Below are 72089 nucleotides of genomic sequence, written 5' to 3'. Positions count from 1 at the left end.
TTCTGTCTTGTTTTTACCAAAAACAAGATAATAATTTTTACTTGTCAAGAAAATCCTTCCTGATTTAAGAATTTTTAGATATTTTGGCTGGAAACAAGACAAAAACATCTAAGTAAGAAAAGCATTTTTTGCAGTGTACTAAGTTTAGTTCAAGTCTATTATCGTATTTACTGACATATCACTCGAGACTAACTGATACAAAAACTGTAGTTAAACTTTATTTGGAGTACTACTTGTGCACAATGCACATTTCTTAATATTAAGCCTAAAATGTCTTTTAATATCACTACTGATGAGGATTGTAAGATTTTTTATAAACATCAGTCTTCAAATGCAGATAGTAAAGCTATCACTGCAAAAAATGCTTTTCTTACTTATATTTTGTTGTCTTGTTTCCAGCCAAAATATCTAAAAATTCTTGAAACAGGAAGGATTTTCTAGACAAGTAAAAATTTGTGTCTTGTTTTCAGTAAAAACAAGTCAAAATTAGGTGAGTTTTTGCTTAAAACAAGCAAAATAATCAGCCAATGGGGTCAGAAAAATAATCTAGTTGTCTGCTTGAAATAAGATTTTTTTTCTCACCCCATTGGCAGATTATTTTGCTTGTTTTAAGCAAAAACACACTTAATTCTGTCTTGTTTTTACCAAAAACAAGATAATAATTTTTACTTGTCTAGAAAATCCTTCCTGATTCAAGAATTTTTAGATATTTTGGCTGGAAACAAGACAAAAAAATCTAAGTAAGAAAAGCATTTTTTGCAGTGTACTAAGTTTAGTTCAAGTCTATTATCGTATTTACTGACATATCACTCGAGACTAACTCATACAAAAACTGTAGTTAAACTTTATTTGGAGTACTACTTGTGCACAATGCACATTTCTTAATATTAAGCCTAAAATGTCTTTTAATATCACTACTGATGAGGATTGTAAGATTTTTAATAACTATCGGTCTTCAAATGCAAAAGATAGTGCACCTAACATTTAATTGCAATAATTCCACAAATACTGCAGTATATCTTTAGTTGGACCTCAGCACAATTAAAGTGCATGAAGTACTAAAGTTGTTCCAGCACTGCAAAAAAAGCATTTCTTACTTTGATTTTTTGTCTTGTTTCCAGTCAAAATATCTAAAAATTCTTAAATGTGACCCTGGACCACAAAACCAGTCATAAGGTTAAATTTTACAAAACTGAGATATATACATCATATGAAAGCTCAATAAATAAGCTTTCTATTGGTGTATGGTTTGTTAGGATAGGACAATATTTGGCTGAGATACATCTATTTGAAAACCTGAGAAAATCGCCTTTAAAGTTGTCCAAATTAAGTTCTTAGCAATGCATATTACTAATCAAAAATTACATTTTGATATATTTATAGTAGGAATTTTACAAAAAATCTTCATGGAACATGATCTTTACTTAATTTCCTAATGATTTTTGACATAAAAGAAAAATCTATAATTTTGACCCATGCAATGTATTTTTGGCTATTGCTACAAATATACCCCAGCGACTTAAGACTGGTTTTGTGCTCCAGGGTCACAAATCAAGAAGGGTTTTCTAGACGAGTAAAAATAATCTTGTTTTCAGAAAAAAAAACAAGTCAAAATTAGGTGTTTTTGCTTGAAACAAGTTAAATAATCTGCCAATGGGGTAAGAAAAATAATCTTGTTTTCTGTTTGAAATGAGATTTTTTTTGCTTACCCCATTGGCTGATTATTTTGCTTGTTCTAAGCAAAAAATCACTTCATTTTTTTTTTTACTTGTTTTTCTAAAAACAAGAAAATTATTTATTCGTTTAGAAAATCTTTCTTAATTCAAGAATTTTAAGATAAGACAAGGCATTTTTTGCAGTGAATTTAGCAGACCTTAAATATACCAAAAGGACCATTTGTATTAAGTACATAATATGTTATTGCATTTGTAGTATACTTAGCATGAAATAAATGTATTTTGAATGCAAAGTTTTTGGAAAGTCACTGATAAATACAACTTTTGAGCGTCAAAGAAGTTTTTTTCAATGATTTAATAGTTTAGGCTTCTGAATCATCCTTTGGGGCGTCTTTTTGAGGTGTGCTCTTGTTTTCAAGAAGTAAAACCAAGCAAAAGGTTCAGGTTTTTCTTTTTTAGCTGGTCCTGGAGTGATCTGACAGCATGTGTTGCATATTCCTTTGCACAGACAGGGTTGATAAGTCATCACTTGAGTCACACTGAGTCTGAAATTCTCGTCCAAAATGTTTGCCTGTCGAAAAATAAATACGACCTCATGTTGTGTCAATCACGTTTACACACTGCCTCGGATGCTTTCGTCTGGCCAAATGTGTGTCACGTTACATTTAATAAAGATATGCTGTCATTTTCTTTCTCTGGTTTTCAGGAGTTACCTGGCATCAGCAGCCAACAACGACCTGATCGGCTGAGAAAAACAACAGTTTTATGGCAGAGAAATCATAAAAGCTGTCAAAATGATTAGAGTTGGCAAAAGAGCTGAGTTTATGGACCAATGAGAGAAAGATGAAGCTTTATCTAAGTGATGGGAAAGCAAAAGTGTGGAGAGAAAAAAGGGAACTGCAAATGATCCCAAGTAAACAACCTCATGTCATGGACGTGGGCATGAATGGCTGCTTCTGGAACAGGCCCTCTCAGTTTTAATAATGACTTAATGTATGATGACAGTAGCAGAATGAATTTGGATGGGTATAAAACCATATAATCAAGAAAATGCCACCAGACTCATCAGGAAGTACTTCATATTGGATCTGGACAATAACCCAGAACACCCTGCCAGTTCAGTCAAGGCAAACAAATGGAAAGTCTCAGATTGCCCTAATCAATCTCCAGATTTAAATCTGATTGAACATGAATTTCACCGGCTGAAGAGGAGACTAAAGGCAGAAACTCCCCAGAACCAGCAACAGTTGGTACTGGCTGCATTAAAGGCTGGGAAAAAGCAGTTCAAAGCATGAGACCAAGAGTCTGCTGATGTCTATGGGTCTGCAACTCTGCCTTAAAACATGTTTTTGTCTAAAATTCTTGAAAAGATTGTTGCTTCCCAGCTTCTTGGTCATCTTTCCAGTAATAGTTAATTTGAACGGTTCCAATCTGGGTTTCGTTCTCAGCATAGTGTTGAGACCGCACTTGTGAAAATTTCAAATGATTTACTATTAGCTGCCGATTCTGGACTTTTATCAATTCTTATACTTCTGGATCTTAGCGCAGCATTTGATACTGTCTCACGCACTATATTATTAACCTTCTGGGCCTCCTCATTAAGGGGTCACACTTGGCTCCCTCGCGGTCAAAAGTGACCGAAGCCTTAAAAAGTAACTTTTTTTTTTCTTCAGGAAAATCAATTAAATATATTTTTGTTCAATAATATTTTGTAATTATTATTTAGAATTTTGAGCATTTTTTATGAATCTATGCAATATTTATACAGTTTTAATGAGCCATTTTTTCCCAGTAGATTTATATTTTATATTATATTTTTTAATTAATTATGTATTTATTATTTTTCAATAAATACAACATTTCACATTAAAATAGAGTAAAAGCATTTAAAATCCATTTTTTTAAAGTGAAAATTGCATCTAGTGGCATAAAAAATAAAAACTTGTGTAATGCCATGTAAACTCCTGTATCTCCCTATATACATATATACAGGGGCTTTGGGATTCCTATTGTTTTTTTTTTCTTTTTATTGTTTCTTCATTTTATTAGGCTTTGCATTTAGAAATATATTCAGACATTCTAAAAGATAAATTTTGGCAAGGTTTAGATTTTTTTTGATTGGATAAATATCAGGTTTTGCATTTTTCTGCTTATTTCTGTGTGTCTGTGTGTGTCTGTGTGTGTGTGTGTGTGTGTGTGTGTGTGTGTGTGTGTGTGTGTGTGCATGTGTGTGTCAGTTCTGTACTTTTGTTATTTTAGAGTGTCAGTCCTTGCTTGCTGAACACTTCTTTTCAGCACAGTTGCTCATTTGTAGCTTGTATTACCAAAAGATTATCTGAATTATCACATTTTTTCGTATTTCCCATTTATTTCCTATGTCGGTCATTTTTGACCGCGAAGGAGCCAAGTGTGACTATTTTTTTTTTTGACCCTTTAACATATCCGAATCATGTCACTGATTGAAGTCACCAAGTGTCATCTCATTCTGATGAAGCTACGATTTTTAAAAATTCAAAACATAAAATTTTTCGGTCAAAAATGACCGAAGAGGCCCAGAGGGTTAAACAGATTGGAATCTATTGGAATTACTGGTACAGTCCTCTCTTGGCTTCGTTCTTATCTTACAGACCGGACACAATTTGTACAACTTACACAGTTTCAATCAACCACTTCTCCAGTTGTCACTGGTGTTCCACAGGGCTCTGTCTTGGGACCTCTTTTGTTTCTTATTTATCTTCTTCCAATAGGCACCATCTTTAGGAAACGTGGCATTCAGTTTCATTGTTACGCAGATGACACCCAACTTTATCTCTCTTCTAAACCTTCTTCAACGTTTCTCCCTTCTGCTCAAAGAATTAAACGTTTGGTTTTCTAGTAATTTTCTCAAACTGAATAATAGTAAAACAGAAATTCTTCTTGTTGGTACAAAAAAATGTTAGGTAAGTCAAACATTTCGTCTGTTTTAATTGACAATTCTAACGTTCCATTGTCCAACCAGGTTCAAAGTTTGGGAGTCATCTTTGATCAAACTTTGTCTTTGAAGCTCATATTAATAGTGTTACCCGTTCTGCATTCTGCACCCTAACCCTAAAAATTTCCATTTCTCAACATATCACTCCTGTTTTACAAAATTTGCATTGGCTCCCAGTTAAATCCCGTGTAAATTTTAAAATATTACTTCTAACCTATAAAGCACTCAACAACTTGGCACCTCCATATCTTTTGGATCTTCTGTTCATTTAAAAAGCAGCATGTTTGTCCAATTTTTAAATGAACAGAATAAAAATCTTAAATTGCAGCAATTTGTTCTGTAAACTAGTAACTAGCTGTGTTTCCATTGCCTAATGGAAACACGTCAATTGCGCAAAAACTCCCATACGTCGCAAAAATCTTTTAATGCTCGCATGAGGTGGTTTTTCAGGTAATATTTCGCAAAACAGTAATGGAAACGTTTTTTTCGCATTTACAGGCCACATTCGATTAAATATAGCCAAAATCCCACAAAAATCAGTTGCCATGACTTATCGTGAGAGGAAAAAAAAACGTTTTAGTTAATACCGGTTAATATAAATGCCATCATTTCGCAATACTTTCTAATTGACATTTTTTAAACAGCGCCAAAGTTTTGCGCAAATCTGTAATGGAAACGCAGCTAATGTCTTTGTATGATCGCTGTCACTAGCTGCATTTCCATTACAGATTTGCGCAAAACTTTGGCGCTATTTTATAAATGTTGAATAAAATGTATTGCGAAATGACATCGTTTCCATTAACCGATGTTATGCGACTGACTGTTATGCGTAATTTTTTGCATGTGATTTTTGTGTGATTTTGGCTATATTTAATGGAATTTCAGCTGTAAATGTGAAAAAAATAATAATAATTCCATCCCTTTTTCGAATTGCCTGAAAAACCACCTCATGCGAGCGTAAAAACCTTTTTGCAACATATGGGAGTTTTTGCGCAATTGACGCGTTTCCATTAGACGTATTTTCAATTGACAATTTCAATACGCACAATTTAAAGTGTAACGGAAACGCAGCTACTGTTTGATTGGCTGAGGTGCCTCACGTGGTCGAAGTTAGTTATGCTTTTTTTCCAATGGAAATACAGACCCTCTCATCTCCTTATAAGACAGTCACTAGCTGTATTTCCAAAACCCTTTAAATTGTGTAAATTAAAATTGAAAACTGAAAATATGCCTGATGGAAACGCTTTAATTCTGCAAAAACTCCCATATATTGCAAAAAAGTTTTTGCGCTCACATGAGGTGGTTTTTCAGGCAATTAGAAAAAGGAATATTTTTGCAAACAGCAATCGTTTTTTTTTTCCACATTAACAGGTCACGTTTGATTAAATATAGCGAAAATTTCACAAAAATCAATTTTCAAAATACGTTTAATCGACATTTATTAAATAGCTCCAAAGTTCTGCGCAAATCTGTAATGGAAACGCAGCTATTGACTGTCTTTGTATGATTGCTGTTTCCATTACAGGTTTGCAAATCAAACGTAATTTTTAAATCATGGCAATGGATTCTTTTGGGGTTGTGGCTATATGTAATGGAATGTGACCCGTAAATGCGAAATGCATTTTCCAAAATATTCCTTTATTTTCCGAATTGCCTGAAAAACTACCTCATGCGAGTGTAAAAACTTTCTTGTAATATAAAGTTTTTGCACAATTGGCACGTTTCCATTTGTGTTTAAATCTGTAACGGAAACGCATCAACTGTTTGATTGGCTGAGGTGCCTCACGTGATCCAAGTTAGTTTTGATTTTTTCAATGTTAATACAGACCCTCTCCTCTCCCAATAAGACAATCTCTGGTACTCTAGTAGTATTATTGCGACACTAAAGCTTCAATAGCTTCAAAAAACAAACAAAAAGTAGTCCTCTGCTTTCACCGTCCTGTCCCCTTTAAGAGCGCGAAAGTGTTTTTTTTTCCCCGCGAAAGTCTGGTTAGAATTCGCGCCTTTGTTGGCTATTGCGTGTTGTTCGTCGGTTCACAGACGCGTCTGATTCCACTTCATTTGCCATTTCCTAATAGATATAAATACCACGTTTAAGCGTGAGAAGTTTTAACAGCAATTTATGTGGCTAAATTTAGAATTATTTGGGCGATATCTTTTTCCTGATGAGACGATGGAAACCCCACCTGCCCTGAATGCCTTCAGCGACTTCGAGCCAAAGTAGGAAACACCCTTAATAAACTTCTTCACACAGGTTAGTCACACTGAAAATCAACATAAAATCGCTACTTTAATGAATCCTGAACGTATGTCCTTCAGTGTGTTTGATTAGTGCAGCGTCACATTTCATAGCCTAGTTAGTGTACTACTGAGGGATTGACCAGTACTGCTTTAGAGTTGATGTGAAACAATTACCCAACATATATGTGACCCTGGACCACAAAACCAGTCATAAGGTTAAATTTTACAAAACTGAGATATGTGCATCATATGAAAGCTCAATAAATAAGCTTTCTATTGATGTATGGTTTGTTAGGATAGGACAATATTTGGCCGAGATACATCTATTTGAAAATCTGAAATCTGAGGATGCAAAAAAATCAAAATACTGAGAAAATCACCTTTAAAGTTGTCCAAATTAAGTTCTTAACAATGCATATTACAAATCAAAAATGACATTTTGATAGGTTTACAGTTGGAATTTTACAAAAAATCTTCACGGAACATGAACTTTACTTAATTTCCTAATGATTTTTGGCATAAAAGAAAAATCAATAATTTTGAGCCATGCAATGTATTTTTGGCTATTGCTACAAATATACCCCAGCGACTTAAGACTGGTTTTGTGCTCTTTATTGGAAGTACAAGTTAGAAATATAACATTGAACGCCAACATTATATTTCATATTCAAAAGGAAGCATTTTCAATGCATTTTTTACAAACGCACATTATATGAAAATAAACTAATCACGTGTCATTAGTAGCCCTTTGAAATAATTAATCATCTTTTTTTGGGAAAAGTGTGTGAAAAATGGTGTTTTATAGTCTGTAACTATGTGTATTCTGAACTAACATATTTCTGCAGTCATAAAAATGGTTATATATCTTAGCCCGGCTATTTTAAACTCTTTGATCACATTCTATGCATAAAAAACCTTTATACAACATTGACAGGAATACATTTACAAGTCATTTAGCAGACGCGACTTACTGAGATGAAAGGCTAAAAAAATATAATCATTAGCATATTTAGGGCCCGAGCCCAAAAGGGCGAAGGCCCTATTGTTCTTCTAAGGGTTATTATTTTTTTTTTTTTTTTTTTTTTTTTTTTTTTTCTTTTTTTCAACCTTCCGGGCACTTTTGGGGGCCTTAACATACTCAAAAACTCTTGAAAATTTGCACACACGTCGGAATCTGCGGCCATCAGGACGCCAAAGAGGCTGGGACCCGGGCGTGGTTCAGGGCCTCTACAGCGCCCCCTGGAACACAGTTTGAAAACTTGATGTACTGCGCACACATACTTGCATGTATTGATATGAAACTCGGTACACATATAGATCTCACTGAGCCAAACAACTTTTGTACTCTATGTCATAGGCTCCACCTGACAGGAAGTGAGATATTTAGGGCTGTTTAAAAAGCGCATGCTCTGGAATTTAACGTACTCCTCCCAGGATTTCTATAGGATTGTCACCAAACTCGGTCAGCATGATCTCAAGACATTGGGGACGCTAAATTGCGAGGAGATTTTTGATATCTCGAACGGTTTGGCCGTGGCAAGGCGACAAAGTTATGGCGAGAAATGAGAAACAGGAAGTGTCTAATAACTGTTGCACACATTGCCTGATTCTGATGAAACTTCACCAGTTTGTTCGTTGTATGATGCCGATTCCATAAATGTGACTATTATGAGTCAAAGTTATAGCGCCACCAACTGGCAGCAGGAAGTGTGTCATTTTCAAAATGCTTTGAAATCAGCCTCTTAATTTTACTCGATTTTCTTTAAACTTCATCAAAATCATGTCAAAACACGGCCGATGAGAATATGTAAAGGGGTCGATGATAAATCGAATGCTGTTGCCATGGCAACATGTCAAACTTTAAAATTAGATTCCTGTCTTTTCGAGGCAGTTAACATGCTTAGAATTTCATGAAACTCAACACACACATCAATATTAATGATAGTTAGACACTGGCAAAAGGTCATAAATGGGCGTGGAGCAGGCACTCTATAGCGCCATCTTTTGACAAAAGTTGGGGGGTTAGTTTTTCCTACAGTCACCAAACTCTGTACATATATTAATCTCATCAATTTGGACAACTTTCTAAATTAAACTCATTAGCTAAGACCAACAGGAAGCCGGCTATTTTGATTTGAATGTGGATTTTTGGAAAAATCAGGCTGTAAACAAATGCACACTACTTCTAAGAACAACCAGCTGTTCACACCAAACTTTTTTAACATGAAGAGAATATTCTGAAGATGTTAAATTGCGAGCGGATTTTGGATATCTTGAACGGTGTGGACGTGGTGATTTTTTAAAGATATAGTAAAAAATATTTTTATATCTTTAAAGTGCAGCATCCAAACTCTTTAAAACTTTTTTCACACAGAGATCTAATCATTCTGAGCAAGTGCTGGAAATAAAAAATGTATACAAGCTTCTATGAATTAAAGAAAATTTAAAAAAGAACTCAGAAACCTGCTGTCACTCTGGTGAATGTCTCTACTGTATGTATGTGCGTTCAGTCAGGCACAGAGAAGCTCATTTTTGCAGGGGGGAGGGGTGAGAGGCAGAGAGGGTGACAGAGTAGAGAGCCATCCTACAGACCATCTTTGAACAAAATGCACATACTGTATGTAGTGTAATTACATAAATATGTCTGATCTTTGAGAGTCTGATATTTTGAGAAAATATAAAGGGTCACTAAGTCTTTCATTGTTCATTTTTTGCAGTTGTTGTTTTTTATTTATTTTTTACTTAACTGTACCATGAACTTGTCCTATTCAGTCACATAGCAAAAGACTTAAAAAAATACAACTTTTTAGCATGATCAATTTATCTTCATTGATAGACAATATTTACATAGTGTTATTTATTGAATATAAAATCATAATAATAAAAAATTAAGACAAACTTTGACAACAAAACAAACGTTACTGTTATCTCTTCAAAACATCTGAAAACCATAATTTTAAGATCAGTTATATATATGTATCACCCCGTTAAAATACTCAACTTGATTTTTAAAGATATTTTGAAAGAAAGCGTTTATAGAGCACTTTATTGTGTATTGCTGTACACCCACATGAACTGTGTTCATGTTCATGTTAATTCACAGTACATAAACTTTATATGAATACTTTTTTTAGCTTAATATTAATTAACATTAATAAATGCTATTTATTTATTGGTCATGTTAACTGATATAGTTAATTTTAACAAATGAAACTGGATGGCAACATTTTATATTTTGTGTGTATGTGTCTGTGTGTTGATTTTAAAGTGTAACCCTTTCAATTCTGTAAACTTAAAATCCAAACTAGCAGATGGTTACTGTGAATGCATGTGCCAACTGGGCACCGTCTTCCTTATTGATTCTTAGTTATGACAACAATTGATTTTATACAAAAATATATTATACAAAAATTGTACAGATAGGTAACAATGACATTTAAGCAGAAGTGGTGGATATAAAGGAAGCAATAATAACATTTTGCTATCATCATGAATTACATGTTCTTATTTGTAGCATACTGGTTCACAGTTGGCATCTATCTGAAGTCCTTGCATTGATTGCATTTAATTAAATCAACATTATATTTGGTCAGTCTGATCTTGAGGCCTTAGAGATGTTAAATTGTGAAGATCTTGAGTTTTCATTAAAGGGCATGTCCGTGGTGGCCTGACAAAGTTTGATGTTTCTGCATAGACATAGAAGTGGTTATAACTTAGCCTGAAAATGTCTGATCTGCCACAAAATTCACAGGTTTGGTAAGAGTCCTGGCCTGAAGACACCTAAAGACCAATATTCAGATATTATCATAGCGCCACCTGTTGGCAGCAGGATATCTCATATATTTCACTAACTCAAACACACCAAGGTCAATCTGCACCAAACTTCATATGTTTGATAATAGTGCTGGCCTGAACACATCTACATGCCAATAATCAGTTATAGGCATAGCGCCACCAGCTGGCAGCAGCAATTTTGGCACATTTAAATGACTTATGACATATTTTTTCTATATTTACTGTATTAAAAGCATACTGCCCACCGATTGCTGTTTTCCTGAAGCCACCGGTCGGCGGTGAGCCCGGGTGCGAGGGCCCGTTCATCGCTGCTCGCAGCTTTAATTCAAAATTGTTACTTTATTGTAACACATATCATCAAATTGTTACATTAGTGCTAGCAGTATTGCAACATCAATATTGTTACTTATTTGTAACATTTGAACTTTTGATTCAGTGCAATATTTTGTGTCATTGCAACATCACTAACAACTGCAATTCGGTTCATATGTAAAACTGAATATATGTGAGTTTATATATCAATACTAGACACCTAAGAGATAATGTGTACCAAAAATCGTAGTCTTATCTTTATGTTACAGTTTTTCTCAATTGCTAAAACACTATAACCAGTCTTTTGAACTAAAATTTCAAAACAATAACGCCATTTTTGAAAAAGCACACCCATTTCCCTAAACAATAAACACTATTCCCTGCTTTGACACATGAGTTATATTTGGTGAACTGTTACTGCAAAACTCTACACACAAATACCTACATTTCTCAGTGCTTACACCATGATGTCATTTAGAAAGCACAAGCATTCAACATTGTTCACTCAAGTCTGCGAAGTTTGAGCTCAATTAGCACACAATTACCCAAGTGGACACCAATCAGAACCTTCGGCATAGATTTGTTGTGTTCATCATGTGAAAAGTTTTTTATTTGTATTGTTTTCGTAGTATTGTTTTGAATTTGTCTCATCGGTGTGTAAAACTGTGTTGTAGTGTGTGTGTTTTTGAGGATTTGTGTGTCATGTCTGAGAGCAAAGTTTGGTTTTTCAGCAAGATTGAATTGTTTTGAGTGGAGAGCTTCATTTTGACATCAATATAGGAAGTTTGGGGAATTGAGTTAGGAGTTGTGGATTTGTGTTTAGAGTTTCGCAAATAAGAGGCATAATTTCAAGAAATGTGTTTAAGCAACTGAGAAAAACTGTAACATACTTTACTAGCCTTATGTATCACGTGACACTGCACATATTTAACTGAGACTCTTTATTTTTTCCGTATTTGCAGGAAGTGCACCAAAACATCAGTCAGACAAGCGTTCAGAGCTATAAGTGCAATAGCATATAATTTGTGGGGGGAAACACTCTCTAAATGAATTTGATCTTGTTTCCTGTTGGTAGATCTGTCAGGGCTAGGCCTGTGTGCCGATGTGAGTCAGTGTGTCTGGCATTACTGAGTCACCGCACAAACGCCACTCCCGCTCTCAGCGGCGCTCACGGATGGGAAGAAGAAGCGAGGGACAGGACCCGGCGTTTCTCGTGTCTCTGCGGTTGAGGTAAGAGCGTCTGAAGAGCATCAGAGCGAGTGGTGTCGCTTTACAGCCGAATGCCTGCAGACGGAAACTCAAAATAAACACCTTTCTGACGTCTCGTAAACGAACAACACGCAAGTTGTACGTGGATGTCAAACATTAACCTCCAGTTAGACGCTCACTCGAATAATGACGTGTTTTCCACACAAAGCTGGAAGAGGTGTCTTTAGGCCACAATGAATATGACAAAAACAGTGTGATTTCATTTATTCACAATCATACATGGCTTTCTTCCACATGCAACAAAAGCACATGTGAGAGCATCTTTTCCAAGTAACTAGTAAATTAATGCATTGCTTTTTAATTGACAAGAAAATAGTTACTTTTTCAAATAAGTAACTTTTAACTTTTCTCTAAACCTGAGGCTTTTGGTGTGAAAAGGCTTTTACATTTGACAAAAATACAACTTTTTATATTAAAAACAAACAAGCAAACCCTGCCCAGATTTAAAAAGTAACGCAAAAGTAACGTAACGCATTACTTTCTATAAAAAGTGACTAAGTAACGTAATTAGTTACTTTTTTAGGGAGTAACTCAATATTGTAACGCATTACTTTCCATAAAAAGTGACTAAGTGACGTAACTTGTTACTCTTTTAGGGAGTAACTCAATATTGTAACGCATTACTTTCCATAAAAAGTGACTAAGTGTCGTAACTTGTTACTCTTTTAGGGAGTAACTCAATATTGTAACGCATTACTTTCCATAAAAAGTAACTAAGTGACGTAACTTGTTACTTTTTTAGGGAGTAACTCAATATTGTAACGCATTACTTTCCATAAAAAGTAACTAAGTGACGTAACTTGTTACTTTTTTAGGGAGTAACTCAATATTGTAACGCATTACTTTCCATAAAAAGTGACTAAGTGACGTAACTTGTTACTCTTTTAGGGAGTAACTCAATATTGTAACGCATTACTTTCCATAAAAAGTGACTAAGTGTCGTAACTTGTTACTCTTTTAGGGAGTAACTCAATATTGTAACGCATTACTTTCCATAAAAAGTAACTAAGTGACGTAACTTGTTACTTTTTTAGGGAGTAACTCAATATTGTAACGCATTACTTTCCATAAAAAGTGACTAAGTGACGTAACTTGTTACTTTTTTAGGGAGTAACTCGATATTGTAACGCATTACTTTCCATAAAAAGTAACTAAGTGTCGTAACTTGTTACTTTTTTAGGGAGTAACTCAATATTGTAACGCATTACTTTCCATAAAAAGTGACTAAGTGTCGTAACTTGTTACTTTTTTAGGGAGTAACTCGATATTGTAACGCATTACTTTCCATAAAAAGTAACTAAGTGACGTAACTTGTTACTCTTTTAGGGAGTAACTCAATATTGTAACGCATTACTTTCCATAAAAAGTGACTAAGTGACGTAACTTGTTACTTTTTTAGGGAGTAACTCAATATTGTAACGCATTACTTTCCATAAAAAGTGACTAAGTGACGTAACTTGTTACTCTTTTAGGGAGCAACTCAATATTGTAACGCATTACTTTCCATAAAAAGTGACTAAGTGACGTAACTTGTTACTCTTTTAGGGAGCAACTCAATATTGTAACGCATTACTTTCCATAAAAAGTGACTAAGTGACGTAGCATGTTACTTTTTTAGGGAGCGACTCAATATTGTAACGCATTACTTTCCATAAAAAGTGACTAAGTGACGTAACTTGTTACTTTTTTAGGGAGCAACTCGATATTGTAACGCATTACTTTCCATAAAAAGTGACTAAGTGACGTAGCATGTTACTTTTTTAGGGAGCGACTCAATATTGTAACGCATTACTTTCCATAAAAAGTGACTAAGTGACGTAACTTGTTACTCTTTTAGGGAGTAACTCGATATTGTAACGCATTACTTTCCATAAAAAGTGACTAAGTGTCGTAACTTGTTACTCTTTTAGGGAGTAACTCAATATTGTAACGCATTACTTTCCATAAAAAGTGACTAAGTGACGTAACTTGTTACTCTTTTAGGGAGCAACTCAATATTGTAACGCATTACTTTCCATAAAAAGTGACTAAGTGACGTAACTTGTTACTCTTTTAGGGAGCAACTCAATATTGTAACGCATTACTTTCCATAAAAAGTAACTAAGTGACGTAGCATGTTACTCTTTTAGGGAGTAACTCAATATTGTAACGCATTACTTTCCATAAAAAGTGACTAAGTGACGTAACTTGTTACTCTTTTAGGGAGCAACTCAATATTGTAACGCATTACTTTCCATAAAAAGTGACTAAGTGACGTAACTTGTTACTCTTTTAGGGAGCAACTCAATATTGTAACGCATTACTTTCCATAAAAAGTGACTAAGTGACGTAGCATGTTACTTTTTTAGGGAGCGACTCAATATTGTAACGCATTACTTTCCATAAAAAGTGACTAAGTGACGTAGCATGTTACTCTTTTAGGGAGTAACTCAATATTGTAACGCATTACTTTCCATAAAAAGTGACTAAGTGACGTAGCATGTTACTTTTTTAGGGAGCGACTCAATATTGTAACGCATTACTTTCCATAAAAAGTGACTAAGTGATGTAACTTGTTACTCTTTTAGGGAGTACCTCAATATTGTAACGCATTACTTTCCATAAAAAGTGACTAAGTGACGTAACTTGTTACTCTTTTAGGGAGCAACTCAATATTGTAACGCATTACTTTCCATAAAAAGTGACTAAGTGACGTAGCATGTTACTTTTTTAGGGAGCGACTCAATATTGTAACGCATTACTTTCCATAAAAAGTGACTAAGTGACGTAACTTGTTACTTTTTTAGGGAGCAACTCGATATTGTAACGCATTACTTTCCATAAAAAGTGACTAAGTGTCGTAACTTGTTACTCTTTTAGGGAGTACCTCAATATTGTAACGCATTACTTTCCATAAAAAGTGACTAAGTGTCGTAACTTGTTACTTTTTTAGGGAGTAACTCAATATTGTAACGCATTACTTTCCATAAAAAGTGACTAAGTGTCGTAACTTGTTACTCTTTTAGGGAGCAACTCAATATTGTAACGCATTACTTTCCATAAAAAGTGACTAAGTGACGTAACTTGTTACTCTTTTAGGGAGCAACTCAATATTGTAACGCATTACTTTCCATAAAAAGTGACTAAGTGACGTAGCATGTTACTCTTTTAGGGAGCAACTCAATATTGTAACGCATTACTTTCCATAAAAAGTGACTAAGTGACGTAGCATGTTACTTTTTTAGGGAGCGACTCAATATTGTAACGCATTACTTTCCATAAAAAGTGACTAAGTGACGTAGCATGTTACTTTTTTAGGGAGCGACTCAATATTGTAACGCATTACTTTCCATAAAAAGTGACTAAGTGACGTAGCATGTTACTTTTTTAGGGAGCGACTCAATATTGTAACGCATTACTTTCCATAAAAAGTGACTAAGTGACGTAACTTGTTACTTTTTTAGGGAGCAACTCGATATTGTAACGCATTACTTTCCATAAAAAGTGACTAAGTGTCGTAACTTGTTACTCTTTTAGGGAGTACCTCAATATTGTAACGCATTACTTTCCATAAAAAGTGACTAAGTGTCGTAACTTGTTACTTTTTTAGGGAGTAACTCAATATTGTAACGCATTACTTTCCATAAAAAGTGACTAAGTGTCGTAACTTGTTACTCTTTTAGGGAGCAACTCAATATTGTAACGCATTACTTTCCATAAAAAGTGACTAAGTGACGTAACTTGTTACTCTTTTAGGGAGCAACTCAATATTGTAACGCATTACTTTCCATAAAAAGTGACTAAGTGACGTAGCATGTTACTTTTTTAGGGAGCGACTCAATATTGTAACGCATTACTTTCTATAAAAAGTGACTAAGTGACGTAGCATGTTACTCTTTTAGGGAGCAACTCAATATTGTAACGCATTACTTTCCATAAAAAGTGACTAAGTGACGTAGCATGTTACTTTTTTAGGGAGCGACTCAATATTGTAACGCATTACTTTCCATAAAAAGTGACTAAGTGACGTAGCATGTTACTTTTTTAGGGAGCGACTCAATATTGTAACGCATTACTTTCCATAAAAAGTGACTAAGTGACGTAGCATGTTACTTTTTTAGGGAGCGACTCAATATTGTAACGCATTACTTTCCATAAAAAGTGACTAAGTGACGTAACTTGTTACTCTTTTAGGGAGTAACTCAATATTGTAACGCATTACTTTCCATAAAAAGTGACTAAGTGACGTAACTTGTTACTCTTTTAGGGAGCAACTCAATATTGTAACGCATTACTTTCCATAAAAAGTGACTAAGTGACGTAACTTGTTACTCTTTTAGGGAGTAACTCAATATTGTAACGCATTACTTTCCATAAAAAGTGACTAAGTGACGTAACTTGTTACTCTTTTAGGGAGTAACTCAATATTGTAACGCATTACTTTCCATAAAAAGTGACTAAGTGACGTAACTTGTTACTCTTTTAGGGAGCAACTCAATATTGTAACGCATTACTTTCCATAAAAAGTGACTAAGTGACGTAGCATGTTACTCTTTTAGGGAGCAACTCGATATTGTAACGCATTACTTTCCATAAAAAGTGACTAAGTGTCGTAACTTGTTACTCTTTTAGGGAGTACCTCAATATTGTAACGCATTACTTTCCATAAAAAGTGACTAAGTGACGTAGCATGTTACTTTTTTAGGGAGCGACTCAATATTGTAACGCATTACTTTCCATAAAAAGTGACTAAGTGACGTAGCATGTTACTTTTTTAGGGAGCGACTCAATATTGTAACGCATTACTTTCCATAAAAAGTGACTAAGTGACGTAGCATGTTACTTTTTTAGGGAGCGACTCAATATTGTAACGCATTACTTTCCATAAAAAGTGACTAAGTGACGTAACTTGTTACTTTTTTAGGGAGCAACTCGATATTGTAACGCATTACTTTCCATAAAAAGTGACTAAGTGTCGTAACTTGTTACTCTTTTAGGGAGTACCTCAATATTGTAACGCATTACTTTCCATAAAAAGTGACTAAGTGTCGTAACTTGTTACTTTTTTAGGGAGTAACTCAATATTGTAACGCATTACTTTCCATAAAAAGTGACTAAGTGTCGTAACTTGTTACTTTTTTAGGGAGTAACTCAATATTGTAACGCATTACTTTCCATAAAAAGTGACTAAGTGTCGTAACTTGTTACTTTTTTAGGGAGCAACTCAATATTGTAACGCATTACTTTCCATAAAAAGTGACTAAGTGACGTAACTTGTTACTTTTTTAGGGAGTAACTCAATATTGTAACGCATTACTTTCCATAAAAAGTGACTAAGTGACGTAGCATGTTACTTTTTTAGGGAGCGACTCAATATTGTAACGCATTACTTTCTATAAAAAGTGACTAAGTGACGTAGCATGTTACTCTTTTAGGGAGCAACTCAATATTGTAACGCATTACTTTCCATAAAAAGTGACTAAGTGACGTAACTTGTTACTTTTTTAGGGAGCGACTCAATATTGTAACGCATTACTTTCCATAAAAAGTGACTAAGTGACGTAGCATGTTACTTTTTTAGGGAGCGACTCAATATTGTAACGCATTACTTTCCATAAAAAGTGACTAAGTGACGTAGCATGTTACTTTTTTAGGGAGCGACTCAATATTGTAACGCATTACTTTCCATAAAAAGTGACTAAGTGACGTAGCATGTTACTTTTTTAGGGAGCGACTCAATATTGTAACGCATTACTTTCCATAAAAAGTGACTAAGTGACGTAACTTGTTACTCTTTTAGGGAGTAACTCAATATTGTAACGCATTACTTTCCATAAAAAGTGACTAAGTGACGTAACTTGTTACTCTTTTAGGGAGTAACTCAATATTGTAACGCATTACTTTCCATAAAAAGTGACTAAGTGACGTAACTTGTTACTCTTTTAGGGAGTAACTCAATATTGTAACGCATTACTTTCCATAAAAAGTGACTAAGTGACGTAACTTGTTACTCTTTTAGGGAGCAACTCAATATTGTAACGCATTACTTTCCATAAAAAGTGACTAAGTGACGTAGCATGTTACTCTTTTAGGGAGCAACTCGATATTGTAACGCATTACTTTCCATAAAAAGTGACTAAGTGTCGTAACTTGTTACTCTTTTAGGGAGTACCTCAATATTGTAACGCATTACTTTCCATAAAAAGTGACTAAGTGACGTAGCATGTTACTTTTTTAGGGAGCGACTCAATATTGTAACGCATTACTTTCCATAAAAAGTGACTAAGTGACGTAACTTGTTACTCTTTTAGGGAGTAACTCAATATTGTAACGCATTACTTTCCATAAAAAGTGACTAAGTGTCGTAACTTGTTACTCTTTTAGGGAGTACCTCAATATTGTAACGCATTACTTTCCATAAAAAGTGACTAAGTGACGTAGCATGTTACTTTTTTAGGGAGCGACTCAATATTGTAACGCATTACTTTCCATAAAAAGTGACTAAGTGACGTAGCATGTTACTTTTTTAGGGAGCGACTCAATATTGTAACGCATTACTTTCCATAAAAAGTGACTAAGTGACGTAACTTGTTACTCTTTTAGGGAGTAACTCAATATTGTAACGCATTACTTTCCATAAAAAGTGACTAAGTGACGTAACTTGTTACTCTTTTAGGGAGTAACTCAATATTGTAACGCATTACTTTCCATAAAAAGTGACTAAGTGACGTAACTTGTTACTCTTTTAGGGAGTAACTCAATATTGTAACGCATTACTTTCCATAAAAAGTGACTAAGTGTTGTAACTTGTTACTTTTTTAGGGAGCAACTCAATATTGTAACGCATTACTTTTATAAGTAACTTTCCCCAACACTGCTCAGATGTATGTCATTTTTTTGCATAAACTGTTGAGTGATATTTTAGTTGACGCTGCAGATGTGTGGGACCCATGTAAAGGTTTCTGGCCTCCAGCTGTTGTCCAGGAGTGTGTCAGCGGGAAGCGCTCCTGCCTTCAGGATACAGACAATTAGCTGTTTCAGCTGAATTATGAAGTGTTCGCTTCCTTTTCTTCTGAAGCGAATGCCGGTAAGGCGCGTGTCTCATGGATGTCGGAGAGCAGTATCTGCAACACCGGTATAAACTGAAGTGAGTGTGTGTGTGTGTGTGTGTGTGTTTTCTGCCCTGTGCAGACGGATTGCTCTTGTGCAGGGCTCTGACAGGCGGCCCGCTAAACAGCGTTCACATGAGGGAAAGCTGGCCGGAGCCCATTTATTCCAGATCGGGTAATAACCCCGCATCTGGGCATTCAGTGCTGACCAGCGCTTGGGGGAGACCACACACACACACACACACACACACACACACACACACACATTTGGCCGCAGGCGATGTCAGAGATCGGATGTGATTGTTGGTGGATGGGTCTATGGGAAGGAACTTGTTGATGTTGTCCAGGTCTCAGAAAGCCCTGCACAGAAAGCCTATCTTGAAGCCATCTTTCTTGAGTCTGAACTATACGACACGTCTTTATAACATACTGTGGATTTATTCTTTTATAGAAAATCTCATAATTTGGAGTGAAAAAAACCCCAGTAAAATTGTCAAATATTTTGACAATTTAAAGTAACAATGGCATTTTAGTCTCACGTTAGAAAAATGTGAAAAACAAATTCTAAAAATCTGAGATTTGAAGATTTAATATTTTGAGAATAAAGTCAAAATATTTTGTTAATAAAGTCAGAATTATGGGAATAATGTTGAAATGTTTCTAAAATACAGTTGAAATTGTGAAATAAAGTCAATGTTTTGAGAATGCGATCAAAATTATGATAATACAGTAAAGTTGAAATGTCTTAAAGTCAACATTTCGAGAAAGGAGTAGAAATTACGATAATAAGTGTGAAATGTTTCGAGAATAAAGTCTAAGTTTCGAGAATAAAGTCAATGCTTTGAGAATAAAGTAGACATTATGATAATACATTTGTAATGTTCTGAATTACGATAAAAAAGTTTAATTGTTTTGAGGATAAAGTCAAAAAATATTTGGGGAATAAAGTAGCAATTACAATAACGCAAAATGTTTTGAGAATAAAGTTACAATTACGATAATAAAGTTGCAATGTTTCGAGTATAAAGTCGAAATTACGATAAAGTCGAAACGTTTTGAGTATAAAGTTGAAATATTTTGAGAGTAAAGTTGAAATTTCGAGAATAAAGTCCAAATGTTTAAAGAATTTAGAGTAATTAAAGTTGTAATATTTTGAGAGTGGCCCAGACTGGGAGCACTGGGAAAAGTTGCCAAGCCATCAGCCAATTGATTTGAATATATGTGGGATAATTAGCAGAAATCACATCAATGCGTTATACTCACAGGGACAGTATGCTTCAAATAATATTTGTAGTGTGCCAGCCACCCGATAATAGCAATAAGCTTTGTGCTTTTGGTACTTTTAATATAAATAAAATCTCAGCTCAACTTTATTCTCATAATTTCGACTTTATTGACTAAATATTTTAGCTTTATTCTTGACATATCAACTAAAAAAAAATACTTTATTCTGGTAACATGTTGACTTTATTTTTGTAATTTTTGGCTTTATTTGCAAAATACCAACTTTTTTCACTATTTCAACTTTATTCTCGTAATTTCGTCTTTATTCTTGAAAATCATCCTTTTTAATATATTTCAACTTTATTCTCGTAATTTTTCAACTTTAATCTCGTAATTTCGGCTTTATTCTTGAAAATCATCCTTTTTTATATTTTGACTTTATTCTCATAATATTTAAACTTTTCTCGTAATTTCGGCTTTATTCTGGAAATATTAGTTTAAAAAAATATTTTGACTATTTTTGTAATATCGGTTTTATCACAAAATGTAATTTTTTAAAATAATTTGACTTCCGGTAATTTAGGCTTTATTCACGAAATATCAACGGTTTTTTATATTTCAACTTTATTCTTGTAATTCTGGCTTTATTCTTGAGGTATCAACTTTTTTAATATTTTGACTTTATTCTCATAATTTCGGCTTCATTCTCGAAATATCAAGTTTAAAAAATATATATATTGAGTTTGTTCCCGTAAAATTGGCTTCATCACGAAATATCACATTTTTTAATATTTTGACTTTATTCTTGTAATTTTGGCTTTATTTGCGAAATAACTTTTTTCTTAAATTTTTACTTTATTCTCATAATTCTGGCTTTATTCTCAAAATATCTACTTTTTAAAATATATTTCAACTTTATTCTCGTAATTTCGGCTTTATTCTTGAAAATCATCCTTTTTTATATTTTGACTTTATTCTCATAATATTTAAACTTTTCTCGTAATTTCGGCTTTATTCTGGAAATATTAGTTTAAAAAAATATTTTGACTATTTTTGTAATATCGGTTTTATCACAAAATGTAATTTTTTAAAATAATTTGACTTCCGGTAATTTAGGCTTTATTCACGAAATATCAACGGTTTTTTATATTTCAACTTTATTCTTGTAATTCTGGCTTTATTCTTGAGATATCAACTTTTTTAATATCTTATCTTTATTAAAATATATTTCAACTTTATTCTCGTAATTTCGACTTTATTGACTAAATATTTTAGCTTTATTCTTGACATATCAACTAAAAAAAATCAACTTTATTCTCGTAATATGTTGACTTTATTTTTGTAATTTTTGGCTTTATTTGCAAAATATCAACTTTTTTTTACTATTTCAACTGTATTCTTGTCATTTTGGCTTTATTCTTGAAAATCATCTTTTTTATATTTTGACTTTATTCTCGTAATATTTCAACTATTCTCGTAATTTCAAAATTAAGTCGACTTTATCGACTAAATATTTTAGCTTTATTCTTGACATATCAACTAAAAAAAATCAACTTTATTCTCGTAATATGTTGACTTTATTTTTGTAATTTTTGGCTTTATTTGCAAAATATCAACTTTTTTTACTATTTCAACTGTATTCTTGTCATTTTGGCTTTATTCTTGAAAATCATCTTTTTTATATTTTGACTTTATTCTCGTAATATTTCAACTATTCTCGTAATTTCAGCTTTATTCTCGAAATAACAACTTGTTTTAATTATTTGACTTTATTTTAGTAATTTCGGCTTTATTCTCGAAATATCAGCTTTAAAAAATATTTTGACTATTTTTGTAATTTAGGCTTCATTCACGAAATATCAACAGTTTTTTATATTTCAACTTTATTCTTGTAATTCTGGCTTTATTCTTGAGATATCAACTTTTTTAATATTTTGACTTTATTCTCATAATTTCGGCTTCATTCTCGAAATATCAAGTTTAAAAAATATATATTTTGACTTTGTTCCCATAAAATTGGCTTCATCACGAAATATCACATTTTTTTATATTTTGACTTTATTCTTGTAATTTTGGCTTTATTTGCGAAATAACTTTTTTTCTTAATTTTTTACTTTATTCTCATAATTCTGGCTTTATTCTCAAAAGATCTACTTTTTAAAATATATTTCAACTTTATTCTCGTAATTTCGACTTTATTGACTAAATATTTTAGCTTTATTCTTGACATATCAACAAAAAAAAAAAATCAACTTTATTCTCGTAATATGTTGACTTTATTTTTGTAATTTTGGCTTTATTTGCAAAATATAAACTTTTTTACTATTTCAACTTTATTGTAATTTTGACTTTATTCTTGTAATTTTGGCTTTATTTGCGAAATAACTTTTCTTAAGTTTTTACTTTATTCTCATAATTCTGGCTTTATTCTCAAAATATCTACTTTTTAAAATATATTTCAACTTTATTCTCGTAAGATTTCACCTTTATTCTCGTAATTTCGGCTTTATTCTTGAAAATCATCCTTTTTTATATTTTGACTTTATTCTCATAATATTTAAACTATTCTCGTAATTTCGGCTTTATTCTGGAAATACTAGTTTAAAAATATATTTTGACTATTTTTGTAATATCGGTTTTATCACAAAATATAATTTTTTTAAATAATTTGACTTCCTGTAATTTAGGCTTTATTCACGAAATATCAACAGTTTTTTATATTTCAACTTTATTCTTGTAATTCTGGCTTTATTCTTGAGGTATCAACTTTTTTAATATTTTGACTTTATTCTCATAATTTCGGCTTCATTCTCGAAATATCAAGTTTAAAAAATATATATATTGAGTTTGTTCCCGTAAAATTGGCTTCATCACGAAATATCACATTTTTTAATATTTTGACTTTATTCTTGTAATTTTGGCTTTATTTGCGAAATAACTTTTTTCTTAAATTTTTACTTTATTCTCATAATTCTGGCTTTATTCTCAAAATATCTACTTTTTAAAATATATTTCAACTTTATTCTCGTAATTTCGGCTTTATTCTTGAAAATCATCCTTTTTTATATTTTGACTTTATTCTCATATTTAAACTTTTCTCGTAATTTCGGCTTTATTCTCGAAATATTAGTTTAAAAAATATATTTTGACTATTTTTGTAATATCGGTTTTATCACAAAATATAATTTTTAAAAATAATTTGACTTCCTGTAATTTAGGCTTTATTCACGAAATATCAACAGTCTTTTATATTTCAACTTTATTCTTGTAATTCTGGCTTTATTCTTGAGATATCAACTTTTTTAATATCTTATCTTTATTAAAATATATTTCAACTTTATTCTCGTAATTTCGACTTTATTGACTAAATATTTTAGCTTTATTCTTGACATATCAACTAAAAAAAATCAACTTTATTCTCGTAATATGTTGACTTTATTTTTGTAATTTTTGGCTTTATTTGCAAAATATCAACTTTTTTTTACTATTTCAACTGTATTCTTGTCATTTTGGCTTTATTCTTGAAAATCATCTTTTTTATATTTTGACTTTATTCTCGTAATATTTCAACTATTCTCGTAATTTCAAAATTAAGTCGACTTTATCGACTAAATATTTTAGCTTTATTCTTGACATATCAACTAAAAAAATCAACTTTATTCTCGTAATATGTTGACTTTATTTTTGTAATTTTTGGCTTTATTTGCAAAATATCAACTTTTTTTACTATTTCAACTGTATTCTTGTCATTTTGGCTTTATTCTTGAAAATCATCTTTTTTATATTTTGACTTTATTCTCGTAATATTTCAACTATTCTCGTAATTTCAGCTTTATTCTCGAAATAACAACTTGTTTTAATTATTTGACTTTATTTTAGTAATTTCGGCTTTATTCTCGAAATATCAGCTTTAAAAAATATTTTGACTATTTTTGTAATTTAGGCTTCATTCACGAAATATCAACAGTTTTTTATATTTCAACTTTATTCTTGTAATTCTGGCTTTATTCTTGAGATATCAACTTTTTTAATATTTTGACTTTATTCTCATAATTTCGGCTTCATTCTCGAAATATCAAGTTTAAAAAATATATATTTTGACTTTGTTCCCATAAAATTGGCTTCATCACGAAATATCACATTTTTTTATATTTTGACTTTATTCTTGTAATTTTGGCTTTATTTGCGAAATAACTTTTTTTCTTAATTTTTTACTTTATTCTCATAATTCTGGCTTTATTCTCAAAAGATCTACTTTTTAAAATATATTTCAACTTTATTCTCGTAATTTCGACTTTATTGACTAAATATTTTAGCTTTATTCTTGACATATCAACAAAAAAAAAAAATCAACTTTATTCTCGTAATATGTTGACTTTATTTTTGTAATTTTGGCTTTATTTGCAAAATATAAACTTTTTTACTATTTCAACTTTATTGTAATTTTGACTTTATTCTTGTAATTTTGGCTTTATTTGCGAAATAACTTTTCTTAAGTTTTTACTTTATTCTCATAATTCTGGCTTTATTCTCAAAATATCTACTTTTTAAAATATATTTCAACTTTATTCTCGTAAGATTTCACCTTTATTCTCGTAATTTCGGCTTTATTCTTGAAAATCATCCTTTTTTATATTTTGACTTTATTCTCATAATATTTAAACTATTCTCGTAATTTCGGCTTTATTCTGGAAATACTAGTTTAAAAATATATTTTGACTATTTTTGTAATATCGGTTTTATCACAAAATATAATTTTTTTAAATAATTTGACTTCCTGTAATTTAGGCTTTATTCACGAAATATCAACAGTTTTTTATATTTCAACTTTATTCTTGTAATTCTGGCTTTATTCTTGAGGTATCAACTTTTTTAATATTTTGACTTTATTCTCATAATTTCGGCTTCATTCTCGAAATATCAAGTTTAAAAAATATATATATTGAGTTTGTTCCCGTAAAATTGGCTTCATCACGAAATATCACATTTTTTAATATTTTGACTTTATTCTTGTAATTTTGGCTTTATTTGCGAAATAACTTTTTTCTTAAATTTTTACTTTATTCTCATAATTCTGGCTTTATTCTCAAAATATCTACTTTTTAAAATATATTTCAACTTTATTCTCGTAATTTCGGCTTTATTCTTGAAAATCATCCTTTTTTATATTTTGACTTTATTCTCATAATATTTAAACTTTTCTCGTAATTTCGGCTTTATTCTCGAAATATTAGTTTAAAAAATATATTTTGACTATTTTTGTAATATCGGTTTTATCACAAAATATAATTTTTAAAAATAATTTGACTTCCTGTAATTTAGGCTTTATTCACGAAATATCAACAGTCTTTTATATTTCAACTTTATTCTTGTAATTCTGGCTTTATTCTTGAGATATCAACTTTTTTAATATCTTATCTTTATTAAAATATATTTCAACTTTATTCTCGTAATTTCGACTTTATTGACTAAATATTTTAGCTTTATTCTTGACATATCAACTAAAAAAAATCAACTTTATTCTCGTAATATGTTGACTTTATTTTTGTAATTTTTGGCTTTATTTGCAAAATATCAACTTTTTTTTACTATTTCAACTGTATTCTTGTCATTTTGGCTTTATTCTTGAAAATCATCTTTTTTATATTTTGACTTTATTCTCGTAATATTTCAACTATTCTCGTAATTTCAAAATTAAGTCGACTTTATCGACTAAATATTTTAGCTTTATTCTTGACATATCAACTAAAAAAATCAACTTTATTCTCGTAATATGTTGACTTTATTTTTGTAATTTTTGGCTTTATTTGCAAAATATCAACTTTTTTTACTATTTCAACTGTATTCTTGTCATTTTGGCTTTATTCTTGAAAATCATCTTTTTTATATTTTGACTTTATTCTCGTAATATTTCAACTATTCTCGTAATTTCAGCTTTATTCTCGAAATAACAACTTGTTTTAATTATTTGACTTTATTTTAGTAATTTCGGCTTTATTCTCGAAATATCAGCTTTAAAAAATATTTTGACTATTTTTGTAATTTAGGCTTCATTCACGAAATATCAACAGTTTTTTATATTTCAACTTTATTCTTGTAATTCTGGTTTTATTCTTGAGATATCAACTTTTTTAATATTTTGACTTTATTCTCATAATTTCGGCTTCATTCTCGAAATATCAAGTTTAAAAAATATATATTTTGACTTTGTTCCCATAAAATTGGCTTCATCACGAAATATCACATTTTTTTATATTTTGACTTTATTCTTGTAATTTTGGCTTTATTTGCGAAATAACTTTTTTTCTTAATTTTTTACTTTATTCTCATAATTCTGGCTTTATTCTCAAAAGATCTACTTTTTAAAATATATTTCAACTTTATTCTCGTAATTTCGACTTTATTGACTAAATATTTTAGCTTTATTCTTGACATATCAACAAAAAAAAAAAAATCAACTTTATTCTCGTAATATGTTGACTTTATTTTTGTAATTTTGGCTTTATTTGCAAAATATAAACTTTTTTACTATTTCAACTTTATTGTAATTTTGACTTTATTCTTGTAATTTTGGCTTTATTTGCGAAATAACTTTTCTTAAGTTTTTACTTTATTCTCATAATTCTGGCTTTATTCTCAAAATATCTACTTTTTAAAATATATTTCAACTTTATTCTCGTAAGATTTCACCTTTATTCTCGTAATTTCGGCTTTATTCTTGAAAATCATCCTTTTTTATATTTTGACTTTATTCTCATAATATTTAAACTATTCTCGTAATTTCGGCTTTATTCTGGAAATATTAGTTTAAAAATATATTTTGACTATTTTTGTAATATCGGTTTTATCACAAAATATAATTTTTTAAAATAATTTGACTTCCTGTAATTTAGGCTTTATTCACGAAATATCAACAGTTTTTTATATTTCAACTTTATTCTTGTAATTCTGGCTTTATTCTTGAGATATCAACTTTTTTAATATCTTATCTTTATTAAAATATATTTCAACTTTATTCTCGTAATTTCGACTTTATTGACTAAATATTTTAGCTTTATTCTTGACATATTAACTAAAAAAAATCAACTTTACTCTCGTAATATGTTGACTTTATTTTTGTAATTTTTGGCTTTATTTGCAAAATATCAACTTTTTTTTACTATTTCAACTGTATTCTTGTCATTTTGGCTTTATTCTTGAAAATCATCTTTTTTATATTTTGACTTTATTCTCGTAATATTTCAACTATTCTCGTAATTTCGGCTTTATTCTCGAAAATCATCTTTTTTAATATTTTGACTTTATTCTCGTAATATTTCAACTATTCTCGTAATTTCATCTTTATTCTGGAAATAACAACTTGTTTTAATTATTTGACTTTATTTTAGTAATTTCGGCTTTATTCTCGAAATATCAGCTTTAAAAAATATTTTGACTATTTTTGTAATTTAGGCTTCATTCACGAAATATCAACAGTTTTTTATATTTCAACTTTATTCTTGTAATTCTGGCTTTATTCTTGAGATATCAACTTTTTTAATATTTTGACTTTATTCTCATAATTTCGGCTTCATTCTCGAAATATCAAGTTTAAAAAATATATATTTTGACTTTGTTCCCATAAAATTGGCTTCATCACGAAATATCACATTTTTTTATATTTTGACTTTATTCTTGTAATTTTGGCTTCATTTGCGAAATAACTTTTTTTCTTAATTTTTTACTTTATTCTCATAATTCTGGCTTTATTCTCAAAATATCTACTTTTTAAAATATATTTCAACTTTATTCTCGTAATATTTCAACTTTAATCTCGTAATTTCGGCTTTATTCTTGAAAATCATCCTTTTTTATATTTTGACTTTATTCTCATAATTCTGGCTTTATTCTCAAAATATCTACTTTTTAAAATATATTTCAACTTTATTCTCGTAATTTCGACTTTATTGACTAAATATTTTAGCTTTATTCTTGACATATCAACTAAAAAAAAATCAACTTTATTCTCGTAATATGTTGACTTTATTTTTGTAATTTTTGGCTTTATTTGCAAAATATCAACTTTTTTTGCTATTTCAACTTTAATCTCGTAATTTCGGCTTTATTCTTGAAAATCATCCTTTTTCATATTTTGACTTTATTCTCGTAATATGTCAACTATTCTCGTAATTTCAGCTTTATTCTCGAAATAACAACTTGTTTTAATTATTTGACTTTATTTTAGTAATTTCGGCTTTATTCTCGAAATATCAGCTTTAAAAAATATTTTGACTATTTTTGTAATTTAGGCTTCATTCATGAAATATCAACTGTTTTTTATATTTCAACTTTATTCTTGTAATTCTGGTTTTATTCTTGAGATATCAACTTTTTTAATATTTCGACTTTATTCTCATAATTTCGACTTCATGCTTTAAATATTATTAATCTCGTAATCTTAGATTTCCTTTTAACGTGGCATGTGATTTATTCCTGTGATCATTGTTCCAGTCTTCAGGGTCGCATGACCCTTCAGAAATCACAGCCACTTTACCACTTAATGTTTTTATTTATTCAAAATAGAAATATCTTCTAACGAAAGTCTTTATTACCAATTTAATGCATCCTCGCTGAATTAATTACTTCCAAAAAAGAAAGAAAAAAATGGCTGACCCCAAAGTCTTAATTTCGGCTTTATTCTCGAAATATTAGCTTTAAAAAAATATTTTGACTTTGTTCCCGTAAAATTGGCTTCATCACGAAATATCACATTTTTTAATATGTTGACTTTATTCTTGTAATTTTGGCTTGATTTGCGAAATAACTTTTTTCTTAAATTTTTACTTTATTCTCATAATTCTGGCTTTATTCTCAAAATATCTACTTTTTAAAATATATTTCAACTTTATTCTCGTAATTTCGACTTTATTGACTAAATATTTTAGCTTTATTCTTGACATATCAACTAAAAAAAAATCAACTTTATTCTCGTAATATGCTGACTTTATTTTTGTAATTTTTGGCTTTATTTGCAAAATATCAACTTTTTTTTACTATTTCAACTGTATTCTTGTCATTTTGGCTTTATTCTTGAAAATCATCTTTTTTATATTTTGACTTTATTCTCGTAATATTTCAACTATTCTCGTAATTTCAAAATTAAGTCGACTTTATGGACTAAATATTTTAGCTTTATTCTTGACATATCAACTAAAAAAAATCAACTTTATTCTCGTAATATGTTGACTTTATTTTTGTAATTTTTGGCTTTATTTGCAAAATATCAACTTTTTTTTACTATTTCAACTGTATTCTTGTCATTTTGGCTTTATTCTTGAAAATCATCTTTTTTATATTTTGACTTTATTCTCGTAATATTTCAACTATTCTCGTAATTTCGGCTTTATTCTCGAAATAACAACTTGTTTTAATTATTTGACTTTATTTTAGTAATTTCGGCTTTATTCTCGAAATATCAGCTTTAAAAAATATTTTGACTATTTTTGTAATTTAGGCTTCATTCACGAAATATCAACTGTTTTTTATATTTCAACTTTATTCTTGTAATTCTGGTTTTATTCTTGAGATATCAACTTTTTAAATATTTCGACTTTATTCTCATAATTTCGACTTCATGCTTTAAATATTATTAATCTCGTAATCTTAGATTTCCTTTTAACGTGGCATGTAATTTATTCCTGTGATCATTGTTCCAGTCTTCAGGGTCACATGACCCTTCAGAAATCACAGCCACTTTACCACTTAATGTTTTTATTTATTCAAAATAGAAATGTCTTCTAACGAAAGTCTTTATTACCAATTTAATGCATCCTCGCTGAATTAATTACTTCCAAAAAAGAAAGAAAAAAATGGCTGACCCCAAAGTCTTTATTTCGGCTTTATTCTCGAAATATTAGCTTTAAAAAAATATTTTGACTTTGTTCCCGTAAAATTGGCTTCATCACGAAATATCACATTTTTTAATATTTTGACTTTATTGTAATTTTGGCTTGATTTGCGAAATAACTTTTTTCTTAAATTTTTACTTTATTCTCATAATTCTGGCTTTATTCTCAAAATATCTACTTTTTAAAATATATTTCAACTTTATTCTCGTCATTTCGACTTTATCGACTAAATATTTTAGCTTTATTCTTGACATATCAACTAAAAAAAAATCAACTTTATTCTCGTAATATGCTGACTTTATTTTTGTAATTTTTGGCTTTATTTGCAAAATATCAACTTTTTTTTACTATTTCAACTGTATTCTTGTCATTTTGGCTTTATTCTCGAAAATCATCTTTTTTATATTTTGACTTTATTCTCGTAATATTTCAACTATTCTCGTAATTTCAAAATTAAGTCGACTTTAAAATATTTTAGCTTTATTCTTGACATATCAACTAAAAAAAATCAACTTTATTCTCGTAATATGTTGACTTTATTTTTGTAATTTTTGGCTTTATTTGCAAAATATCAACTTTTTTTTACTATTTCAACTGTATTCTTGTCATTTTGGCTTTATTCTCGAAAATCATCTTTTTTATATTTTGACTTTATTCTCGTAATATTTCAACTATTCTCGTAATTTCAAAATTAAGTCGACTTTAAAATATTTTAGCTTTATTCTTGACATATCAACTAAAAAAAATCAACTTTATTCTCGTAATATGTTGACTTTATTTTTGTAATTTTTGGCTTTATTTGCAAAATATCAACTTTTTTTACTATTTCAACTGTATTCTTGTCATTTTGGCTTTATTCTTGAAAATCATCTTTTTTATATTTTGACTTTATTCTCGTAATATTTCAACTATTCTCGTAATTTCAGCTTTATTCTCGAAATAACAACTTGTTTTAATTATTTGACTTTATTTTAGTAATTTCGGCTTTATTCTCGAAATATCAGCTTTAAAAAATATTTTGACTATTTTTGTAATTTAGGCTTCATTCACGAAATATCAACAGTTTTTTATATTTCAACTTTATTCTTGTAATTCTGGTTTTATTCTTGAGATATCAACTTTTTTAATATCTTGACTTTATTCTCATAATTTCGGCTTCATTCTCGAAATATCAAGTTTAAAAAATATATATTTTGACTTTGTTCCCGTAAAATTGGCTTCATCACGAAATATCACATTTTTTAATATTTTGACTTTATTCTTGTAATTTTGGCTTTATTTGCGAAAACTTTTTTCTTAAATTTTTACTTTTTTTATAATTCTGGCTTTATTCTCAAAATATCTACTTTTTAAAATATATTTCAACTTTATTCTCGTAATTTCGACTTTATCGACTAAATATTTTAGCTTTATTCTTGACATATCAACTAAAAAAAAATCAACTTTATTCTCGTAATATGTTGACTTTATTTTTGTAATTTTTGGCTTTATTTGCAAAATATCAACTTTTTTTTACTATTTCAACTGTATTCTTGTCATTTTGGCTTTATTCTTGAAAATCATCTTTTTTATATTTTGACTTTATTCTCGTAATTTCGGCTTTATTCTCGAAAATCATCTTTTTTTATATTTTGACTTTATTCTCGTAATATTTCAACTATTCTCGTAATTTCAAAATTAAGTCGACTTTATCGACTAAATATTTTAGCTTTATTCTTGACATATCAACTAAAAAAAATCAACTTTATTCTCGTAATATGTTGACTTTATTTTTGTAATTTTTGGCTTTATTTGCAAAATATCAACTTTTTTTACTATTTCAACTGTATTCTTGTCATTTTGGCTTTATTCTTGAAAATCATCTTTTTTATATTGTGACTTTATTCTCGTAATATTTCAACTATTCTCGTAATTTCAGCTTTATTCTCAAAATAACAACTTGTTTTAATTATTTGACTTTATTTTAGTAATTTCGGCTTTATTCTCGAAATATCAGCTTTAAAAAATATTTTGACTATTTTTGTAATTTAGGCTTCATTCACGAAATATCAACAGTTTTTTATATTTCAACGTTATTCTTGTAATTCTGGTTTTATTCTTGAGATATCAACTTTTTTAATATCTTGACTTTATTCTCATAATTTCGGCTTCATTCTCGAAATATCAAGTTTAAAAAATATATATTTTGACTTTGTTCCCGTAAAATTGGCTTCATCACGAAATATCACATTTTTTAATATTTTGACTTTATTCTTAGAATTTTGGCTTTATTTGCGAAATAACTTTTTTCTTAAATTTTTACTTTATTCTCATAATTCTGGCTTTATTCTCAAAATATCTACTTTTTAAAATATATTTCAACTTTATTCTCGTAATTTCGACTTTATTGACTAAATATTTTAGCTTTATTCTTGACATATCAACAAAAAAAAAATCAACTTTATTCTCGTAATATGTTGACTTTATTTTTGTAATTTTGGCTTTATTTGCAAAATATCAACTTTTTTACTATTTCAACTTTACTGTAATTTTGGCTTTATTCTTGAGATATCAACTTTTTTATATTTTGACTTTATTCTCATATTTCAACTATTCTCGTAATTTCGGCTTTATTCTCGAAATATCAGCTTTAAAAAATATTTTGACTATTTTTGTAATATCGGTTTTATCACAAAATATAATTTAAAAAAATATTTTGACTATTGTAATTTAGGCTTTATTCACGAAATATCAACTGTTTTTTATATTTCAACTTTATTCTTGTAATTCTGGCTTTATTCTTGAGATATCAACTTTTTTAATATTTTGACTTTATTCTCATAATTTCGGCTTCATTCTCGAAATATCAAGTTTAAAAAATATATATATATATATTTTGACTTTGTTCCCATAAAATTGGCTTCATCACGAAATATCACATTTTTTAATATGTTGACTTTATTCTTGTAATTTTGGCTTTATTTGCGAAAACTTTTTTCTTAAATTTTTACTTTATTCTCATAATTCTGGCTTTATTCTCAAAATATCTACTTTTTAAAATATATTTCAACTTTATTCTCGTAATATTTCAACTTTATTCTCGTAATTTCGACTTTATTGACTAAATATTTTAGCTTTATTCTTGACATATCAACTAAAAAAAAATCAACTTTATTCTCGTAATATGTTGACTTTATTTTTGTAATTTTTGGCTTTATTTGCAAAATATCAACTTTTTTTTACTATTTCAACTGTATTCTTGTCATTTTGGCTTTATTCTTGAAAATCATCTTTTTTATATTTTGACTTTATTCTCGTAATATTTCAACTATTCTCGTAATTTCAGCTTTATTCTCGAAAATCATCTTTTTTATATTTTGACTTTATTCTCATATTTCAACTATTCTCGTAATTTCGGCTTTATTCTCGAAATATCAGCTTTAAAAAATATTTTGACTATTTTTGTAATATCGGTTTTATCACAAAATATAATTTTTTTTAAAAATATTTTGACTTTATTCTCATAATTTCGGCTTCATTCTCGAAATATCAAGTTTAAAAAATATATATTTTGACTTTGTTCCCGTAAAATTGGCTTCATCACGAAATATCACATTTTTTAATATTTTGACTTTATTCTTGTAATTTTGGCTTTATTTGCAAAATAACTTTTTTCTTAAATTTTTACTTTATTTTCATAATTCTGGCTTTATTCTCAAAATATCTACTTTTTAAAATATATTTCAACTTTATTCTCGTAATTTCGACTTTATCGACTAAATATTTTAGCTTTATTCTTGACATATCAACTAAAAACAATCAACTTTATTCTCGTAATATGTTGACTTTATTTTTGTAATTTTGACTTTATTAGCAAAATATCAACTTTTTTTTACTATTTCAACTGTATTCTTGTCATTTCGGCTTTATTCTTGAAAATCATCTTTTTTTATATTTTGACTTTATTCTTGTAATATTTCAACTATTCTCGTAATTTCAAAATTAAGTCGACTTTATCGACTAAATATTTTAGCTTTATTCTTGACATATCAACTAAAAAAAAAATCAACTTTATTCTCGTAATATGTTGACTTTATTTTTGTAATTTTGGCTTTATTTGCAAAATATCAACTTTTTTACTATTTCAACTTTATTGTAATTTTGGCTTTATTCTTGAGATATCAACTTTTTTTATATTTTGACTTTATTCTCATATTTCAACTATTCTCGTAATTTCGGCTTTATTCTCGAAATATCAGCTTTAAAAAATATTTTGACTATTTTTGTAATATCGGTTTTATCACAAAATGTAATTTTTAAAAATAATTTGACTTCCTGTAATTTAGGCTTTATTCACGAAATATCAACTGTTTTTTATATTTCAACTTTATTCTTGTAATTCTGGCTTTATTCTTGAGATATCAACTTTTTTAATATTTTGACTTTATTCTCATAATTTCGGCTTCATTCTCGAAATATCAAGTTTAAAAAATATATATATATATATTTTGACTTTGTTCCCATAAAATTGGCTTCATCACGAAATATCACATTTTTTAATATGTTGACTTTATTCTTGTAATTTTGGCTTTATTTGCGAAAACTTTTTTCTTAAATTTTTACTTTATTCTCATAATTCTGGCTTTATTCTCAAAATATCTACTTTTTAAAATATATTTCAACTTTATTCTCGTAATATTTCAACTTTATTCTCGTAATTTCGACTTTATTGACTAAATATTTTAGCTTTATTCTTGACATATCAACTAAAAAAAAATCAACTTTATTCTCGTAATATGTTGACTTTATTTTTGTAATTTTTGGCTTTATTTGCAAAATATCAACTTTTTTTTACTATTTCAACTGTATTCTTGTCATTTTGGCTTTATTCTTGAAAATCATCTTTTTTATATTTTGACTTTATTCTCGTAATATTTCAACTATTCTCGTAATTTCAGCTTTATTCTCGAAAATCATCTTTTTTATATTTTGACTTTATTCTCATATTTCAACTATTCTCGTAATTTCGGCTTTATTCTCGAAATATCAGCTTTAAAAAATATTTTGACTATTTTTGTAATATCGGTTTTATCACAAAATATAATTTTTTTTAAAAATATTTTGACTTTATTCTCATAATTTCGGCTTCATTCTCGAAATATCAAGTTTAAAAAATATATATTTTGACTTTGTTCCCGTAAAATTGGCTTCATCACGAAATATCACATTTTTTAATATTTTGACTTTATTCTTGTAATTTTGGCTTTATTTGCAAAATAACTTTTTTCTTAAATTTTTACTTTATTTTCATAATTCTGGCTTTATTCTCAAAATATCTACTTTTTAAAATATATTTCAACTTTATTCTCGTAATTTCGACTTTATCGACTAAATATTTTAGCTTTATTCTTGACATATCAACTAAAAACAATCAACTTTATTCTCGTAATATGTTGACTTTATTTTTGTAATTTTGACTTTATTAGCAAAATATCAACTTTTTTTTACTATTTCAACTGTATTCTTGTCATTTCGGCTTTATTCTTGAAAATCATCTTTTTTTATATTTTGACTTTATTCTTGTAATATTTCAACTATTCTCGTAATTTCAAAATTAAGTCGACTTTATCGACTAAATATTTTAGCTTTATTCTTGACATATCAACTAAAAAAAAAATCAACTTTATTCTCGTAATATGTTGACTTTATTTTTGTAATTTTGGCTTTATTTGCAAAATATCAACTTTTTTACTATTTCAACTTTATTGTAATTTTGGCTTTATTCTTGAGATATCAACTTTTTTTATATTTTGACTTTATTCTCATATTTCAACTATTCTCGTAATTTCGGCTTTATTCTCGAAATATCAGCTTTAAAAAATATTTTGACTATTTTTGTAATATCGGTTTTATCACAAAATGTAATTTTTAAAAATAATTTGACTTCCTGTAATTTAGGCTTTATTCACGAAATATCAACAGTTTTTTATATTTCAACTTTATTCTTGTAATTCTGGCTTTATTCTTGAGATATCAACTTTTTTAATATTTTGACTTTATTCTCATAATTTCGGCTTCATTCTCGAAATATCAAGTTTAAAAAAAAATATATTTTGACTTTGTTCCCGTAAAATTGGCTTCATCACGAAATATCACATTTTTTAATATTTTGACTTTATTCTTGTAATTTTGGCTTTATTTGCGAAATAACTTTTTTCTTAAGTTTTTACTTTATTCTCATAATTCTGGCTTTATTCTCAAAATATCTACTTTTTAAAATATAGATCGACTTTATTCTCGTAATTTCGACTTTATTGACTAAATATTTTAGCTTTATTCTTGACATATCAACTAAAAAAAATCAACTTTATTCTCGTAATATGTTGACTTTATTTTTGTAATTTTGGCTTTATTTGCAAAATATAAACTTTTTTACTATTTCAACTTTATTGTAATTTTGGCTTTATTTGCGAAATAACTTTTTTCTTAAATTTTTACTTTATTCTCATAATTCTGGCTTTATTCTCAAAATATCTACTTTTTAAAATATATTTCAACTTTATTCTCGTAATATTTCAACTTTAATCTCGTAATTTCGGCTTTATTCTTGAAAATCATCCTTTTTTATATTTTGACTTTATTCTCATAATATTTAAACTATTCTCGTAATTTCGGCTTTATTCTGGAAATATTAGCTTTAAAAAAATATTTTGACTATTTTTGTAATATCGGTTTTATCACAAAATGTAATTTTTAAAAATAATTTGACTTCCGGTAATTTAGGCTTTATTCACGAAATATCTACTTTTTAAAATATATTTCAACTTTATTCTCGTAATTTCGACTTTATTGACTAAATATTTTAGCTTTATTCTTGACATTAACTAAAAAAAATCAACTTTATTCTCGTAATATGTTGACTTTATTTTTGTAATTTTTGGCTTTATTTGCAAAATATCAACTTTTTTTACTATTTCAACTGTATTCTCGTAATTTCGGCTTTATTCTCGAAAATCATCTTTTTTATATTTTGACTTTATTCTCGTAATATTTCAACTATTCTCGTAATTTCGGCTTTATTCTGGAAATATTAGCTTTAAAAAATATTTTGACTATTTTTGTAATATCGGTTTTATCACAAAATGTAATTTTTAAAAATAATTTGACTTCCGGTAATTTAGGCTTTATTCACGAAATATCTACTTTTTAAAATATATTTCAACTTTATTCTCGTAATTTCGACTTTATTGACTAAATATTTTAGCTTTATTCTTGACATTAACTAAAAAAAATCAACTTTATTCTCGTAATATGTTGACTTTATTTTTGTAATTTTTGGCTTTATTTGCAAAATATCAACTTTTTTTACTATTTCAACTGTATTCTCGTAATTTCGGCTTTATTCTCGAAAATCATCTTTTTTATATTTTGACTTTATTCTCGTAATATTTCAACTATTCTCGTAATTTCGGCTTTATTCTCGAAAATCATCTTTTTTATATTTTGAATTTATTCTCGTAATATTTCAACTATTCTCGTAATTTCAGCTTTATTCTCGAAATAACAACTTGTTTTAATTATTTGACTTTATTTTAGTAATTTCGGCTTTATTCTCGAAATATCAGCTTTAAAAAATATTTTGACTATTTTTGTAATTTAGGCTTCATTCACGAAATATCAACAGTTTTTTATATTTCAACGTTATTCTTGTAATTCTGGTTTTATTCTTGAGATATCAACTTTTTTAATATTTTGACTTTATTCTCATAATTTCGGCTTCATTCTCGAAATATCAAGTTTAAAAAATATATATATTTTGAGTTTGTTCCCGTAAAATTGGCTTCATCACGAAATATCACATTTTTTAATATTTTGACTTTATTGTAATTTTGGCTTGATTCACGAAATATCAACAGTTTTTTATATTTCAACTTTATTCTTGTAATTCTGGCTTCATTCTTGAGATATCAACTTTTTAAATATTTTGACTTTGTTCTCGTAATTTCGGCTTCATTCTCGAAATATCAAGTTTGAAAAATATATATTTTGACTTTATTCTTGTAATTTTGACTTTATGTGCGAAATAACTTTTTACTTAAATTTTTACTTTATTTTCATAATTCTGGCTTTATTCTCAAAATATCTACTTTTAAAATATATTTCAACTTTATTCTCGTAATTTCGACTTCATGCTTTAAATATTATTAATCTCGTAATCTTAGATTTCCTTTTAACGTGGCATGTAATTTATTCCTGTGATCATTATTCCAGTCTTCAGGGTCACATGACCCTTCAGAAATCACAGCCACTTTACCGCTTAATGTTTTTATTTATTCAAAATAGAAATATCTTCCAACGAAAGTCTTTATTACCAATTTAATGCATCCTCGCTGAATTAATTGCTTCCAAAAAAGAAAGAAAAAAACAGCTGACCCCAAAGTCTCAAAAACATTAAAAAAAAATCGCCCTGAGCCTAAACTTTTGAACAGCAGCGTATGTTTACGAGGTCTGGCTTTTGAAACGATTCCTGAAACCGTGGCGAGGTGTGCCCTTTTATATGGTTTTCACCTGCCAAAGAGTTAGGGTTAGGGTGGACCGTCAACGAGAGACGTGTGACCACCTAGTGGAGCGCGTGTTATGCAGGAGTAATTGGGGACTGATTCTTCTTCTGTTAATCCAGAGTTAGAAAAACTAGACCCGGCCTGACCCCGAGCCTCGGCCCCAATCAGCGTCAGCCGCTCGTAACTCTCCACTGTCCTGGGTGTTTCTGCCCAAACCTGTCAAAATACCCCTCTCTCTCGCCGTCAGACGTGTCGAGGTGACGGCAGCAAGACCTTGGCTGTAATTTCCAGAAATCTGTCCAAATTGCTTAAGTCTTAAATTATCTTTAATTGGCCCCTGAGTTGGGTTACAGCGGGTCGCTTCCAATCACAGCCGCACGGCCCCAAGAGCTCTACTCGCTTCCAGCTGTGTGACAATGGCCAAATGAGTGCCTACCAACCAGAGGTTACCAGGGACGAATTCGCTGGATGCCGTGTTGATTTTGGTAAAGGGCTCATCTGTGACGCTCAATACGGACAATGAAATGATTTTATAACTGAGGCTGTAGCGTGTGGGAGAATTAGCCGGGACATTTTCTCAAAGATTAAAGACAGGGGCCCTTTCAGATTTCACCTTGTTTGTCCGCTACAATCCCTTTAATACCCGGATCAACTGCAACCCGAAGCTGTGGAGTAGCCGCTCTTGTCGTTCTCATGGCAGAGTAGTGTTACCTCAGCGGCGGTTCGCACGTACACTACAGCTGTGCCATGAGAAGAGATCTCCAGCGGAAGTGCTGATGCGATGAGGACTGTATATCCAACAATGCAGCAAATGCTGCAGGTGAGTCTCGGTTCCTGATACGGTGAGTGATTTACGAGAGCTTTAAAGTCACAACACCGCTTCCTCAAGCCTCCCATCTCTACCTTTTTGACCACTTTACTCTGAGGCACGGAGTCAGGTCTGTATTTGGAGTTCAGATCAAGCCTCTGTGATGGAAAGCAAGCCAAATAAGCTTCTTTATCCATTTATTTCTTTCATCACGTACCCTTCATTCATTTTCCAAACTGTTGTCCAGCTCACCTGTCCAGAACCAGAGAATACAGTGCATACAAACACTATAAAGAACTGTTTGACACCAGTGTTCCCACTGAGCCCTCCCATAAATTATATATATGTGACCCTGGACCACAAAACCAGTCATAAGGTAAAATTTTACAAAACTGAGATGTATACATCATATGAAAGCTCAATGAATAAGCTTTCTATTGATGTATGGTTTGTTAGGATCGGACAATATTTGGCCGAGATACATCTATTTGAAATCAGAAATCTGAGGGTGTAAAAAAATCAAAAAGACTGAGAAAATCACCTTTAAAGTTGTCCAAATTAAGTTCTTAACAATGCATATTACTAATCGAAAATTACATTTAATATGTTTACAGTAGGAATTTTACAAAAAATCTTCACGGAACATGATCTTTACTTAATTTCCTAATGATTTTTGGCATAAAAGAAAAATCAATAATTTTGACCCATGCAATGTATTTTTGGCTATTGCTACAAACATACCCCAGCGACTTAAGACTGGTTTTGTGCTCCAGGGTCACATTTATGTATAATATTTAAATGTTTTATTGCAAATCAGCCCTTGCCAAAAAGACGCTTATTTTATTAAGTATACTTAATACATAAAGTATACTTGAAAATATACTTGAACTTTCCTTAAGTATACAAATATCAGTGTACTAGTAGTATACTTGTAAGTGTACTTTTTCAGTACTCCTTGGGACTCAATTAGTGCACTTTCTAGCATAAAAATCTATGTTTTCAGTTTGTACTACAAGTATATTGAAAGTGAGCTTATAAAATGTTTAGACAAACTCAAAATGATGAAAATAAAGTTGATATGAGAATAAAGTCAGAATATTTCTACAATAAAGTCCAAATGACAAGAATTAAGACTTGACTTTGTCTAAATACTTTATCGCTATTCTCAAAAATATCTAAACTTTATTGTCAAATTTTGACTTCATTTTTGAAACATTTCGACTTTATTCTTGTAATATTTTGACTTTTCTTGTAATTTCGACTTTATTGTCTAAATATTTTCACTTTTATTCTTGTAATATTTTGACATTATTCTCATAATTTCGTCTTTATTTATATTTTATTCTCATAATTTCGACTTTTTAGCCAAAATATTGTCATTATTCTCTGAATATTTTTATTTTCAACACTTTGACTTTATTCTTGTAGTATTTTGACTTTATTCTCGTAATATCAACTTTATTCTCAATATATTTCAACTTTATTCTCGAAACATTTCGACTTTATTCTTGTAATATTTTGACTTCATTCTCATAATTTTGACTTTATTTAAATTTTAATTTCATAATTTTGACTTTATTCTCATATTTCAACTTTATTCTCATAATTTGGACTTTATTCTTGAAATATCATGACTTTATTCTCATAATTTCAACTTTTTAGCCAAAATATTGTCATTATTCTCTAAATATTTTTATTTTTAACACTTTGACTTTGTTCTCATGATATCAACTTTATTCTTGAAATTCTCATAATTTTGACTTTGTCTAAATACTTTATCGCTATTCTCAAAATATCTAAACTTTATTGTCACATTTTGACTTCATTTTTTAAACATTTCGACTTTATTCTTGTAATATTTTGACTTTTCTTGTAATTTCGACTTTATTGTCTAAATATTTTGTTTATTCTCAAAACTTTTAGACTTTATTCTTATCATTTTGACTTTATTGTAGAAATATTTTGACTTTATTCTTGTAGTATTTTGGCATTATTCTCATAATATCAACTTTATTTTCATAATTTAGATTTTATTCTTGAAATATTACAACTTTATTCTCTTAATTTCGACTTTATTCTCAAAATATTTTGACTTCATTCTCATAATTTCGTCTTTATTTACATTTTATTTTCATAATTTTGACGTAATTCCTTTATTTCAACTTTATTCTTATAATTTTGACTTTTTAGCCAAAATATTGTTGTTATTCTCTAAATATTTTTATTTTCAACACTTTGACTTTATTCTTGTAGTATTTCAAATTTATTCTCGTAATATCAACTTTATTCTCATAATTTTGACTTTGTCTAAATATTTTATCTTTATTCTCAAAATATTTTAACTTTATTGCCATATTTTCACTTTATTCTTGTAGTATTTTGACATTATTCTCATATCAACTGTATTTTTTATAATTTTGATTTTATTCTTGAAATATTACAACTTTATTCTCTTAATTTCGACTTTATTCTCAAAATATTTAAACTTTATTGTCAAATTTTGACTTCATTTTTGAAACATTTCGACTTTATTCTTGTAATATTTTGACTTTTCTTGTAATTTCGACTTTGTCTAAATATTTTGTCTTTATTCTCAAAACTTTTAGACTTTATTCTTATCATTTTGACTTTATTGTAGAAATATTTTGACTTTATTTATGTAGTATTTTGGCATTTTTCTCATAATATAAACTTTATTTTCATAATTTAGATTTTATTCTTGAAATATTACAACTTTATTCTCTTAATTTCGACTTTATTCTCAAAATATTTTGACTTCATTCTCATAATTTCGTCTTTATTTACATTTTATTTTCATAATTTTGACGTAATTCCTTTATTTCAACTTTATTCTTATAATGTGGACTTTATTCTTGAAATATTATGACTTTATTCTATAATTTTGACTTTTTAGCCAAAATATTGTTGTTATTCTCTAAATATTTTTATTTTCAACACTTTGACTTTATTCTTGTAGTATTTCAAATTTATTCTCGTAATATCAACTTTTTTCTCATAATTTCAACTTTATTCTCATAATTTTGACTTTGTCTAAATATTTTATCTTTATTCTCAAAATATTTTAACTTTATTGTCATATTTTGATTTAATTTTTGAAACATTTCGACTTTATTCTTGTAATATTTTGACTTTTCTTGTAATTTTGACTTTATTGTAGAAATATTTTCACTTTATTTATGTAGTATTTTGACATTATTCTCATAATATCAACTGTATTTTTTATAATTTTGATTTTATTCTTGAAATATTACAACTTTATTCTCATAATTTCGACTTTATTTTCATAATTTCATTCTCATAATATTTTTACTTTATTATCATAATTATAACTTTATATTTTAATATTTAACTTTATTCTTGTAATTTTTTACTTTTTTCTCGAAACACTTAGACTTTATTCTTGTAATTTTGACTTTATTGTTGTAATATTTCTACTTTATTCTCATAATTTCAACTTTATTCTCATAATTTTGACTTTGTCTAAATATTTTATCTTTATTCTCAAAATATTTTAACTTTATTGTCATATTTTGATTTAATTTTTGAAACATTTCGACTTTATTCTTGTAATATTTTGACTTTTCTTGTAATTTTGACTTTATTGTAGAAATATTTTCACTTTATTTATGTAGTATTTTGACATTATTCTCATAATATCAACTGTATTTTTTATAATTTTGATTTTATTCTTGAAATATTACAACTTTATTCTCATAATTTCGACTTTATTTTCATAATTTCATTCTCATAATATTTTTACTTTATTATCATAATTATGACTTTATATTTTAATATTTAACTTTATTCTTGTAATTTTTTACTTTTTTCTCGAAACACTTAGACTTTATTCTTGTAATTTTGACTTTATTGTTGTAATATTTCTACTTTATTCTCATAATTTGGACTTTATTGTCTAAATATGTTGTCGAAATATTAGAATATTCAAAATATTTCAAGAATAAAGTGAGAATTATGAAAATAAAGTCAAAATATTTTGAGAATTGTGATAAAATATTTAGACAAAGTCAAAATTATGAGAATAAAGTCGAAATAATTAGAGAATAGCGATAAAATATATAGACAAATGCGAAATTATGAGAATTAAGTTGATACTACAAGAATAATGTTAAAGTATTTCTACAATAAAGTCAAAATTATAAGAATAATCTCTAAATGTTTTGAGAATAAAGTCAAAATTACGATAAAAAAGTTAAAATGCCAAATTATGAGAATAAAGTAGAAATATTACAACAATAAAGTCAAAATTACAAGAATAAAGTTAAATATTAAAATATAAAGTCAGAATTATGATAATAAAGTAAAAATATTATGAGAATGAAATTGAAATTATGAAAATAAAGTTGAAATATTTTGGGAATAGCCATAAAATATTTAGACAAAGTCGAAATTATGAGAATAAAGTTGAAATATTTCAAGAATAAAATCAAAATTATAAAAATAAAGTTGAAATTATGAGAATAAAGTCAAAATATTTTGAGAATAAAGATAAAATATTTAGACAAAGTCAAAATTATGAGAATAAAGTTGATACTACAAGAATAATGTCAAAGTATTTCTACAATAAAGTCAAAATTATAAGAATAAACTCTAAATGTTTTGAGAATAAAGTCAAAATTACGATAAAAAAGTTAAAATGTTTTGAAAATAAATTCATTATCAAATCATTTCGACTTTATTCTCAAAATATTACGACTTTTATTCTCATAATTTTATAGTTGACATATTTCATCTTTATTCTCGAAACATTTTGACTTTATTTTTATAATTTTTAATTTATTCTCACATTTCAACTTTATTCTTGTAATTTCGATTTGATAGTTTACTAATTAAATACTTTTCATGCGTTTTTAGTGACCTTTGAAGTATAGTCTCAGCAAACTACTAGTTTAGTAGTTTTATACTGCAAGTATACTCATGAAAGTTTTCTTTAAGTACACTACTATGTCCCTCTTTAGGTGTTAATGTGTATATATTTTGTTATATGACTATCTGAACATAAAAAACATCCAACGAAAGAACAAGAGATCTGCTTGCAAACAAAAACATTCTTGAATCAAGAGAAGCACAATGACTTAAGATATTTAGTATTGTTTTAGTAAAAAAGCTTTTACTTAAAATGAGAGAATACTACCAATGAGGCAAAAAAAGATCTTGTTTTCCTTTAAAATTAAGATTGTAAAGGAATTAAGAGTTTTTTTCTCGTTTAAAGCAAAAACTTTTTTCTTTTTTTTTTTTCAGAAAACAACCCTAGTAAAAAAGTAATAGCTTTAAAATGAATTTCTCATATACTAAGTATAGTCTATAAACACATTTACTGACGTATCGCTTGAGACTTAGATATAAAAACTGTACTTAAACTTTATTTGGAGTACTACTTGTGCTTAAAATTAGGCTTTAATGTCACTATTGATGAGGATTGTATGATCTTTAAACAATAACCGTCTTTAAATGCGAAATATTTAAAGTGCATCTCACATTTAATTGCAATGGTTCCACTTTAGCACAATCAAATATACTTCAGTATGTCTTTAGTTGGACTACTTCTGCACAAGTACAAGTACAAAATGAGTTTAGCAGACTTTAGGAATAACAGCTTAGTCTACTAGAAGTACAATTTCAGGGTATTTTATTAAGTATATAATATGCAAATGTATTTATACTATACTTAGTATGAAATAAATGCATTTTAAATATTTTTAGTATATGTGACCCTGGAGCACAAAACCAGTCTTAAGTCGCTGGGGTATATTTGTAGCAATAGCCAAAAATACATTGTATGGGTCAAAATTATTGATTTTTCTTTTATGTCAAAAATCATTAGGAAATTAAGTAAAGTTCATGTTCCGTGAAGATTTTTTGTAAAATTCCTACTGTAAACATATCAAAATGTAATTTTTGATTAGTAATATGCATTGCTAAGAACCTAATTTGGACAACTTTAAAGGTGATTTTCTCAGGATTTTGATTTTTTTGCATCCTCAGATTTCAGATTTCAAATAGATGTGTCTCGGCCAAATATTGTCCTATCCTAACAAACCATACATCAATAGAAAGCTTATTTATTGAGCTTTCATATGATGTATACATCTCAGTTTTGTAAAATTTTACCTTATGACTGGTTTTGTGGTCCAGGGTCACATATTTGTTTTTCACTAGGGAAGACTTAATATCCTAAGACTTTTTGCTTCTCAAGATCTTCGTACTACAAAACAAGTCAAAAATACATTTTTTTGCAGTATATATGTACAAGACATAAAGATGCATTGAAATTATGCAAATTATGTACTAAATGAATTTGATTTGTGGTGTAAAAGTGAGCATATCAGCTACATGAATCGATTTTTAGGGTTGTATGTATGCATTAGTTGTTCTGTTTTAAGTTGAGTTTTAACTCTAAAGTGTTGCATAAGGTGGAGCTGTAATCTTTTAGTTTGTAATTTCCAAATAAAAACGAAAACGCGTAATTTTACGAGAGATTTAATTTGTAATGTTCATGAATTGACTGAATTATCCAGGCGGCAGCAGCAGCACAGGATGATTGAATATAGAGCTGTAATATTATATATCAGCGCTGGGCCGTATTGATCTGCTCACCTCTGTGTTTGCAGTAGTCCCGCAGTACTGATTTAGCTCAGCGGCTCTGGGTTTGTGTCATTAACTATGGGTGGCCATGGACTTTGATTATAGGAAGTGCCCCAGGGCTTGGATAAGGAGCAGGGGTTTTGACAAAGCAGTCAGAGACTGATCCATCACAGGAGCGACACATTGTTTTGTCCCAAAGATCTGGAGCGTTACTGCTTGATCCATTCAGTTCAGCAGCTGTTCTGATGCTCTCTCATACTTCACCAGACTTTGGCCAGTTCTCACTTAGTCGTCTGAGGTGAACTCATATTCAGTTATTTCCAGCTGGCAACAAGTTTTAGTTCTTGCAGGCTTTATTCAGAACTGTTTCAGAACACGGAATCAGTTGCATATTTATTTAGCGTCGAACCCATGGTTCATCCATCCAGAAGATTTGGACTGTATTTCAATCCTTAACCTCCTCCCTCGACATCCGCCCTGAGTAATGTCCACTCAGCTCCCGTTTGGCTTCTGTCGTGGGTGAAAATGAGTGATTTTACACTCTCTCAGTTTGAGAGTTTCTCTGCTGCTGGCGTTCGGCCCAGTCTGTGCTGAGATTAGGTCTGTCTGTTGCGGATGAGAGCGTCATGCCACAGTGACACAGAGATGACAGAAGGGTGCGGAAGGGATTAGTCCAGTGATCTCAGACAACACAGCAGGAATCTGTGTGACATGTCAGACGGGAAAGTGAGATTCCTGTCTCTAGTACAAGCCGCTGCGCCCCTTTACATCAGCTACTTTCTCCAGCAGCACTGTAACACACGTCAAATGTCCACAGTACTGATTTAACACGCTCTGTAACTAGTAACTAGTAAAGTAACATTACTTATGCTATCAAATTACTATTTTCAAGTAACTTATAGTAACTAGTAAACTAGTAAAGTAACATTACTTATGCAATCAAATTACTATTTTTAAAGTAACTGGTAAAGTAACACATTACTTATAGTAACTAGTAAACTAGTAACTAGTAAAGTAACATTACTTATGCAATCACATTACTATTTTCAAGTAACTTATAGTAACTAGTAAACTAGTAACTAGTAAAGTAACATTACTTATGCAATCACATTACTATTTTCAAGTAACTTATAGTAACTAGTAAACTAGTAAAATAACATTACTTATGCAATCATATTACTTTTTTCAGGTAACTAGTAAAGTGTAACAATTCTTATAGTAACTATTAAACTAGTAACTAGTAGAGTAACATTACTTATGCAATCACATTACTATTTTCAAGTAACTTATAGTAACTAGTAAACTAGTAAAATAACATTACTTATGCAATCATATTACTTTTTTCAGGTAACTAGTAAAGTGTAACAATTCTTATAGTAACTATTAAACTAGTAACTAGTAAAGTAACATTACTTATGCAATCACATTACTATTTTCAAGTAACTTATAGTAACTAGTAACTAGTAAAGTAACATTACTTATGCAATCAAATTACTATTTTTAAAGTAACTGTTAAAGTAACACATTGCTTATAGTAACTAGTAACTATTAAACTAGTAACTAGTAAAGTAACATTACTTATGCAATCACATTACTATTTTTAAAGTAACTGGTAAAGTAACACATTACTTATAGTAACTAGTAAACTAGGAACTGGTAAAGTAACACATTACTTATAGTAACTAGTAAACTAGTAAATAGTAAAGTAACATTACTTATGCAATCACATTACTATTTTCAAGTAACTTATAGTAACTAGTAAACTAGTAAAGTAACATTACTTATGCAATCAAATTACTATTTTTAAAGTAACTGGTAAAGTAACACATTACTTATAGTAACTAGTAAACTAGTAACTAGTAAAGTAACATTACTTATGCAATCACATTACAATTTTCAAGTAACTTATAGTAACTAGTAAACTAGTAAAATAACATTACTTATGCAATCATATTACTTTTTTCAGGTAACTAGTAAAGTGTAACAATTCTTATAGTAACTATTAAACTAGTAACTAGTAGAGTAACATTACTTATGCTATCAAATTATTATTTTCAAGTAACTTATAGTAACTAGTAAACTAGTAAAATAACATTATAGTAACTATTAAACTAGTAACTAGTAGAGTAAATTTACTTAATGCAATTAAATTACTATTTTTAAGTAACTGTTAAAAGTAACACATTGCTTATAGTAACTATTAAACTAGTAACTAGTAACGTAACATTACTTATGCAATCAAATCATTTTTTTCAAGTAACTAGTAAAGTAACACATTACTTATAGTAACTAGTAAACTAGTAACTGGTAAAGTAACACATTACTTATAGTAACTAGTAAACTAGTAACTAGTAAAGTAACATTACTAATGCAATCAAATTACTATTTTCGAGTAACTGGTAAATTAACACATTACTAATAGTAACTAGTAAACTAGTAACTAGTAAAGTAACATTACTTATGCAATCAAATTACTATTTTTAAAGTAACTGGTAAAGTAATACATTACTTAAAGTAACTAGTAAACTAGGAACTGGTAAAGTAACACATTACTTATAGTAACTAGTAAACTAGTAAATAGTAAAGTAACATTACTTATGCAATCACATTGCTTATAGTAACTAGTAACTATTAAACTAGTAACTAGTAAAGTAACATTACTTATGCAATCAAATTACCATTTTCAAGTAACTGGTAAAGTAACACATTACTTATAGTAACTAGTAAACTAGGAACTGGTAAATTACTTGTGCAATTAAATTACTATTTTTAAGTAACTGTTAAACTAACACATTGCTTATAGTAACTAGTAACTATTAAACTAGTAACTAGTAACGTAACATTACTTATGCAATCAAATCATTTTTTTCAAGTAACTAGTAAAGTAACATTACTTATGCAATCAAATTACCATTTTCAAGTAACTGGTAAAGTAACACATTACTTATAGTAACTAGTAAACTAGGAACTAGTAAAGTAACATTACTTATGCAATCACATTACTATTTTCAAGTAACTTATAGTAACTAGTAAACTAGTAAAGTAACATTACTTGTGCAATTAAATTAGTCATTTTTAAGTAACTGGTAAAATAACACATTACTTATAGTAACTAGTAACTAGTAAAGTAACATTACTAATGCAATCAAATTACTATTTTCAAGTAACTGGTAAAGTAACACATTACTAATAGTAACTAGTAAACTAGTAACAAGTAAAGTAACATTACTTATGCAATCAAATTACTATTTTTTAAGTAACTGGTAAAGTAACACATTACTTATAGTAACTAGTAACTATTAAACTAGTAACTAGTAAAGTAACACATGCAATCAAATTACTATTTAACACATTACATATAGTAACCAGTAAAATAACATTACTTATGCAATCATATTACTTTTTTCAAGTAACTAGTAAAGTGTAGCAATTCTTATAGTAACTATTAAACTAGTAACTAGTAAAGTACCACATTACTTATGCAATCAAATTACTATTTTCAAGTAAATGGTAAAATAACACATTACTTATAGTAAGTAGTAACTATTAAACTAGTAACTAGTAAAGTAACATTACTTATGCAATTTAATTACTATTTTTAAGCAACTGGAAAAGTAACACATTACTTATAGTAAGTAGTAACTATTAAACTAGTAACTAATAAAGTAACATTACTTATGCAATTTAATTACTATTTTCAAGTAACTTATAGTAACTAGTAAAGTAACATTACTTATGCAATCAAATTACTATTTTCAAGTAACTTATAGTAACTAGTAAACTAGTAAAATAACATTACTTATGCAATCATATTACTTTTTTCAGGTAACTAGTAAAGTGTAACAATTCTTATAGTAACATTACTTATGCAATCAAATTACTATTTTTAAAGTAACTGGTAAAGTAACACATTACTTATAGTAACTAGTAAACTAGGAACTGGTAAAGTAACACATTACTTATAGTAACTAGTAAACTAGTAACTAGTAAAGTAACATTACTTATGCAATCACATTACTATTTTCAAGTAACTTATAGTAACTAGTAAACTAGTAAAGTAACATTACTTGTGCAATTTAATTACTATTTTTAAGTAACTGTTAAAATAACACATTGCTTATAGTAACTAGTAAACTAGTAAAGTAACATTACTTGTGCAATTAAATTACTCATTTTTAAGTAACTGGTAAAATAACACATTACTTATAGTAACTAGTAACAAGTAAAGTAACATTACTTATGCAATCAAATTACTATTTTTTAAGTAACTGGTAAAGTAACACATTACTTATAGTAACTAGTAACTATTAAACTAGTAACTAGTAAAGTAACACATGCAATCAAATTACTATTTAACACATTACATATAGTAACCAGTAAAATACCATTACTTATGCAATCATATTACTTTTTTCAAGTAACTAGTAAAGTGTAACAATTCTTATAGTAACTATTAAACTAGTAACTAGTAAAGTACCACATTACTTATGCAATCAAATTACTATTTTCAAGTAAATGGTAAAATAACACATTACTTATAGTAAGTAGTAACTATTAAACTAGTAACTAGTAAAGTAACATTACTTATGCAATTTAATTACTATTTTTAAGCAACTGGAAAAGTAACACATTACTTATAGTAAGTAGTAACTATTAAACTAGTAACTAGTACAGTAACATTACTTATGCAATTTAATTACTATTTTCAAGTAACTTATAGTAACTAGTAAAGTAACATTACTTATGCAATCAAATTACTATTTTCAAGTAACTTATAGTAACTAGTAAACTAGTAAAATAACATTACTTATGCAATCATATTACTTTTTTCAGGTAACTAGTAAAGTGCAACAATTCTTATAGTAACTATTAAACTAGTAACTAGTAAAGAACCACATTACTTATGCAATCAAATCCTTTTTTTTCAAGTAACTAGTAAAGTAACATTACTTATGCAATCAAATTACTTTTTCCAAGTAACTGGTAAAGTGTAACAATTCTTATAGTAACTATTAAACTAGTAAGTAGTAAAGTAACACATTACATATCCAGTCAGCTTCCTAAAGTAACATTTATGCAATCATATTACTTTTTCAAGTAACTAGCAAAGTAACATTTTACCTATGTAATTAAGAACCCAGTAGAGAAACATTACTTCTGCAATCATTACTATTTGCAAGTAACAAGTAGTGTAACGCATTACCCATGCAGTCAGATTACTATTTCCAAAAGTAACACATTACTTCTGCCATCACTTACTATTTTAAGTAACCAGTAAATAAACATTACTTCTGCAGTCATTACTATTTTCAAGTAACTAGTAAAAGTAACACTACCAATGCAATCAGATGACTATTTTCAAGTGACTGGTAACACATTACTTTTAAATTTACAATGAAATATCTGAGTTACTTGTTCAAATGAGTAGCACGAGTCAGGAGTGGGCTACAGATTTTCAACCTGAGGCTCATTCATTTCCCTTTTGGTGTGATAGACCTTCACAGCTGCCAAAAATATGCCTTTTTCATTAGTAAACAACAAATAGAAAATGCCCAGGTCAGGTGAAGTTAGAAGTTACGCAAAAGTAACAACGGATTACAAAATTAGTAACTTTTTTCAAGGAGTAATGCAATATTGTAATGCCTTCTTTTTAAAGACACTTTCCTCAACACTAGATGCAATAGAGTAGCATAAACCCAGTGCATAAACCATCTCGCTTCTAATGAGAGGTGCTCGTGTCCATCATTACGGCCTTATTACAGACGGGGTCGGAGGTCGCTCTGCTGGCCAGATGACAGTGCGCTGTCAGGGCAGCTAATTGTAGGCCTGTAGCGCTGTCATGTGATTATCACATTAGTCGTTGAGGAGATGGCGGGCTTGTGTTTCCTGATCTCATTGTGACGTGAACAATGGCCTCCATTGGATCGGGCTGAGCCCATAGCGTCTCCTTCAGATGCTGATAGATCTCCATGCTGGACACTGGGGCTCACGTCTCGGTTTACGCCACTGAGCACCATTATTACGTTCGGGCTGTTGAACGGTTTAATAAAGTCACTACTTAAGTGCGCACTTTGCTGCGGTGCAACCGCTTTTTATTTAGAGAATTGAGTTTTTATGATATTCTCTTCTCCACGTTTGTTCTGGATGCCTCTTTCAGAGAAGTGAGCGCACATTTCAAGTCTGATGTGGAAGTTTAAAGGAAATAATGAAGCTTGACTCAGCAAACAGCAGTAATTATAATGAAGGCATGAAAGGAGCGACTGGTTAATGACGCAGTGATCTCGGTGTTCCCACATGTATCGCTGAGTTACACGAAGATCATGTGTCTGTGCTGCTGTTACACGGGACAAATGTGAAGCTGTGAGAGCGAGATGTGAGTTTCAGTGAGTGTCATAGCGTCTGAGAGCGCTGTTTGACATTCCAGCGCTATCAGTTTGACAGAATAACATGTTTGCTCTGCACACGCCGGAAATCGATAAAGTCCAGCTTCCTTCATTGAATTCTTGACCGATCAAAACACATTCCCGTTCTGAAAAATAATGTTACGGCTCACTGCAAAAAATGCTTTTCTTACTTAGATTTTTTGTCTTGTTTCCAGCCAAAATATCTAAAATTTCTTGAATCAGGAAGGATTTTCTAGACGAGTAAAAATGAGTGTCTTGTTTTTAGTAAAAACAGGTCAAAATTAGGTGAGTTTTTGCTTGAAACAAGCAAAATAATCTGCCAATGGGGTCAGAAAAATAATCTAGTTGTCTGCTTGAAATAAGATTTTTTTTCTGACCCCATTGGCAGATTATTTTGCTTGTTTTAAGCAAAAACTCACTTAGTTTTGACTTGTTTTTACTAAAAACAAGACAATATTTTTTACCTGTCTAGAAAATCCTTCCTGATTCAAGAATTTTTAGAAATTTTGGCTGGAAACACGACAAAAAAATCTAAGTAAGAAAAGCATTTTTTGCAGTGTATTGTTAGAAAATATTTACATTTTGAATAAATGCTGTTCTTTTTAACTTGTGATTCATCAAAGAATCCTAAAACGAAAATAAGCACAGGTTCCAACGGAATGGTTTCTGAAGGATCGCGTGACACTGAAGACTGCAGCAACGATGCTGAAAATGCAGCTTTGATCGCAGAAATAAATTACATTTTCAAATATATTCACATAAAAACCACTATTTTATATTGTAATAACATTTTACAATATTGCAGGTTTTTTTCTGCATTTTCGATCAAATAAACGCAGCCTTGATGAGCAGAAGAGACTTCTTTAAAAAAAAAAGTCTTACAGATGCCAAACTTTACACTGCAAAAAATGCTTTTCTTACTTAGAATTTTTGTCTTGTTTCCAGCCAAAATATCTAAAATGTCTTGAATCAGGAAGGATTTTCTAGATGAGTAAAAATGAGTGTCTTGTTTTTAGTAAAAACAGGTCAAAATTAGGTGAGTTTTTGCTTGAAACAAGCAAAATAATCTGCCAATGGGGTAAGAAAAATAATCTAGTTGTCTGCTTGAAATAAGATTTTTTTTCTGACCCCATTGGCAGATTATTTTGCTTGTTTTAAGCAAAAACTCACTTCATTTTGACTTGTTTTTACTAAAAACAAGATAATAATTTTTACTCGTCTAGAAAATCCTTCCCGATTCAAGATCTTTTAGATATTTTGGCTGGAAACAAGACAAAAAATCTAAGTAAGAAAAGCATTTTTTGCAGTGAGCTGCTCTGAGAGCCACTTTGCATGCTTTAGCTTCATGTAAACTGTGGGAAGGTTTGGCAGAAACGTATAAAAAGCTTTAATAAGCATATTGACTTTCCGAGGGTGTTAATGGGTTTGAGGCGCTGCTGAATCAACAGGAGGCTGGTGATTATCATTATATCATTATATTTTTTGCATTTGCCTCACTGAATCTGCATGAGCTTTTTGATTAGTTTGATAAGTGCCGGCGATGCAGTGTTGCCAGATATTGCTATAAAAACAAATAAAATAATGCACACTGACCAATGCTGACCAGCGCTCTGACAGCCCTGAGTGATGCTCTTCATCGGTTTCACTTCAGATGCAACGCACCCTTGTGATAGCCAATTGATTACCACAAAACAACACAAATTATGTAATTCTGCAGAATCAAAAGGTTTAGTGAAAAAAAAAGGAGTTTCAAATGCCAACTATGTGTAATAAATGTCAAAATGTGTTACAGGGTGGCCGCGGATCCTTAAAAAGTCTTAAGTCTTAAATTCCGTTGTCCTAAAATAAGGCCTTTAAATGTCTTAATTTGTCTTAAATCTAAATCCAAGGGTCTTAAATTTTGTACACTTTGAAAAGGAAAAAGTGTATCGTTTTGAGGAGAATCTCCTGCGCAGGTTCTAAATCTGTTCTGTTGCCAGACACGCGCTTGCTTGACAACGCCGCAGTGTTGCCAGATTTAGCGGGTTTCCGCCCAACTACACGCATTTGATTGGCAGATTAACTGTTAAGTTTAACCATCATAGAGTAAAAGTTTGTAATTAGCACATGTTTTGTCTTGCCACTTTACCAATTCAAACAATTTAAAAAGGGAACACGCACGCTGAATTTTTTTTTTTTTTTTTTTTTACCGTTGCGTACATACCAAGTCATGTCTTAATACCCGTTTTGGTATTCTGTTTAACAGTCGTTTATGTCTTCAGTGAACCGAAACAGCTGAGGAAGAGATGCGTGCCAGTATTCGGTTCGTGCATTTGGCCTTAAAGAGACAGCGTCCTATAAATACCTGCAGTGACAAACACTAGTTATTTTACAATTAATTATTAAATTTCCCCTCCTGAATACTAGTGTTATTGATTTTTATTACTAACTTTATGTTGTATTCATTTACACTTGTCATTTGTGTAATTGTTCTTGTTTTGTTACTGAACTTTAGTTCAGCTAGTGGTTTTTGCTGTGGATGAGAAGTAGCCTACCTAAAGTAAGCATTCAGTAATTAGGAAAAAACTAACTTTTTTTTTTTTTTTTTTTTTGCTGATCCGAAAAATGATCCGATCCATGACTCAAAATCCGTGTTTGTTACACTGTTACATTGGCTTCAAAGTGTGGGAGAGCCTTGACTTTGTCATGGAATAGAAAATAATTTTCTGTTTTTTCTGTTGAATGTTCCCAAGAATAATCAGTTAAATAAAATAATAATTTAAAATATCTTCAATTATTTCGATTTGGTCTTAAATTTTGTTTGAAAATGGTATTCAAAAAGTCTTAAAATGTCTTAAATTTAACTTGGTCAAACCTGTAGACACCCTGCTGTTAAAAAACAATACACAGATGTGTTTGTGTAATACCAATAGATTCGGTCCTTGGCTTATAGATCAGTCAAAAGGTTTTTTTTTCATCTAAAAATGCAGTTTTTTGACTCGTGTGACAATTCATACAAGGTGCTTTAAAGTGCTTGAATTTAACTTTGAAAATGTAAGGCCTGGAAAACCATTGGAAACAGCAACTGTCCTGAATAGGTACAAAAAGTGCTTGAATTATTGAAAGACAGTGGACACACAATTCACACAATTAAACAAAATTATACTTTTTTTTTTTTTTTGCCAGTTTCAGTTAATGCCGTAAAACAAGCGAGCTAAGCCAGTAGTAGTACTGACAGAGTCATGTAAACATGGCTTAACCCTCTGGGCCTCCTCATTAAGGGGTCACACTTGGCTCCCTCGCGGTCAAAAGTGACCGAAGCCTTAAAAAGTAACTTTTTTTTTTCTTCAGGAAAATCAATTAAATATATTTTTGTTCAATAATATTTTGTAATTATTATTTAGAATTTTGAGCATTTTTTATGAATCTATGCAATATTTATACAGTTTTAATGAGCCATTTTTTCCCAGTAGATTTATATTTTATATTATATTTTTTAATTAATTATGTATTTATTATTTTTCAATAAATACAACATTTCACATTAAAATAGAGTAAAAGCATTTAAAATCCATTTTTTAAAGTGAAAATTGCACCATCTAGTGGCATAAAAAATAAAAACTTGTGTAATGCCATGTAAACTCCTGTATCTCCCTATATACATATATACAGGGGCTTTGGGATTCCTATTGTTTTTTTTCTTTTTATTGTTTCTTCATTTTATTAGGCTTTGCATTTAGAAATATATTCAGACATTCTAAAAGATACATTTTGGCAAGGTTTAGATATTTTTTTGATTGGATAAATATCAGGTTTTGCATTTTTCTGCTTATTTCTGTGTGTGTGTGTGTGTGTGTGTGTGTGTGTGTGTGTGTGTGTGTCTGTGTGTGTGTGTGTGTGTGTGTGTGTGTGTGTGTGTGTGTGTGTGTGTGTGTGTGTGCGTGTCAGTTCTGTACTTTTGTTATTTTAGAGTGTCAGTCCTTGCTTGCTGAACACTTCTTTTCAGCACAGTTACTCATTTGTAGCTTGTATTACCAAAAGATTATCTGAATTATCACATTTTTTCGTATTTCCCATTTATTTCCTATGTCGGTCATTTTTGACCGCGAAGGAGCCAAGTGTGACTATTTTTTTTTTGACCCTTTAACATATCCGAATCATGTCACTGATTTTTTTTTGTACTCGCATAGCTAATGCAACAAAAGTCACCAAGTGTCATCTCATTCTGATGAAGCTACGATTTTTAAAAATTCAAAACATAAAATTTTTCGGTCAAAAATGACCAAAGAGGCCCAGAGGGTTTTAAGACACAAAAAAAAGGAACAGATGAACCGAATCAGTTGAGTGAGTCATTTACGCTGGAACCGCTTCAACTGATTCAAACTCGTGACTTCGTTTTATGTGATTCACTAGCAAAAACCAGATCAATTTTAAATATTTTCTAATTTCGTCTTCGCTTGCAATGATTTTAAACAATTTTTAAAAACATGGCGTCTCAACATGATTCACTTTTTCCAAGCGCTCCGATCAGATCGTGTATCACAAATCGTTTGCAAACCATTTGACTAAGATCGTAATTTTATGTTTTACGACTCAAGTTGCCTTCCGCTGAACCATTATTTTCAGATCTTTAGAGCATGTATTGCACATCATTTGATTTAGATTGGAACTTTAGTGTGGGTTCTTGAATCGAACGATTCACTGATGGTTTGCGAATCATTTGATTCAGATTAGGACTTTAGAGCAGTTTCGAATCTCGTTTTCTGATTTTTTTCATCTTAAACAGTACAAAACAACCATAAGTGAGATCTCTGACGGAAATCCTTGAAAAGTCAAAAAAGCAGTGCTTGAAAGTCCTGAATGTAACGTCTTTATTTTTCAAAAACACAATTCAGTAATAATAAAACAGAAGCGGATGAACAAATACCAAGCAATAGCGTAAATAAATACAAAAAACGCCAAAAATACAAATTAAATATATAGCACTTTTTTAGTCTGTCACGTCATTTCCTAGTGGTAGCAGCATTTAAGTTTGTGTGTTTGTTTTGCAGTTTATTTGCACTGCAAAAAATGCTTTTCTTACTTAGATTTTTTTGTCTCGTTTCCAGCCAAAATTTCTAAAAATTCTTGAATCAGGAAGGATTTTCTAAGGATTACTTTTTAGTAAAAACAAGTCAAAACTAAGTGAGTTTTTGCTTGAAACGAGCAAAATAATCTGCCAATGGGGTAAGAAAAAAAAACTTATTTCAAGCAGACAACTAGATTATTTTTCTGACCCCATTGGCAGATTATTTAGCTTGTTTCAAGCAAAAACAAACCTAATTTTGACTTGTTTTAACTAAAAACAAGACAATAATTTTTACTCGTCTAGAAAATCCTTCCTGATTCAAGAATTTTTAGATATTTTCGCTGGAAACGAGACAAAAAATCTAAGTTAGAAAAGGTTTTTTTGCAGTGATACTAGTCCTGTTGGATCTTTAAAGGAACTCAGAAAAGGAAAAGCTCAGGGAGATATTTACGTAGACATTTGCGTCCGCTGGAAAAACAACAACTATGAAAAAGGAATTTTAACCACACATATTTGTATGAAATCCATATATGGGTCATTGACGTGACGCCTACATTTTTTTGTCCGATTTATTTTTTTCTGTTAAAAAATTGGTTTAAATGCAAAAAAAGATGCCATATGTAAGAAGTACCTCTCCCAAATATGGACCAACTTTAACTTTTCTAAAAACATAAGTTATCTGTAATTTTTTTTGTTATTCGAAGTGTCAAAACGTCATGTGGTGCGACCGTCCGGCCATAACTTTTTTTTTGGTAAACATCTTTGAAATCACCTCAAATTTATTAAAATGAATTTTCTGCACCATTTGGCATGATTTTGGCAGTGTTTTGTAATTGTGTATAAAATTGCAAAGCATTCGTATTTATATTTCCATCATAACATACAAACAAACTTTGTCCGATGGTTTCCATTTTATAAAATATCATGTGGTGCGACCATCAAGAAACTACCATTTTGGGACTTTTATGTTGAAATCCATTCAAGGAACTGAAGCAGCAAGCAGGTGTGTAGCTCTCTTTCAAATTTTGAAAAATAATACTTTTTTAACAGCTGTTATGTAGTGACCACATTTGGATATCATGTGGTATGACCTCAAAAAAACTATGAATATTAAGTTTTCTCTTCAAACATATATTTTTATTATACATTTCATAGTAGCATTTTTTGGAAAAGCTAGCTTATTTTTTTAGGTGGCCAGTTATGTGCCTGTAAATTTTACATGAATTTGAAAACATCATGCGGTGCGACCAAATATCATGTGGTGCGACCATCAAGAAACTACCATTTTGGGACTTTTATGTTGAAATCCATTCAAGGAACTGAAGCAGCAAGCAGGTGTGTAGCTCTCTTTCAAATTTTGAAAAATAATACTTTTTTAACAGCTGTTATGTAGTGACCACATTTGGATATCATGTGGTATGACCACAAAAAAACTATGAATATTAAGTTTTCTCTTCAAATATATATTTTTATTATACATTTCATAGTAGCATTTTTTTGGAAAAGCTAGCTTATTTTTTTTAGGTGGCCAGTTATGTGCCTGTAAATTTTAAATGAATTTGAAAACATCATGCGGTGCGACCAAATATCATGTGGCGCGACCACTGCAGAGTGTTTTTCATGATAGATATATGTCCTAGATAGGCAGATCTTCTAATTTTATATTCAATTAATGGGTTAAATACATAAATTACTTTATTTCAGTCTAATTTGGAATAGAGTTTATGCAATTTGGGCCATTTTTTCAACATCTGTATTTTAGATGGTAAACCAGTCATAAGTTTAAATTTGACAAAACTGAGATTTATACATCATATGAAAGCTTGGTGATTGGTGTCTGGTTTGTTAGGATCGGACAATATTTGGCCGAGATACATCTATTTGAAAATCTGGAATCTGAGGATGCAAAAAAATCAAAAAGACTGAGAAAATCACCTTTAAAGTTGTCCAAATTAAGTTCTTAACAATGCATATTACTAATCAAAAATTACATTTTGATATGTTTACAGTAGGAATTTTACAAAAAAATCTGAAAATTTTCTAATGATTTTTGGCATAAAAGAAAAATCAATCATTTTGACCCATGCAATGTATTTTTGGCTATTGCTACAAACATACCCCAGCGACTTAAGACTGGTTTTGTGCTCCAGGGACACGTCACTTTTGCTCTGGGCACATTTTATGGCAAACACGAACAACATTTGCGGTCCTGCCGGTGAGGGTTTGATGCAAGTGGCTGTGGAACCTTTTATGCAGCCTGGCGTCCAGGAGCCCTTGAGAAAATATTATGCTTTCCGCTGGTTCGAGCTCTGTAGCCGTGCTAAAGGAGAGGCGTGAGCCGTGAAGAAAAAAACACAGCGAGAAATGAGGGGTCAAATGTCCAAAGTGGGATTTTGGCCACGTGAGCTGTGAAGATACACACGCTCGCATCGGAGAGCCTGAAGAGAGCGTTTGAGAGCGCAGAAAGGCTGGGATCACCCATGTAGATGGCTGGGCTGGTCTAAACCTCTCACTAATTGGCAGTAGACCTGGGCTTCCTGTCTGAGCTGCATGCATGCATTATGGGAGTGCAGTTAATGCACTGGCAGGGTCTGCAGCAGATCGGCCGTGTGTGGGCCACATTACAGTTATTCCAAGAGTCAGAGCGTGGTACAATGCCTGGCCTGTTCATTAGAAAGACACATCTGATCTGTCATCCGTTACCTGAGGCTATCGTGTGCGATCATATAGTGGGTTATTAAGTTGGCTTGAGAAAGCCAACTTACTGATATTCTATTTTCATCCTATCCAAAATTTTCTGACTGTATCTCCTCCTAGAGCTTTAACTCTACAAACTCCAAACTCAGTCCATATCTTCAGTCTGGTCTGACTCGAGTTGCTATATCTTTTCTAACTGATCGGACTTACGGTTTTCCTAAAAATGCCGATTAAAACTGGGAAAAATCCCATTGACTAACATTGACGGAATGTTCAAATGAGCCAAGACTTTTCAAACTCCAACTGTCAAAATTCAAATTTAAACTCCCAGAATCCTTTGAGACTCAATCAGGCTTCCCTTCTATGAACTATACTTCTAATCCATTCAAACTCATTCAAGCTCATCTATCTTTCTATCTAAGTCATGCTAACAGTATGCTGATCATGCTCAAATCATGCTAGCGACTTGCTAGTCATGCTAAAATCATGCTAGTAACTTGCTAGTCATGCTAGAATCGTGCTAGTGACATGCTAGTCATTTTAAAATGCTAGCGACTTGCTAGTAATGCTAAAATCATGCTAGTGACTTGCTAGTCATGTTAAAATTATGCTAGCATCATGCTAAAAACATGCTAGTAAACACCCTGGGTACCCTAGTAACCACATAGCAACACCCTAGCAACCACCACAGGCACCTTAGCAACCGCATAGCAACACCTTAGCAACCACCCCAGGCATCATAGCAACCGCATAGCAACACCCTAGCAACCACCACAGGCACCATAGCAACCGCATAGCAACACCTTAGCAACCACCCCGAGTACCTTAGCAACCACATAGCAACACCCTAGCAACAATCCCAGGCACCATAGCAACTGCATAGCAACACCTTAGCAACCACCCCGAGTACCTTAGCAACCGCATAGCAACACCCTAGCAACCACCCCAGGCACCATAGCAACCACATAGCAACACCTTAGCAACCACCCCGGGTACCATAGCAACCACATAGCAACACCTTAGCAACCACCCTGGGTACCTTAGCAACCACATAGCAACACCCTAGCAACCACCCCGGGTACCTTAGCAACCACATAACAACACCCTAGCAACCACCACAGGCACCATAGCAACCGCATATCAACACCTTAGCAACCACCCCGAGTACCTTAGCAACCACATAGCAACACCCTAGCAACCACCCCAGGCACCATAGCAACCACATAGCAACACCTTAGCAACCACCCCAGGTACCATAGCAACCACATAGCAACACCTTAGCAACCACCCCGGGTACCTTAGCAACCGCATAGCAACACCCTAGCAACCACCTCGGGTACCTTAGCAACTGCATAGTAACACCTTAGCAACCACCATGGGTACCTTAGCAACCGCATATCAACACCTTAGCAACCACCCCAGGTACCCTAGCAACACCTTAGCAACCACCCTGAACACCCTAGCATCTATCTATCTATCTTCAAGCTTAAAACTGCTGAAAACTTCAAACTATTTCAGACTGAAAACAGTCAAACTTTTAAAACTTTTACAAACTTTAAAAACTATTTTAAACTATCTGGTCAGACTTTCTCAAGCCAACTTCAAAGTTTGTCTTGACGAACTTTTTTATCTAGTTCTGCTTGTTCTAACAAAATGCATAATGCAATCTAATTTTTCACTCCATCTAGAGGAACCTTTTCACCAACAATGACTGTGTGATTTTGAGATGCATCTGAGGGACAACTGAGGGACTCATACGCAACTATTACAGAAGGTTCAAACACTCACTGATGCTCCGGAAGGAAAAAACACGCATTAAGAATTTGGAATTTGAAGATCAGGGTAAATTTTACTTTTGTTTTCTGAGAAAAGACTTGTTTTTTGAGCTTACGAAACAGAATCATTCAGTCATTGTTGGAAAGGGTTCAAATGCACAGAAATGCTTGAAAACTAAAGGATAGACGAACAGCAGGCAGTTGAACTGTTCAGGACAAACAAGGGACTCATGAACAACTATCACTAAGTAAAACACAGCTGTGGATCATTCAGAGAACAACACAGTATTAAGAATCAAGGGGGATGTTAACTTTATGAATTTAACTTATTTTGTTTTCTGAGAAAAGACGTGTTTTCGTAACACTCACTGATGCTCCAGAAGGACAAAACACGCATTAGGAGACGGGGGTGAAAACTTTTGGAATTTGAAGATCAGGGTCGATTTAACTTGTTTTGTTTTCTGAGAAAACACGTGTTTTCGTAACTTCTGAAGGGCAGTACTAAATGGGAAAAAAAGACAATATTTAGGCAAAATGTGACCCTGGAGCACAAAACCAGTCTTAAGTCGCTGGGGTATGTTTGTAGCAATAGCCAAAAATACATTGCATGGGTCAAAATTATAGATTTTTCTTTTATGCCAAAAATCATTAGGAAATTAAGTAAAGATCATGTTCCATGAAGATTTTTTGTAAAATTCCTGCTATAAATATATCAATATGTAATTTTTGATTTGTAAAATGCATTGCTAAGAACTTAATTTGGACAACTTTAAAGGTGATTTTCTCAGTATTTTGATTTTTTTGCACCCTCAGATTCCAGATTTTCAAATAGATGTATCTCGACTAAATATTGTCCTATCCTAACAAACCAGACATCAATAGAAAGCTTATTTATTGAGCTTTCATATGATGCACACATCTCAGTTTTGTAAAATTTTACCTTATGACTGGTTTTGTGGTCCAGGGTCACATATCAGAAAAATGCACACATCTTCTTTCTATTCAATAGTTTTCACCCCCAGCTCTCAATGCATGTTTTTTCCTCCTGGAGCATCAGTGAGTGTTTGAACCTTCTGTAACACTTGCATATGAGTCCCTCAGTTGTCCTCGGTCATTGTCGGAAAGGGTTCAAATACACAAAAATGCTGGAAAACCAAAGAATTTGAAGGATGTTTCTGAAGAACAGCAGACAGTTGAAGTGTTCAGGACAAACAAGGGACTCATGAACAACTATCACTAAACGATAAAACACAGCTGTGGATCATTCAGAGAACAACACAGGATTTAAAAATAAAAAAATAACATGCATTTCCTCTTATTTTGATAAAATAATGAACATTTTGCACAACTCTAATGGTCTTCTTGTAGATCAGGGAAGGCCTCAATGACGTCTAACCAGTTTAAAGTAAATGATTCCAGTCAGTCTTTCTTTTCGGCAAGCGTGAACGCTTCCTGATCAGATCTGTCTCTCTTGTCCTGTACCTGCCAGAGCCTCTTGATTGATCGCGGAGCGTTTCAGCCTCAGGAGAGCCAGCAGCTCGGGGCATTTCCACATTCAGCCAGATAAATCTTTTATCCCGGTGAGGATCTGACTAAACGCCCCCCTCTTGTTTCCTGTCGAAGCTGGGGAGAATGTTATCAGCCGCTGCTCCTATCGTCCCCTGGCCGCTGTTCGGGGGTCAGAGCGGTTAGCGGTTGCCTCTTGAAACAGCGTGGCGTAGAGGGAAAGGTCACGGCCTCTGCTTGGAGTCTCCATCCTTCTTCTTGGCTCCAGGGTCAGCCCAGTAGGTGGTGTTACAGCTCTAATCCTCCCAGACCCATAAAGCAGCACCCAGCCACTCTCATCCGTTTGAGCAGGAGCATCTCCAGAGCTCCGCTCGATTAGTTCCACTGACCTCAGACCCTTCCACCCACGTGTTTTATTGCCCACCGATGTCATTAGACTTCAGAGTGATGACCTGTTGAGTTTCACCAAGATTTGTGTCAGAATTCCTTCAAATATTAACACGCCCTTCTGGCCGGACTATTTCAGAAACACAGCTTTTATTGCAAATGGCCCTAAAGCACAACCATTTTCGGCCTAGTTAATTCATTTTATATTTAGGCTGCAAGCCTTGAAAGCTAGTGTTGTGATCACACCAGGGTGAATCCAACAAAAACTTGGAAAAAGAAAGATTTCTAGTAAAAATTTCCACTGAAAACGTCATTATTAGTACTTTTCCATTGATCTGAGACGCTTGCTATTTTACCCTGGACCACAAAACCAGTCGTAAGGGTCAAATTTCGAAATTGAGATTTATACATCATCTGGATAAATTAAAAATCTGGAATCTGAGGGTGCAAGAAAATCGCCTTTGAAGTTCTTGGCAATGCATATTACTGATCAAAAATTTAGTTTTGGTGTATTTTTGGTAGGAAATTTGCAAAATATATTCATGGAACATGATCTTAATATCCTAATGATTTTTGGCATATCATTTTGTCCCAAACAATGTATTGTTGGCTATTGCTACAAATATACCTGTGCTACTTAATATGTGACCCTGGACCAGGGTCTTAAGTCGCTGGGGTATATTTGTAGCAATAGCCAACAATACATTGTTTGGGACAAAATGATACATTTGTCTTTTATGCCAAAAATCATTAGGAAATTAAGTAAAGATGTTCCATGAAGATTTCAAAACTTAATTTTTGATTAGTAATATGCATTGTTAAGAACTTAATTTGGACAACTTTAAAGGTGATTTTCTCAGTATTTTGATTTTTTTGCATCCTCAGATTCCAGATTTTCAAATAGATGTATCTCAGCCAAATATTGTCCTATCCTAACAAACCAGACACCAATAGAAAGCTTATTTATTGAGCTTTCATGTGATGTATATATCTCAGTTTTGTAAAATTTAACATTATGACTGGTTTTGTGGTCCAGGGTCACATATAAAAAAAATTCTGGGCACAACTCGCTGTTTTCTCAATCTATTGTGAGATAACAAGATAAAAATGTCCCTCTTCGTTTAAAAAAAAAAAAAAAAAAAAGTAAATTCAGCATCAAAATTACATAAATACTCAAACATAATTATAATTAAAAAATAATTAAAAATAGGCTTAATTTTCTTTAAACAAAATCTAATTGATTGTTTCCTCCTTGTTTTTTGTTTTGATTTAGGGGCGTAATATTGTTTGGACATTTTATTTTTTTCCCAAATTCCATACATTTTTTTTTTTTTAACAAATTCCGCTTTTTTCCATTTTAATTTTTCTGGATTGTTTTTTTTTATAAAAATTTTTCTAGCCTCTGTTTTAATGGTAGTCACCAAAAAGCATGTCTATTTAAAAGTAAGATCATAAAACTTACAACAATATATAGCAACTTATTCAAAGTTGAACAGCAATTACACTTTAAAGCCCTGAGAAATTAGCATTAGTATTTTTTTTTTCTTAAATTCATTTATTTATTTTTCAGAAAAAATTTATATTCACAGAAACTAAGACTATATTGCGCTTTGATGTACATGAATTGACCTACTTTGGATTTATTCATCCAAAATATGTCAAATTTGGTAGCATTCTGCAATATACAGTAAATTCAGTTTTTATGACTGGAATTTGCGGTTCCGTCATTGCAGAAATCATAATGAAATTCTGACATACTGTCAGCAAATAATCAAGTTTCATGTCAAATTAAAGTGTTGCACCTTTTACACCAGTCTGAACATAAGTCCTAATGCACCCATCCAGCTTGGCTCTCTCCAGCGGCTCAAAATGCCCCCAGAGGAAACCTGCGGGGCTCAATCAGTAGAAGATCATTTCAGGCCTCATGGTGCTGAGCTCCGGCTGATCCCTGGGTCTCCAGACAGTGTTCAAAGCGACCTGTTTAATGGCTAATGTTCTTACCGCCCTCCTGCCGGTGCGGATAGTCAGTCAGACTCACCCTCAGGCTGCAGATCCTCTCACGGACAAGACGTCCCGCTGACCCCGTCATCAATAACCCACGCTGCCGCTGATGCATGTGCACTTAATTCCTTCAATTCTTACCCTATCCACCAGAAGAGCGGTCAAACAGGAGTTCTACATGTAGCACTCAGAATCTGGCACTGAAGTCTCTGAATAGGCTTGTTTCCCACTTATGCACGAGGTACTCAGAGCATCTTGGCTCAAAGCCGTGCAGTGTGGATACTGGATCAACAACAAGGTGTCCATTAACCAGCCAAGCTGAGCTCCACAGTCCTCTCCAGTCTTACAGACAGATTTCCTCTGCACCAGGCTGAGTGGTGTCTCTGTCCAAGGAGCTCGAGCAAATGTTGTGGACATTTCATTTCCAGAGTGCTCAGGTTAACACTTCTACGGACTATAATTAACTGTGCTACTATATTTCAACTACACTCTTAAAAAAATAAAGGTCCTAAAGGGGTGTTTTTGGTTCTCCCAAGAACCTTTCAGTAACAGTTCTTAAGGAAAATCATGCTAGCGACTTGCTAGTCATGCTAAAATAATGCTAGCGACTTGCTAGTCATGCTAGAATCATGCTAGCGACTTTGCTAGTTATGCTAAAATAATGCTAAAATCATGCTAGCGACTTGCTAGTCGTGCTAAAATCATGCTAGCGACTTGTTAGTCGTGCTAAAATCATGCTAGCGACTTGCTAGTCGTGCTAAAATAATGCTAGCGACTTGCTAGTCATGTTAGAATCATGCTAGCGACTTTGCTAGTTATGCTAAAATAATGCTAAAATCATGCTAGCAACTTGCTAGTCGTGCTAAAATCATGCTAGCGACTTGCTAGTCATGCTAGAATCATGCTAGCGACTTTGCTAGTTATGCTAAAATAATGCTAAAATCATGCTAGCGACTTGCTAGTCGTGCTAAAATCATGCTAGCGACTTGTTAGTCGTGCTAAAATCATGCTAGCGACTTGCTAGTCATGCTAAAATCATGCTAGCGACTTGTTAGTCGTGTTAAAATCATGCTAGCGACTTGTTAGTCGTGCTAAAATCATGCTAGCGACTTGCTAGTCATGCTAGAATCATGCTAGCGACTTTGCTAGTTATGCTAAAATAATGCTAAAATCATGCTAGCGACTTGCTAGTCGTGCTAAAATCATGCTAGCGACTTGTTAGTCGTGCTAAAATCATGCTAGCGACTTGCTAGTCATGCTAAAATCATGCTAGCGACTCGCTAGTCATGCTTAAATCATGCTAGCGACTTGTTAGTCATGGTAAAATCATGCTAGTGACTTGTTAGTCATGGTAAAATCATGCTAGCGACTTGCTAGTCTTGCTTAAATAATGCTAGCGACTTGCTAGTCTTGCTAAAATCATGCTAGCGACTTGTTAGTCATGCTAAAAATCATGTTAGCGACTTGCTAGTCTTGCTTAAATAATGCTAGCGACTTGTTAGTCATGCTAAAAATCATGTTAGCGACTTGCTAGTCTTGCTTAAATAATGCTAGCGACTTGCTAGTCTTGCTAAAATCATGCTAGGGACTTGCTAGTCATGCTAAAATAATGCTAAAATCATGCTAGCGACTTGCATTTCATTTCCAGAGTGTTCAGGTTAAACTTCTACGGACTATAATTAACTATATTTCAACTACACTCTTAAAAAATAAAGGTCCTAAAGGGGTGTTTTTGGTTCTCCCAAGAACCTTTCAGTAACAGTTCTTAAGGAACCACTTTGAAGGTCATTTAAAAAATCTAAAGAACTTTTCCTGCATTTGAAAGGTTCCATGGATGTTCAAGGTTCTTCATGGAACCATCAATGCCAATTTTGATTTTACACTTGGTTCAATTTCCTGGTCAAAACCCGAGTGCAATTGCTCCCATATTTTACAGCCTCCACTGGTGTGTTCATACTGATTTTGGGGGGTTTTGAACCATGGTATGGAACATCTAAGGTGGACTAAAGTGGTTCTCCTAGAGCATTATCAAGTAACCCTTCAGCTTTAGACATTCGACTGACTCTCTAACTATTTGTCAACTACACTCTTAAAAAATTGGCAGTGATGGCATGGAAGAACCATTTCTGGTTCCCCAAGAAACCTTAAGGAACCACGTTGAAGGTCATTTAACTTTTTCTGCATTTGAAAGGTTCCATGGATGTTCAAGATTCTTCACGGAACCATCGATGCCAAAAAAGAACCTTTTATTTTTAAAAGTGTGTTAGTGATTTCACACTTGGTTAAATTGCCTGGTCCAAACCGAAGTTCGATTGCCCCCACTGGCGTGTTCATACAGATTTTTTTGGTTTTGAACCATGGTATGGAACATCTAAGGTGGGCTAAAGTGACAGAATTATCAAGTAAACCTTCAGAGGAACCATTATTTTTAAGAGTTAAAAATTCATCAATCAAGTCATGCTAGAATCATGCTAGCGACTTTGCTAGTTATGCTAAAATAATGCTAAAATCATGCTAGTCGTGCTAAAATCATGCTAGCGACTTGTTAGTCGTGCTAAAATCATGCTAGCGACTTGCTAGTCGTGCTAAAATCATGCTAGCGACTTGTTAGTCGTGCTAAAATCATGCTAGCGACTTGCTAGTCGTGCTAAAATCATGCTAGCGACTTGTTAGTCGTGCTAAAAATCATGTTAGCGACTTGCTAGTCTTGCTTAAATAATGCTAGAGACTTGCTAGTCATGCTAAAATAATGCTAAAATCATGCTAGCGACTTGCTAGTCATGCTAAAATCATGCTAGCGACTTGCTAGTCGTGCTAAAATCATGCTAGCGACTTGTTAGTCATGCTAAAGTCATGCTAGCGACTTGCTAGTCATGCTAAAAATCATGTTAGCGACTTGCTAGTCTTGCTTAAATAATGCTAGCGACTTGCTAGTCATGCTAAAATAATGCTAAAATCATGCTAGCGACTTGCTAGTCATGCTAAAATAATGATAAAATCATGCTAGCGACTTGCTAGTCATGCTAAAATCATGCTAGCGACTTGTTAGTCATGCTAGAATCATGCTAGCGACTGCTAGTTATGCTAAAATAATGCTAAAATCATGCTAGCGACTTGCTAGTCTTGCTAAAATCATGCTAGCGACTTGCTAGTAATGCTAAAATCATGCTAGCGACTTGCTAGTCATGCTAGAATCATGCTAGCGACTTGCTAGTCGTGCTAAAATCATGCTAGCGACTTGCTAGTCATGCTAAAATCATGCTAGCGACTCGCTAGTCATGCTTAAATCATGCTAGCGACTTGTTAGTCATGGTAAAATCATGCTAGCGACTTGCTAGTCATGCTAAAAATCATGTTAGCGACTTGCTAGTCTTGCTTAAATAATGCTAGCAACCGCATAGCAACACCTTAGCAACCACCCTGGGTACCTTAACAACCACATAGCAACACCTTAGCATCTATTCACATTCAAACTATTTATATCCTCTAACTATTTATATCTATAAATCTATCTATTTTCAAGCTATTTATATCTATCTAGCCTATTTATCTTCAAACTTTATCAATCAAACTAAAACTATTTCAAACTGAAAACCTTTAAACTTTCTTTAAACTAAAAGCTTTTAAAACTACTTAAAACTTACTGGCTAGGCTTTCTCAAGCCAACTTAAAGTTTGCTAACAAACTTTTTATCTAGTTATAAATATTGTCGGTTGTAGTACATACTTTTATAATGATACTGTACAGTCTGTAGTCTCTAGTCTCATATATTGTCTGTATTACATGTTTTTTTTTTCTAACACCAGTCAGGAGTAATGCTCCTAATTTCACTGTATGCAGAAACACACAAAGACAATAAAGGCTTGTAATTCAATTCCATTTTAAAGTTTTATTTAGATATTTCATCTAAGGTGGGCTAAAGTGGTTCTCTGACAGAATTATCAAGTAAACCTTCAGAAGAAACCATTATTTTGTCAAGTGCTGTTGGAGATTGATGAACTTACCCAAGCGGACAGGATCGAACTGCTCTGAAACGACGGCACAAGGCTGAAGGCTAGAGGTCTGTTGACTCCAGAGCGTCTGGTCAAGGCCTCCGGAAAACCGTGGCGGCTCAGAGAGCGGTGAGAACTTAGAGACGGGCTCCACTAGAGGAGATAATGCTAATGAGGACTCATAGGGTGAAACAAAATGGCTTAATTGTACTGAGTTGATCCCGTGTTGGAGCACAAAGGCTCGGGGAGGTTACGCTCACACATGAGGCTTATTGTAATCCCTCCGTAATTACCGAGCCGAGGCATCTTCTCATGGGAGCGGAGTATCCTTGAGGAAGTATCAATTCCGTACTAAGAAGAGTCACAAAAGCTTGACAAAAACGCATTCAGGGCACCTTTGTTGGGCGTAGAGCTATGATAGACGTCTACAGTGTGGAGAGAAAGGCTCATTCAGACGCAGGTCAACCCAACCGCGGCTATAAGTTGGCAATATGCGGCAGAAATGCGTTGCGCGTTATTTAAACGGCGCCACAATGGCTTGTTTGGAGCGTCTCAGTCAGAGGCCGCTGGCGTTGCCGCTCTCTCCCTCCAGCTTTTGACAGGAAGCTCATGATTTTTAACGTACGCGGCATGCATAATGCATCAGGGCCGCACAATCGCATACAGGATGTGCGAGCCAGCGGACGCGGAGAGCACCTGTGCCGAACAAAGATGGCCTTTCTGCCGTGGATGTCTGCCCTGGTACCCGCTGTCACCATCTCCCCAGCTGCGCCGCATTCAGCCTGACACGCATTCATCTCGCCCAGCGCCGCCGCCGCTCATAAAGAGCTCTTTATCTGCTTATTAACCCTCGTAAGAAAGCCCTTGACAAACATTTTGGGAACGAGTTTGCGATTGTGAGGCTCGCACATGCGTGAGCCACTGGCCGTTTGTCAGGGCGTTTTACCGCGGTATTAAGATGTCATCTGTCCGATGTGCGTCGCTTCACTAATGAGTGAATGTCAATGGTGTCAAAAACATGTTTAGGGCCATGTTTATCCAAAACATTTAAATACATTTAAAAAAAAAGAAGAAATAAATAGTGACTTTGTAAAGCAAAGATCATGTTCCGTGAAGATATTTTGTGAATTTCCTACCAACTTATTTTTTTTGTTAGTAATATGCATTGCTAAAAACTTCATTTGGACAACCTTAAAGGTTGTCTTCTGAATATTTAGATTTTTTTTTTTTTTTTTTTTTTTGTACCTTATATTCAATAATTGCCAACAGTGTATGGGTCAAAATTATACATTTTTCTTTTATGCCAAAAATCATTAGGATATTAAATAAAGATCATGTTCAATGAAGATGTTTTGTACATTTATTGCCATAAATATATCAAAACTTAATTTTTGATTAGTAATATGCATTATTAAGAACTTCATTTGGACAACTTTAAAGGCGATTTTCTCAATATTTAGATTTTTTGTTGTTTTTTTGTACCTTATATTCAATAGCCAACAGTGTGTGGGTCAACATTTGTCTTTTATGCCAAAAATCATTAGGATATTAAATAAAGATCATGTTCAATGAAGATGTTTTGTACATTTATTGCCATAAATATATCAAAACTTAATTTTTGATTAGTAATATGCATTATTAAGAACTTCATTTGGACAACTTTAAAGGCGATTTTCTCAATATTTAGATTTTTTTGTTTTTTTGCACCTTATATTCAATAGCCAACAGTGTGTGGGTCAACATTTGTCTTTTATGCCAAAAATCATTAGGATATTAAATAAATATGTTCAATGAAGATGTTTTGTACATTTATTGCCATAAATATATCAAAACTTAATTTTTTAT

Source organism: Garra rufa, chromosome 1, assembly GCF_049309525.1.
Source record: "Garra rufa chromosome 1, GarRuf1.0, whole genome shotgun sequence".
NCBI classification, from domain to species: Eukaryota; Metazoa; Chordata; class Actinopteri; order Cypriniformes; family Cyprinidae; genus Garra; species Garra rufa.
This window is presented reverse-complemented; position numbering follows the sequence as displayed.